At 41.2% G+C, this 72,089-nt stretch overlaps 1 protein-coding gene across 1 annotated transcript; it reads left to right on the top strand.

Annotated features, from left to right (window-relative positions):
• Positions 1 to 16,520: 16,520 nt before the first annotated feature.
• Positions 16,521 to 65,482, top strand: T265_10795 (hypothetical protein; the record flags this gene model as incomplete). Its single annotated transcript, XM_009177267.1, has 4 exons — positions 16,521 to 17,188; positions 55,098 to 55,172; positions 57,464 to 57,958; positions 64,555 to 65,482. 4 exons carry the CDS (start codon positions 16,645 to 16,647, stop codon positions 65,046 to 65,048), a joined length of 1,608 nt encoding a protein of 535 aa, XP_009175531.1.
• Between the last annotated feature and the right edge of the window lie 6,607 nt (positions 65,483 to 72,089).

Here is a 72,089-nt window from a genome sequence, read left to right as displayed (position 1 = left end):
TGATTTTTCTGTGTAATCTCATGTCAGTCCACTGAACTATCTATGGATAACTCAGATACATCACACCTCTGAGTTAACGATACAGTTCTCACGTCATTGTACTACAGTGAGTGCATGCTATTCGGTGAGATGTTTGGGCTGTTAGGCAATGGTCTTGGGGTTAGTTACTACAATTTCTATTCCCCCAAAGTTGTTTAAATTTGTGTTGCTTGAAAGTGTCACAGTGACTGGAAACCATGGGGCTGCTCAGCAAGTGGAAAACTGCCAGACCTTTGTCATTACTTGATGAGGAGATTGATACCTTGGGATTAATTGGGCACTTAAAAATGAAAGAAACATGGAGCTACCAACATTCACATTAAAAAGCTACCTGAGATTCACATTAGTAATACGATTTACGTAGATTCTTTTGTTGTTCGATGGGTATTAGATGTCCTGATAACTGTGGTATGGCAGTCAGCCTCTGCAACCGTAGGTTTCATTTGAAAACACTGGTAGTTCCTCGTATCACTCATTTGTACTTGCCCCGCCTCACAATTAATCACTGCTTTTGCCCTTCTAGCATTCACCTAAACCGATAACAAATGAAACGCTACGGTGGAAAAATTTTGAAGCACAGAATTGTCGTTTGCTTTCCGGAAATATGAAAATGTGAACTTACAAAGTTGAAGTTCGGTTTTTGGCTCTGGGCTTTGGACTGTCCCAGCGTGATTGACTACACCATTAAATTGCATAATGCACCCACACTTATGGAACGAATCATAGTGTGTTTCGTTGCGAAAACGTAGATCCAAGCCCTCTCGAGTATCAAAAATAAGATGAGGGATGGGATCAAAATAATGGACACGAACCAGCGGAATACGCCGAAAAAACTTTTTAAAATGGCATCCTGACAAGCGAGGATTAAAAGACAATTGAAGTACTATAATCGTTTTGCTCCTATATCAGTTTACAACTCAGCTCGCTCATGGTCGATCTACTAACAACAAGCGTCTGAACCAGGGATCAAGCACGTCACGTCACACTCCCTGTATAAAAACTCTTTTTAGTTCATCGCCGCACACCACACGCAACAAAGGTCGACGAAATTTTAAGCATTTAATCTAAAAATTTATTCGGAAGAACTATTACAAAAATGAACAAATATGTTAATCACGATTGCTAAGAAGGGACAATGCTTGATATAACAAGCAAATTCCACTCATTCTGAAGTTGGAACACGATGAATTCTGCTATACACTCATCATAAATCAGACCCTAATCGTGACCCACTAGATGATTAGTGAGTTTCGGCCTCGATCTATGGATACCTGGTGAGGTTAATTCATCATCAAAAGATTAATAAAGAAGTGAGAAAAGCTTATTTGTGATGTGTAATTGTAAGTACCAGGTAAAATTGGAAGTAAGTTAAAGTAAGTACCGAAAATTAATACTTCAATTCTCTCTGGCGTTCTCTCACTTGGCAAGATAAGATGAATGGAACGTAACGTCGAAACGTCGCAACCACTTTTTTAGATGCGAGAGAAGTGTCAGTGAAATTTATCAAAACTGGGCTCATTCTACTGAGTTGCTGGCCAGTGAATTCATTAGCGTTACTCGTTTCAGCAAGAAAGAATATGGTATAGAGGTCACAAAACCGTACGTTTGTAGTGTGGTTCAGCATTCTCCAAGAGGCATGTCTGGAATATCATTGCTGCTCCACCTCTGGATGTATGGCGCAACTCGTTTTCGAATAATTTTTGCATGCCGTCATCTGAGTGCGCAATAGTGGTAGATGAATATAACAAGCGTATTGGAATGACGTAAAACGCCACAGACGAGATTTATTCGAAGATCATCTTTACACCGATATTAAGTACACGGGCAGCATAAAAGTCTTGGCCAAACGGTTTGTTTTCCGGTGCTTTCCATCTCGAGGAGGTCCAACTTCTCAGTATTCATTCAGCAATAAGGCAATATAGGTGCGTTTATTCTCAAATGCTCAGTTTCCTGAATCGAATTGGTTGAATTGTAAGCACAGACTGCTGAACGGACTACCCATCAAAAAATGGTACACTAGTGCTCAGTGTTACTTGATAACTCATATTAATTAGTGCATCGACACCATATATAATGAAGAGAAGGAATGATAGTGAAAGAAACCCTGCTTTCCTAAGGAAACTTTCTTATTGGGAGGGACGTTTCTTTTCATTCAGTTCTCACTTGTCTGGCTCAATGTGATACCTAGCCAGTGCTTCTAAATATCATCTTCAATGTGTACCATCGCTCAATGGCGACAAATGGCGACCAGTGAATGCCAGTTTCTTGGCATAAAATCAATGTGATCGCATTTTATTTCGAACCGTAAGGATTTGATGTCCTACCACGGTATGACCTCAGATGGGAGAGTGCACGTAACCTGCAAGTATACGAGTGAAAAACGATTCTTGAATGAAGCTTATGAAGGACGCACTATAGGATGAAATTATACTGGCATATGCACTCATCTTAAAATCAATTTGGTTTTCGCGGAAGACTCAGCTGGATCTCCCGCTTATGACATGCCTCAACTAAATGTGCTGCGCAAAGGCCACCTCATGTTTCAGTTGGTACGATATTCGAGATATCGCAGTTTATTTTCATGAAGGAAGCCACTCACAAGGCTGCTGAAATATCTTCGACAGCCCACTACTGTTTTGCGCACCAAAGTAGACACCTGGTAGTAAGATGGCGAATAGATTGTGTAGCCATCTCGGTTATCATCTCGTTTGAGATGTTTGACATTATATATTTTATATAACTTTGTATTTTTCCCAACAATTTACCAAGAAAACAGAACTACTAAATCCACCCTCTCCTCAGATTTAAACCACGCATTCCCATGGTTCATCTTGACAAGAAAATAATTCAATATTCGATTTTGCCAACCAAAGTTCACAGTGGGACACCGACAGAGATTTCATTGGAGTAGCTTTTCGCGCGGTGAATATTTACTAGCAAAACAACGAGTAACTTGCCCGAGGCTGCTATCTCTGTTGGCCGTGCTGGAAATAGCCACTTTTAACAGGTTGTATTGGTGAGGAACATTCGCGTGTGGTGCATGCGCTAGCACATTAATAAGTTCCCGTTCAAATTGCACGAAGTTTCACATGTGTGCTTAATTTAAGGTGAATAGGCTGGAGACGGCAACATGTGTTTAACCTTTAACTAATTTGAACCAACAGAGTTGACGGAGAATATCTTGTTCAGTAAAAACTGAAATACAGTAGCAAAACAGATGCAGCGACCTTAAAATTACAACAGCTGCCATACTCAGACCACCATGATGCTGTCTAAGATTAAAACCGGATGTTGACCAGAGACTAAACTTTGAATTTTGTCATAAAATTTTCCTAATAGGCATTAGTCGTATGACCCTATCTGGTGCCTGTCGAATAATTATATATTGCCGTTGATTTGATCATTTTTGTTGATAAAATCGTCGATTCAAAGTTGTGGGCGGAAAAAATAATTTTCCTAAATTTTCCCCAAATTAATTTCCCTACCCCTTGATGTCCCAACTTCACTCCGCTAACCCAACAACACTATCTCAAATAATTTCCCCTCAGAAATTATGCGAGTTTACAAATCGGTACCAGACCCGTCGTTACTGGAGCTCTCCAGGTAGGCTTAGCGTCCGAGTTTGTATTGACTTGAATTCGTACCTAAATACCGAAGCGCACGCAAGTCGAGTACTAAACTCAGCCACAAATTAACTTTGTGCGGTCGAAAAAGTCTCATTATGGTCTCACCTGAATAGCATATTTATACTAACTAATCTTCAGCCGGATATTATGCACAAAGGCTACCCCGTCCCCTAGATGGATTAGTCTTAAAGACATCAAAGTATTTTTATTGACCCAACCCTCAGAGGCTATGCCTAGCCATCCAGATAAGCACTTCGACCTGTGGAAACAACCTGCCTACAATTGGTCTTTCCGATTGCCAATAAGAGCACCTGCAAATGGCGTCTACTAAAATCCATTGGAAACTAAGTGAGTTCCTTAGAAACGAGAGCATATTAGTGTGTCTATTACAAAGGAATCGACAGGAATGTTGGGTCACGAAGGGATGGGGCTTCACAATATCTTGGAAGGCAGTTTGTTTAGGAGTCAAGCGCACCATGCTATTTGATGAAAATATAATTTTCCGACCGCATAAACAACTGGCATGGCCCAGCAATTTACTTCTAACTCGGATGACCATCCGCGTTGCAACCACAGATGAGATCCTCTTCGAAGTTGTTAGCAGCTTGAAATTGACGGTGGATTTGACAAGAAGCAGCGGGGTAAAACGACAAAGTTTTCTGGCGTATTCATCTAAGTATGCTCTCAAACTACATGAGGAAAAGGCCTCGTTGCTGTGAAAGTCCCATCACTCATGTGGTGTTCCGTAACGGATTTTCATTTCTAGATTAGAAGACAGTCAGCAACACTAGAGAGCTGTTGCCATGTAAATGGCGCATGCGCCGTCAGTGGCAGAATCAACGCGGCGCGCACAACTCAAAATATGATCCAGACGGTCCAGTGGGGAATTCTCTATGCCGAGAATGAATCTAATAAGATATCACTTTCAAGGTGTATATTACAAACATTGAAATTTGGGGTTTAAAAGCTCAGGTAAGATACGAGACTAGACTGAATTTTGGAATACTCTAACCGAAAGCGCCTCGCACTCAGTAAATTGCATGAGTTTGTAGACAGACGCGCGCAAGTATCTTGAAATCAGAGGGCTTTACTGTTTCAATCAAGACCGAGTCGGCTAGTTAGGTTTACACATCTGAAGAAATGTTCCTGTTATATTACCAGTGCAACAGTTTCTCGGATGCTAGCTGTGGTGACTCCGTGTGTTAGCGTAGTTATAGAATCTTGAATAATATTTAACAGAATTTCTTTCAATTATTTCTCTCGTATGTTGAGAAAATATAACTTAAAGTTTGGATTATGTGTCCCGCTATGACGGCAACTTGTACGGTGCTTATGAGATCATTTAGTGAGCAAGATGATGACGGTTGCCAAACGGTTACACATCTAAAGGCTGTTTAATAAGCACTGATTCTGATCCGTCACAGCTCAATGACAACCGAAGCACCTTGCAGCCCATCATGGTTGTTCTCAGTTCGTTCGTGGAACTCAGATATTTCTAATTAACCTACCATGAAGGAGCGTTTGAATTGTCTTTAGTTGCACTGTCCGGAAGAAGAGCTGTCAGAGAAGATAACTTACCTGTGGTTCTTAATGTGGGATCAAACGTTCAAACGATAAAGACGCAAAGTATTTTAGCCTCGTATTGCTTATATTGATATGACATCTATTCATTGCGGGAAATTTTGTCGTATTAATGGCCCCCGAGTTGATGTCCATCTCCATCTATCCATCTGTAAGTACGTTTTTGGAAGACCGTTTCAATGTTGAATTTAGAGGTGACCGGAGAAATCCCTCCCTCGACAGTATCTCGATTGGGCGTCACTTTATTTTTTTCCAAACAGCCTCTTAGTCCATCCACAGCGGATTTAGAAATCCTGTCGCTTGTTACTATAACTAGTTGGTTCACTGCTCTAAACAATATGGTTACTTACTTAGCACTCATATCATTGGAAAGCTGCATGTTGTGGGTCAGGTTCTTCTGTCCCTGCATAGAACTGTCTGCTCAGGATCCCATCATAGGTGATAAATAATTCAGGAAACTGCCAACTTCAATCACCTTGGTTCCACCGGCTTACCCAGTGGAGAGACTAAAGGTTAAATTTGACGGCCTAGTGATACTGCTTGTTAAGTCTTCATATCATGCGTCCGGACCTAATTCAGACCTGTGAGACTTACTCTTTAAGTGTAGAATATATCCAAAAGTCAAAGATTTTCTGCGCCGTTGTCAGAAAGACATAGCGAGGGTTCACTGTAGTCATATCCGAAAACTTTGCCATGATCTACCGCACTTATCTTAACCCATTACACGATAGCATCTGAAATGGTTGGATCTGTCACAATGAGGTTGAATTCATCAGACCTACTCCGTGTCAAGGATTCTATTGTCCCCTCAGGGGACAACTGAAAACCTAGCCCAGTACGGTTAGCATTGATATACAGCACCTAGGTAAATGGAGGCTGTCATTACAGTTAATATCTAATCGCGATTTGTGGATGCTTGGTAGTTGATCGTTGACTGAGCCTGTCTCAGGGGGTATTAAATCAAAGGCAAAAGTAAGTTGTGCAGTGAAACAATTTTCCAATTTCCGATGTTTTACCATTTTTCTCACAGAACTGTCGATCAAAAAAGCCAGCTGCCCTGAATACCAATCCAGGTGCGTAAATACATGGCGCAGAGTACGGTACTCATTACATTCTGCCGCATGTACAGCCAAAATGAGGGTAATTTAGTGACCGATATTGCCAAGGATGTGTTTCAGAGGACCAGAACACTGAATTGCATAGGGTGTAGGCACACATGCCGGCTGCAAGCTGGCGCGCACAACGTCGATATTCTCACATTTACGAGTAGTCCAAAATAAGTCTATTTCATTTTCCGGCATTTAGGTATGAGACATTCTTCGCGCTACCGCAGCATGGCAACAGCGACCATTTGGTTTCCGCAGTGTCCTCGACGATTTACATAGTTATAGACTGGTGTTATTATTCCAACTTGGGCCAAATGTTTTCAGAAAACACCCCGTTACTAGTTGAATTCAATGTGTTCGTCGTCACGCTAAGGCCCGCAAGACACTCACAAGGTGTTTCTGTCTTGTCAAGTTCCTCCGAATTCCCCTGAGACAAACAGCTTGTATTCGGCCGTATTCGCAGTCTTGCGGCGTACGATTGTTTCGCCACGTTGCTTTTGAATGTAAAAGACCGCATGAATGGTAGCTCATTGCTCAGAAGTTGACAGTGAAGGCAATAAGATACACATTCTAGTCACTGTCGTATGTTCAGTGATGTTCATCTTGCAGTGTATTTGGTACGTTCTGTATGTCTTCCAAAGTGGGTGCTGTACGAGTAGTCACACCGTTGGCCACATGTGCCTGATTGCTTACGCTATTTCCGTGTATCTCTATGTAGATCGATTCGCACTAAGCTTGTAAGTTGATGGATGAGTCAGCTTCAGTGTAACATTTGATGACCCAGAAATTCATCTTAAAATTACTTCCAAAATCACGTACATCTGCACACGCATCAAGCATCTTTGTCAGAATCGTTTACAAACAGGGACACTCTTCAGGGTTGGACTAATGGGCAGTGTGTTACGGTAAAACAATTCCCTTAATCACACGGAGAAAAGCATATATGACCCTTCGATGTGCATGACTCATAAACCATGCGCCCAACTTCTATTCCCTATTAAATGTGGTCATGAGTTTTGGTGTGAGTAAGTCACATTTGAGAACGTAAAGTTTGAAAACGCTTCACAAGATTTGAAATAGTGAGGAGATTCAAAAGTAGGCAGCAACCGTTCCGTCCGTCTGATTACTGACAATATCAAGTCAAGTTCGCCAGGGGGCAATGATTGGTCAACCATGATATTACCACAACCATCATGAGCTTCTACTTAAAGCAGACCCTGGGGCAGTCGGTGGTTTAGACTGTCTTCAAGGCTCCTTGGTGGGTGACCTGAAAACAATCATGGGGCATTAGGGTGATTTTTAACAACTGTGCGGGCTCATATTCTGGCCGTTATCGATCTAGTAAATGATGGTGGCGGTGAACATTTTGCTGGCCAGTCAGTCTTAAGCAACGTTTTCCTTGAGGATGACGAGTTCGCCGAATAAGCGCAGAGTTGTGCGGCCCACATAAGTTGTTGAACATAGGGAAATAAGTGCACATTTGGACATCCACACACTGCTAATTCTTACTCATCACGGAAATCCGTTTTAGCAGCAATGTTGCCTCTAAATCCAGAAAAATATGTGCTGAATTTTTCGTGACCAATGAAAATCTGAAAGTTGTTGACGGTACATAATGCAGTCACACAAAATAAATTACACAGGTGCATTATGGATGTTAACCTTTGAGTAGGCAAGTAAGTAAGTAAGTAAGTAAGTATCCTTCAATTAACTACACATTCGTAGACGGTGGTAAGACCTCAAGTTTGCATGTTCTCATATGGTTTGCAAAATTGTAGGTTTTCCTACTAGCTGGAAACCTTTGTAATTTATGGGTAACGTTTGCGTACGAGTTCAAGGTAGTCTTTGTTTGTTGTGACAAAAAATGCAGTAACCTCCGCCTTCCTTTTTGTGGCAGCTTTCTGAGCTATAAGCAGCTACGCATTTCACTTTTCTTTTTGTTCCAAAACAGGCAGTTCAATGAAGTTCTTTTGAGTGAGGACTCCAGTTAAACCAACGACAGTGCGCTGCTTTATATTGAGCTTTCACACGCACGATTGCCGATTTCACAGTATGTTGATAGGTACGTTGTGACACAATCATTGGCACGGCTGAGATTTTGACTCACTTTCACTTCGGGGATTTGGAGTATCACACCCAGCCATCCCAATCCTCCACTTGGCCTAGATTAGGCGCCGCGCAGATGCTAAAGTGAAGATCAAACAATTGTTGAGTCATACAGATATTTCGCATTACATCGCTGATCTTGTATGAGTGATATAAAAACAGCTTCTGATGTATGAATTTTCTGATTACGAAATGAGTCCTTAAATATTGTCATATCGGGTGACTTTACCATGGATAGGTATCGGTTCTTATTCTTGCAATCACCCTGTCCCAAAGATTCTCCATCTTTTACCGTCTATTTATTATTTTTGTCATTTCATTGTCTTTGGTAATGGTAGACGTTTGCAGCTCATCTGGCCAGAGCAATATTACTCAGCTCGTTTGCAACCAAACTCGATCGGCAGTCTTAATTAAGAATCACCCCGCCGTGAATACCCAATATTCCCAAAAGGATTTACACTCAGCATCAATGAGTTCTCGCACCACTAAACCTAAAACCATATTTAAAATGTAGTAGTTAACTCGACATAAACGCTTTTATAGGCGTGGTGAATTTCACCACGAAAATATATCAGGCTCTTTATAAGCATTCCTCCTTTGTTATAGGCCAGTAGGGTGCACCAACTGCATGAACCTTTGCATAATAGCAACGTAATGTGGCAGCCTTACGATAGTAACATACTGTTTTGAAAATCTTGTTGTTAAGCTGTTTCAGTGGTATGGTATGATCCCACGCAAGCGCAAGCAATAATCTCCTAACGAGGCCAGTTTTCTTAGTGACACTGCTCTTCATCGTATTTTAGTTAATTGTAAAAAAAATCAGATAGTTCACACCAACATCAAGGTTTTCAGCTAGCGGTCAACTAGCTATTTATCCTGATACCCTTCACTAAAGTCGCAGCGGCGTTACATCGTAACTAGCTGTGTTTCAGGCAATAAATCTCAAAGGGATGTTGCATTCTGGCTTTAGGCCGTGCAGGAAACCATATCACGTGCGTGGGGTTCTGGAAATTTCGAAGTTTGTTTAAATGGATGAGTGACAACGAACAAAATGGGTACTGAAATGCTCCCAGTCATCTTTGAAAATTTTAATGGAGCGGCTTATTCTCTGTCCGGACATTTTACATAATGCTGACAAGCTCTAAGCATAAAGAACGCTATCGCCAAGGTCAAGGCTTATGCAACTAAGGTACTGGCAGTGGTTAAACAATTTTATGCCGAGAATTACAGCTGAATTCGAGATTAAACCTGGATCATTGAGCAATAAAATGCAAACAAGTACTTGCTATCCAGCTGCTCCTATTATCATTTAATAAAACGGTGTGTTATGCTATTCATTAAAGAAGTCAGAACTCCATAAACAACTCAATTTCCCGGTGAAACGTCAGCCTTGGAATGATCAAACTTTTGTCTGACCACATGGTAAGATAGTTGGTGGAACATTTGGTTCAATAAACCTAAGATCAAGCGCCTGAACATGTCACAATTCTGGAGTCAAATCACATCTCGATCCTCAAGTTATGTTTCTGTGACCACCATAAATTTCCCAACCAAAATGCACCTCCTAATAAGTCTTCGTTGAAATCGTCTGGGAGGACTACACAGGGGCTACAGTAGAGTAATTCGCATTTCAGTCACTGTAGACTTCATTGATTTCAACCAAAATCCGCACGAAATATACATCACGTCGCCTACTGTTATCCTTCTAACAGATATCATGCTTCCAACTAATGACACTCAACTTTGTCATTGCATGACAGCAACCCGTAGTTCGTCTCCTGGCCGGCCAGTAGTAACGAGGAGTAGATACCCCATAGAATTGTAGCTGGGTTTATTAGTAGGACCTATGTCAACCTTCGAAATGACTAGTTCCATTCGGACTTTTTTCCTCCCATCCTGCTACGCAGTGAGTTGACTACGGTCTTCTGGAAAGCGTTCAAAGCTGAAACCTTTCAACTGGAAAGAGATCGCATTGCGTTTTGTTTACCAGGCACATCAACACCTGCCTACAGCACTCACTCTCCAAGAGAACGTTTAATTTGTTTGAAATTCTTCAATTAAAGTCTCTAAGACAATATTTGAGAGATCTGAATAAGGTGGTTCCTAAATAACTTAAAGTTTTCAATTACGTATTAGTTTAGATTGGGTTTCCTCCCAGCTAGTACGCTGTTGCCAGTTAGGAAGCAATTTTTCTGGAAGTAGACCTTACTCTTACGCAGAAATACTTCGTTAGTGCAAATAATATAGGCTAAACACATGAAGCTTACATTTATCTCCAAGCAAGCTTGACAGTTCATTAAATGCTGTGTTAAGATCTTGCAAAACATAAATGTTCTTAAGTTTTCGGCATTTTCGATAAACTCAAAATAAGTGTGCCTTATGTTGGAAGTAACAGCCCCCGACCTTTTTCAGATGATATGTAAACTGGACAACTTTTTTGTGCCCAAACACCAACCACTTCTTTCTAAAAGTCGAAATTTTTTCCCCACTGATTTTGATTGAGTAGTTGCGACACAGTAAAGTAACACTACACGACATCTATCAGTTAGATCTTCAGACGTATGATAATTACTCATTTACTTCCTTAAACTGCCCCGCGGCGAAGTGAGACATGCCTGGATAACATCAATGTTTCTAGTGCATATTGAATGTACACCTCACAAATGGACGTACACATCACAATTCCGACGGAATTGCTTGTTCAACTGATATGACAAGTAACTACAATACAAATACAATACAGTCGTCATCTTCCTATACTGCGGACAACCATTGGCACTGTCATATTTTCTTGGCCTTATTAATTACTCCCTACCACTCAACGTATTGTTTGCTGTGGCTTTTGCATAGTGAGTTAGGAACCATTGTCCGACTTTGTCGCCTAAGAATAATTTTAAATATTAGGCCCGTAGTTATAGCGATTTATTGTAGCCATCCTTATAAGTACACAGTCCACCGTAGTCAGAAGTCCATCTTCGTGTTGAATAACTATTGTCCGAGAGGAATGGCTTATAAAAATGCCAATAGCCGAAACCTGTCGACCGTTTGTCAAGAAAGTCAGATGTAGAGGCACAGGTCTATCCCTATTCGGGAGGCAGTATATGGATGCTTACCTAGTTCACACAGATATTTCTGGGCCATAGAAGACACGGGGTTTTCAAGTTTCTCATAGTGACACGTCTTGGAACACCTGATCTTTACCAAAATTCCCATTTCTGGTTCATGACAATGTGCCCTGAGGCCAAGCAAGCTTCCTTGACCGTCACAGTTTTACCAGTAACCTTGAGCTTCCGCAGTTAACCTGATTAGAACACACTGATCTAATTGCATACACGGCGTAGATGTTTTTTGTGAGCACCGTTTACCAAAGGGCAATTTAAAAGTCGGTTTTACGCTTTCCAGTCTAGACCACTAGTTGATTACTGAGTTTACCGACGCCTAGCAAGTTTTCCGCAGCTAATTGGTCAAGGGTTAACATTTTGCGGCAGTGAAGCATCGTTATTGAACACCGGTGGCATGCTGTCGATGATGATGATAATGAGGATAAGGATGATGATAACATTTTGCCGTGAATCCAGTTAGAACGGCATGTGGTAGTTCTAAATAATCACAGCCTTCTGAATCAGAAATTCAGAGGTTCGCGTGCAAAAGGTGCAAAATGTTTTAGTTTGTGACATGCCATTACTGTTCCTCATGAACCTCTGTAACATGCCTAATATGACTCGGCTCGTGCCTCAAAATGTCCCTGCTGAATTCTGATAACCATGGTCTGAAGGCGGAACCAAAACCTTCACATATGAACCACGAAACTGATCACACTCTGACTGTCAGCAGAACACTGAAAAATTCGTGTCCAGCAACTTTGATAATCCTATTAGGAGAGACTTTAGAGTCCAACCATGAAAAATTTATCCATCAGTCTTAAAACCAGCACTTGCTTGATACGCGCTGCCTTCAACGTTGCCTGAGTTTGTTCCGAACGACATTTGCCGCTTTTCGGTGCCCCGTCTCGAACCTGGTTTCATGAACCATCGTAATCGCGCGTCATGTGCTCAAGGAAATTGTTTTTCTTACTTATATGCTATGGAAACAAGTGAATGAACTAGCAGTAAAACTGCCAACGGAAAGCAAAAGCAGTTTTCAGTTTATAATATAGTGAGCACATGGGTAATACATACCATTTCATGTTTTCATGTTTCAGTTACGTAGGAAGTTGAGTTTGTTATGCAATCACCGAGTCTAAAAGTTGTATTGAGAGTTGACGTTCTGATATTTTCAACTGTCGGAGTAGCCTTTCGGCCAGCCATTCGTAGGATACTCCTTGCATTGCTTTTATTTGCAATGAATTAGGTAAGCCAGTTCTGGGGTCACAAAGTCCGCTATAATTGAAAACTATCGATTATCGTGAGGTTTAGTCAGTGAAAACTATGTGTAGTACTTTACGCTAGTTATGATTTTAGTGACATTGCCAGAACAGGTGATGTATTTGTGGCTAATGCGTTCATTACCCGAACGAAGCGTCCGGCGAGAGTGAATTGCTTTCATGGACAGTGATCACTTAGGACCCATGTCTGTGTGCGCCGAGCGGGGAAAGATTAATGATTGCTTTCACATTTGCATGTCGGTTTGCAGCGATGAACCATTAGCTCTATCTAAACACACTGGATATTGGCCAAAGTGAACAGTCTGATCATGGAGCTACAACTGTAGGCAACAGTAGAGATCTCAGCATATTTGTACACTTGGAGCAAAGTGAAAACAGAGCCGGTTTAAGAGGATTAGACACTTGTAGCACTCATACTTATAGCCACCAGCTTATACACTTGATTCATCCAGCAAGTGACATCCGGTATCCAATCCGTTGTATGTGTTACGTTATTGGGAGGATCCACTTGTGAGATGCATCACTTTCTGTTTGAAAATATCACATTCTATATAGAGGGGTCATGTATCTCTTGAGTAGGACAACATCTAAGCAATCGTCCATTAAATTTGGAGACCCAGAGGAACCGTCTTCCAATAAGAAGCGTGAGCATTCTTTGAAGATAATTTCATTAAGGAAGTCTTATTACGATGAACCGTAAACTTATGAAATTCGCCCATCTGATTTGCAACAAATGAGGAAATGATTTATTTCACTTTGCGAATTAGGTAAACTTTTTCAGTAGATTTGTGGATTTATTCTATCCCAAATCAGTCATTGGTTTTCCTTTTTTGTCGCAATACATACTGCAAGCGTGCTTTCTTTTGCAAATAATAGTACACAGTTTAAAAGATGGCTCTAAGCCTGAACTCCTAGGCACAATCAAGAAACTTGTAACAGAAAATAATTGTCAGTGTAGTGTTATTGTTCTTTTGTTTATTCTGAGCCCCGCTTAAGAGATCTAAATTACTAATAACGAAAGCGCGTGAGCGCCACTTACCATATGTACACATTATTAAGTAATCACTGGAACTCAGTTGTTTTTTATGTTAGGGGGTACACAACTGTTCATAATAGAACCATTCCTCGTGTAAACGAGCACGTATAAAGAGGGCGGTTACAAAGGAACGAGACAATGTTGGTTTGGCAATATACTATGAAATCTTAGTCTGTTCTATAAAACCTTAATCCGTGATAATTGGATAGAGAAAAGACAAGGAATTTTGTGAAGCGGCATAGCGTTGAATGTAAAATTTAGTTGAGTTTAGTAGGCACTTGTGACTAGTCGGACTTGCACCGAACTATTCACTGAGCTTTACGGGGGTCTGATAATTTCAAACGAGGGGGTTCTTGAGTCGTTCGAGCTTCAGTGCGAAAATTCGAGGTGAAGCCGAGACTCCAAAACATCTGTCAGATTGCTTTCCTCGGTCAGTCATATCACCTATATATTACAATGAAGAATCAAGGTCCTATATGGTATGAATTGTCGAAATTTTACAGCACCTTCATTATGAAATGTAGCAAACAAATTTGCGTCGAACGACAGGTTGCTTCTAGGCTTTAGGTTCGTCGAATTGTCAGGAGCAAATACTGACCTTTTATGACTTCCGAATACAGTACCATGAACACTTCCAATTTCTCGAAGTTCTGTCAGAATAAAAAATGTTTCAAGACATACACATAAAATCAGAAAACAGCAAATGATGCTTTCAGAAACAACTTCAAGCTTTCACTTCTCTCATCATGTTAAATCACATGCAGGTGAGAACACTTTGGCCTCCCCCTTTGTTGGCCTCTTCTAAGGACATTTTTCGTAACAGTACGGTACAGTACTACAGTACGGTTTTCGAACAACTAAAATAAAGGCTAAACTCGAATCCAGTGCTTCCTCAGTTCACCGTAGACTCAGAAGGATAATTGCACTAGGTCAGAAGCAGGACTGATCAAACGAGCGTGGTTTGTATTCTGATCCTACAAATCACGCAATTACTTTTGACTGTTAAGACATTCTACAACCGGTTTCAGGAATCCCTGGCACTACCCAACTGACAGGGGTGTCATTCGAGTGGCGCAACCAGAGGGGGACTGAATCATCTTCGGGCCAAACCAATCGCGTCAATTAGTATGAACAATTCCGCCTGTTCAGACGTGGTCATTCAGATGCAATCGGTATGCAAGTTGAGTCAATTTAATAATGGCAATGACCGAGGTTTGGATCGTTGCAGGGCCAACTATATGCGCTAGTTGAAAGTTTGGATGAGACCTAACATAATGTCACTGATTCCATTGTTTCCTATAGACTCACCAGGTGAAGAACTCCAGGACAAAAGGACTAAAATGCTTTCATTACAGTTTCCATGACTAAGGCAACCCCAAAGCCCCCACGTGGCAACCATAAGCAGAAACAACAATGTGGACAAGCACCACTTCTGCAGATTTAGTCTACATAGTTTGTAAACCCAAGGTCCAGCATCTGAACGAATGCGACATTTTCCTAAATATTTCATTCTGGAAACGGACGCCCGTGTTTCTCGATATTTTTGCTAACCATTCTAGCCTTATTTCGCGAAAACCTTCAGAAAGAACTCCAGGAAATGCAACTAAATTTTAACACCCACAGTCTAAGGATACTTCAGACTGCTCCCGGGGAAGTTTTATCCGAAACGACCAGTGTCATAAGTTACTCAGAGATGTATGTTATGATAAACCCCAACTATAAGTAGCTGAGAGAAAGTATAACTTCACAATTCTACTGAACCCTGCATAGAGGAGATCACCGGATCCCCTAACCAGCCTGTCACTACGTGACCAGACGATGTGGTTTAAATGACGAGCGACTGTATATTCTATCTAAAAGTGACAGTCACGCTACTAATCAGCCGTTCTGTGTCTACCGGTGAGTTTCCAGGCTACTTATAGGAAAGACACGGTTCCAAAGCTCCCGCGATTTTTGAAGGATGAAACAGCTGTAGAGTGCCTTCCGGCTCTACAGCAAAAATTGGCCTGACTTACAGGAGGAAATATTAGTTGAAAATGATTTTGAAAACATTATCGAAAAATACTGTTAAGTCAACTAACGACTCTTTTGCCGCCAACCACTGAATCGTAATTACACTAAATGCGACCGAAATAAGAACTTCCGCCTTCGAACTTGCCAAACAGCAGAAAACTTGAGGTACCATTCATCTTCACGCAATTAAGTTGATTCGAACTGGATCTCAGAGTTTCTACTGTTGCTGAATTCTTTGAAAACTGACGGCTGGTTGCAATTACTATTGCATCTACGCTGAAACTGTTTGTCCACTTCTGTGCGGCCCATAATTCAAGTCATTAAGACAGCGCGGCTTCGCTCGGTTAACATGAACGCTCACCAAACTTAGAACAAAACTTAACTTTCTCATGTCATTCATTACTTTTCTGTTCTGTTCTGGCGCCATTCGGTTCGCAACACCTCTCGGACAGATCGCCGACCTCCCTGTTGAACTCCAATGTGATTCGGTGTGCAAAGTATCGGTTGTCTTGATGGTGATTGGTCCACTACGGTTGTGATGAAGCTTCTCTGCTATTGGTTGGATGCGAACGTTCGGTACAATATTCAGCTAATTGTGAAATGACAAACATCCCTAAAAGATTGTGTCACTTAAACAGATGTGACATTATGTGCCACTTGCAACAACAGCAGGGTTACCCGAATTTCTGCTCAACGCTAAAGCATCGTGCTGAAGAGAAGGGAGACTAACGCATATTTTTTCAACGTAGAACAATGTATATTGTCTGGATATTTGCAGCTTTGCAGTCGTTCGTTTTGGCGTGTGATGCGATTGGACCTGGTTTATCACGTCTGAAGCCTAACATGCAAAATAACGACCTGAGTTCAGTTTCGTGGGAGTCGACCTCCATGGGATACTCAAATGAACCTAATTCCTACGCATACTGGAACTGTCACACAATTCCACCAAATATGACATTGTGCAAAAGCGTTGGTTATTCTCGCATGGTTTTACCCAACTTTCTACAACACGAAAGTATTCGTGAAGTAATCCAACAAGCGAATGTATGGGTTGCGTTGGTGAACACTGACTGTCATCCGGATATTCAGAGATTTCTCTGTTCCCTGTATGCACCCGTATGTTTGAAGAGTCATCAAGAGGCAAAGATACCGCCCTGTTGGGAATTGTGTGATCAAGTCAGGAATGCATGTTTGCCGAGGATGCGTCTATTTGGGTTTGATTGGCCAGAAATTGTACAGTGTAAACAGTTTCCCCGTTTGGCCGAGAGTATGTGCATTCCACCACAGGAGACTACTGGTAAGTTTTATCTGTACTTATTTCAAATGTTTTTTTCCGACAGTTCATGGAACGGGAAAAGCATATATGTCAAAAAGCGTTGAATTTCTCCACGTAAAACAGTGTGCGATTTTTCACCTATTTGAAAGAGCTAATTACTTGTTATCAGTGCGCGAAAATCGCTAAACATTCTAATTTGCCTGTTCTGGTTGATGAAACATGTTAGTAATACTTTCAGTAACGTCGTATACTAACCTATCTTAGCTAACAGGACTCCGGATGATCACCCCTTGCATTTCGACATAGCATTTAAAAAGCATTATGCTGTGATAAACCCATTCAAATGTTATTTAATTTACAAGAATATCGTAAAATTATCTGCTTAAAATAATTCATCGTCAATCTCTTTTGTAATAGGTTGCTTTAGCAACCTAACCAGTTCGAGGTACCAACCAGGCTCTGTTTCGTAGACTTTATCAAGCCACATGATGGATTCGTTTGCTGCCTAGTTTTCTAGCTCCAACCAAAATACCAAAGTATGTCAATGAATATCTCGGCTGGTATAAATTATTGCGGAATGAAGGATAAGAATTTTATCATTTCAAGCTTAGGAGCATTTAAGTGGTAAACGCTATCAAAAAATTCTTATTGGCTGCTAATGAGGGTTAAATATAAACCTAGAGAACACACTCACCAAACAAACCATTTTTCTTCCTGGAATTCAAGTAAACCACATACGGTGGTTGTAATCAAATGGTCAACTGAATCAGCGGAAAGACTCAATAAACTAATCATAGAATGTATTTTTAATGGGAGCACTTGTAAGCTTTTGGAAGCATAATATTTTCCAACTTTCAGCTTTTAGTGGCGCTTTGGTATCTGAATACATCCTGGGTGAAGATACTGGTTGGTGAAACTGTTTTGGGTATCGGTGGTATTCGATAGTTCCATACTACTCACCTATTTCCATAAGTTTGGGATCAGCCAATAGGAAAACGTTCTGGACAAACTCTACTACCTCCGAACTTCTAATCATCCTAAACACTGTATATGTTTCAAAGCCATAATAGTTATCCCCTACAGAATCAGCATTTGGCTTCGCAAACTAATGAGTTACCAAGGGAGCTCTAGGAGTAACTTTTGCCTCGGGCAATTTTTCCACTTGGCCAGGCTAGGTACAAATGGTAATCAACGGTTGAATTATGTGAGGATTTCTGATAATCCTCTCAACCAAGCTGAGAGTAGATGTAACCAAGCAATATCTAACAGTCTGCATTTTGCTCCCTTGAAGATTTATCTGGACCGAACAACCAACAAATGCTCAAGTTAACGAAACCACATGGACTTATTGGGGGAAATCATTTACTCCGCAGGACAAAAGTACCAAATTACACAACAATGGACTGTTTACTAAATATGGTAAAACGATGGTAGTGGATAGCTTTTGCTAAAAGCGCTTGTGAATGTCAAACGGATTAGAAAGTAATTTCAGACATTTGTGGTTATTGTCCAAGCTAATGCAAAAACACTTAATAAGACTAACACACAGCTAACTTTGGCTTCCTGCAGACAGTATTTGAACAGGCCTTCATCACGACAACGCCACTCATTAATGCACTGTTTTAAGGCAAAGTTTTCCCTTGTTCTTATTATATCTTCAGTAATTTGGAGCTGGCTGAGGGACAGGAATCACCAGTGCTGTGCTTCAGAGTGAGTGACAGGACCAGCTGTAAGAAACTTGAGTTTGTTTTTAAGTTCTCCAAAAAGTCCTTGCCAGTTGTACATCATAAAACCGTTTGATTACGGGGGCTGTTCAAAAATCTTATCATTACTTTGGTCCTAAATTTTAGCAGCCCTGGGATTCAGAAAACTGGAAAACTTGAGTTATTATGTGAATTCCATATGGGTCATGCTTAATTTTATACACATACAAATGCAAGCATACGTTATTATTGGCAAACCAGCAGCAGAAAAAACGTGAGTTTTCATCCAGCTACATGGACAAAACTGGCTTTACAATAATCTTCGTGACACCCAGTCTGCCTGGTGTTTTTAATTAATAAGGTGTATACTGAACCCTGCCTAGAGTTTGCATCTCGTGTAAACAATTAACGAAACGCCACTAACATCCCCGGGCAAATTTATAATACCGTCTGTTGCATCCCGTACACAAGATCTTTACAATATTCTTCAAAACTTGAAAATGCGCAAAGACAACCAAATCTGTTTGAAGAAACACTGAATAACTGGTGTGACGAAATCTTCGGCAGTTTATCTGCTATATGGTCAACACTTACTAGATTACATGTGAAGATCGTGCCTCTGCAACAGATATGTATTTTTTAATATTGGATTCCTAGCAGCGTTCAATTTTTTGTCATCACTTCTCGTGAAAACAAAGAATAGTATTATTGCCAGTAATGGTTGAGAAGCATCAAACGATATCAAGTTTGTGCCCGGATACTCTACTCTTTATTCTGAATAAAAGCGTCTACCAGAATTTGCGTACCACGTGGAATCCATCGCAGTCATTCTTTGGGACTAGCGAGCACTTCACTACTTCTGCCGCCTTGTTATGCACGGCAAAATAAGACAAGAGGCATGGTATTCCACTGAGTTTATTACCGTAATTTTACATAATAAATAAATTAAGGGAATCCTGATATCAAAATGCCATGCGCCCAAGTTTTCAGCATGATTTGGCTTTAGATAAGAGTAGGCTTTGGTCAAAGTCTCCATATTTTCACTAAACATCATGTGCTGCACAGGAAGGCATTTTGAAAAGGGATACCTCCAATAACCAAATTTAGTTCCTTAACATAGCTACTATGTCACAAGGACTACGAACTAAAAGCCCAAACTCCTTGAGGCTGAACAGCCACACAATCCATGCATAAAGAACACGGACACGAGCGCCTAATTCTAGTTTCCCTTTAAAAGAAATCATCAGCATTTACAAACAGCTGGTTACACTGGATATTTGAAACGAACAGACAGGCGCAGCAGCTGTCCTACATGATACAAACCATTTGGTGCGGTAAGACATAGGGCGGAATGTTAATCTAGTCATATCGTCTACCCGCGTGCATTCTTGTTGACCTTGTCCACCCTCATCCACACCTATTCAATCTAGCCCTCTGTATTTTCGGCTTACTCTGGATATTTTCAGAGTTTCAAACTGCAGCTTCTGGCCGAAATAGTTTCTCACCGGAGCGGCATCAAGTTCTTAATTTTTAGCGCCCACCTATGTTTATCCCACAAACACCCACTCATAAATACAGATACAGCTCCTGCACCGAAGAGAATGTCCCCTCCTTTCTCCAAAATTGTATTGTAGAACTGATGTCAGGTAACGCTTTTAGTGGGAAGCTCGGAACAGACTGTACAACAAGGGCGTAAGATCCAACAGCGTAATTCAGAAAATTCTGTGACTCCATCTAATGGCACCATAAGAACCAGTGAGCTTTCAACTAGTTCTTCCTGTGACTAAGCATTCAAAACCATTTTTCTGAGTAGATACCAAGCTGTTTGTTTCTTTGTCTAATACTAATTCTCTCTCAATGATATATATATAGTGGTCACATATCAAGAACCTGAACCAGTCAGCATGTGTGTTCGCACTGACAACCTACCACTTCAATTATTGTGATTCTGTTTACACAGTATAGTGGATTCTCGTTCTGTTGGTTGGATTTGTGTCCAAAAGCAGGCGTACTGAAGCTCAGACTCTACTTATATAACCACCACCCATTCAGTATACTTTAAGAAAATCTGTCAAGCTATACTGCTAAAAGAAACTCAATTTATGTACAAGTTCTTTGGTTGTGTTCAGTATTACAGTACTTTCCCATTTTCACTCACTACAGATAAAGGTTCATTAACTTTGCATTGAGTAGGATATCACATGATGGATTGACGGAAATAGCTGTTCCGTTTTGCCCAAGGAGGTGGTCTTGTTTTCGAGGTGCTAGAATTGAGTGTGCATCTAATGTTTTCGAGTAAGTAAATACGAATCAGCATTTATATGAAAGTCCGCCATGTGCTTTCCCGATGAAATCTGAGAGAAACAAAGTGTCGGTGATAACTTACGAACAAGGAAGGTTGTGGGTTTTGCGGCATGTATACTGCTCACATTCACATCACTCTCGTTTGAACAGACGTCCTCCTGACCTAGCACAATTGTTCTGGTGAATCCACACCAGAGGGTGAAAGCACTGCAATCGAGTTCTACTCTTATTAGGGTTCATCAGAAGTGCATACTCAATGGCCGTGCCGGGGTTTGAACTCCGGTCACCTGACATGCGAGTCGAACGCGGTATAACTATTCCACCAGCTCACGTTGGACGCATCTGAATTCTCACATCTGAACAGGCGAACGTGTTCACGCTTGAGCGATGTGATTGGTATGCCCGACGCATCGCCGATACGACGACCCAGTAACTGACCTGGTTGTGACGATCGATTGGCTAGCTTGTCAGGGCTTCCCAGTCAGGCAGCGCCACAGACGCTTGAAATCCGCTGGACAACTTTTGTTGATGCATGTTGTGGGGTTTGCAGGACGTGTATTGTTCATATTCACATGACTCTCGTTTGAACAGACGTTCTGTTCAGACCAGAGTGATGTAAATGTGAACAAAAATAAAGAAGGGTTGGTGAGTGAAAGTTTACTGCCGCCCCGGGTGCAACTCTATAGCTCGTATACGGGCTAAACTGGCTCAGAGCCACCGGTGTTTCACAAAAAGCAACACTACGAGCATCAAGAGATTAGCTTGTGTCTTTCCACAGAAATCTTGCAAGCATAAGGTCGTTACAGGTACAGCCACTACAAATTACAAATAGCTTAGTAACCCGGTTCAACCACCAAGTTCAACTTTGTTCTTGGGTATTTTATCATATGCACTGATTTTTAATGTCACAGTTGTTTCAGCATAGAGGTTTCGCTTTTTTGAGTATGACCAAAGCCAATATAATGCAAATGAATCATCGGAATTTTTGCATATTTCTCGAAATTGTAGCCCCATCACCTGGGTACATTCTACAATCTGATTCACAAAGTTTTGATTAACTGAAATCTAGCTACAGGTAAGGATGGACGGCGAATACAGTGTTATGCAACCCCCCTCAAGGTCAGTTTGGGCGTTGACTGAAAAACCCACTCGTTTCAATGTACACATCACTCAAAATCACTTCTTAGCCAATAACCAATTGACGTGATTTCGCTTCCCATGATATGACACCATAATATGGCAATAGTACGGTGCTAGTTGAACGCCATACCATATCCGCACCCCACCTTCGAAATTTGGAATAGCGGTGTTTTTGGCATCTGTCCACCAACCAAATGTAAAGCAACTTCTTACTGTTTGTACAGGAAACATCATCTACCATCAAGTTCAATTGATAAAGATGAATCTTTTATTTTTGTGTGGCCCCTATTAACTATGAATCTATGCAAATAACTACTCAAGCTTGTATCATCCAGTATCATAAATCTATACATATGTTTAACTCCTGAATGAGCAAAACATCAGGACGGTTAGCCAAAAAAGAATTAAAGGAGTAGTATACATGCGTCCAATTCACCGCGATTTTTCAAGGAATTAGTAAAAGCGCATTCTTGCGTATGACATGTTTTGATGAAAGACTTTGGCATTTAAAACAAATTGGTCTGAATCCCCTCTGCGTTTGTGTTGCCACTATCCGGAATGACTAATAGTCTCCTTTCAGTGGTTCAGATTCCATGTGTAATGCAGATGTTCGTTCGCGGTTTGACATTCAAACGATTTTAGGCTTACCACTTTCTTGAGGGTTAGAACATTAAAACATCGTCACTCATATCCCCGAGAGGATCGTGAAAGGGATAAGCTCAGGCAGTTTGAATTTAACACCTGAAGAAAAATCGTCAAATAAGAACTAACCTCCAGCAAAGCGGCCTGTTTCTTTGAAAATGACCATCCTCAAAGTCAAAAACCACAGGAATTCTACGACAAGAATCAGCTTTCTGTTGACTCAATGTTTAGCAACCACAGCAAGTAAAAGTAGACCTAATCGTCTGTCGAATGGTTCAGAAATTGTACAACACAAATTTGCCTCACAGAGGTGAATTGTTTTCTGACTCGAGGCTCAAATATGCTTTTAGTCACTGCAATTTTATAAATAGATATTCACCCTCGTTCTCTCAGAAACCTACTCCATGGAACTAGCAAACGTAACAGCCATTTTGAGAGAAATATTTATGAGTCTGACTAGCACGTATCAGAGTCTGGTGGGGTGAACTGGATATGCCGGAGTCTTTTGCTTGGCGTGTGAATATTGTCGTGGTTATGACGACAGGACCACACTCGCAGTAAGCTTACTGCGATTGTGTGCTCGGCAAAGCAAAGGCAAACTGTGATAAAAGTCACAGTCTTTTTTGCTTCATCCACATTTCATTACTTCTTTGTCGTAAATACGTAAGAATCTTGTTCCAATTCAGTTTGTCATTGAAGCATGATGACACACTTGCCGATTATCGCACTGGAACGATTGATTACACTGTGTTGATTCATGTCTGCATAATACTGAAAATAGTACAAAAGCCTTATACTTTTGTCAAGGCTTCTTAGACAACGCTTCGTGGTATGGAAAGGTTAATCTGCTTCCACCTCCATCCGCCAAGTGTTTTTGTCATAAAGAGCAAAAAACTCAAGAATATGATGACCAATCAGGTCTATTCTTCGAGATTCGCATCAAACACATGGCAATGCAGGCAAGTTAATGGTCGATCTTCTGATCACTTTGGACGGTCAGCTTGCAAAAGTGGCTTGAGATACAGAAAAGCGCTGCTGGGCATTTTGTGGCTTTCAGCATTTTTTGTCTGATGTCCTTTGCATCCAACTTTGCACCAGATAGAAAAACAGTTTGGGAACCGCACATTCTGGTGAAAGACATCAAGTATACATTATATATATCTGAAGCGCCACTCGGGCACCGCATACGAAAATCCTATCATGTGCCACATCAAAAACTCAACAAGCTCTCTGATGTTTCCTCAACGAAAAACAGTTTGGGAACCGCACATTCTGGTGAAAGACATCAAGTTGATATACATTATATCTGAAGCGCCACTCGGGCACCGCATACGAAAATCCTATCATGTGCCACATCAAAAACTCAACAAGCTCTCTGATGTTTCCTCAACAGTGTCGCTAGAAACACTGAGAACAGTATTCATCCCTTTGGAAAGACAAACACACAATATTTTGGACAGGGTTTACTTGGGTTTTACTAGAAAGCAGTTTGAATAAACGAAGGAAAAGTAATGATGAACTAGAAAGCCGATTGGATTACCAAGGGAAACACTGAACTTTTTCACTAGAGACATGGCAGTTGCAGACCACCACCGTAGCCTGTGCCTCTTAATATTTCTAGCAAAGGTATACCAATCCAGTTTTGATAACACTGGGTCAGCCATTGTGTTTCTGAAAGTCTTGCCACACCGTTTGAGGGAAAACAGTTTGGTTGTCGGTATAAAAAATTGTGAAACAGTTCACTTCCCCAAATCCCTACACGACATGATGAAAACACTGCATTCAAAACATTTCTACCCAACGGGGAGGAAACTACCAGTCTGTTTATCAGCTTCATTATTGCCAGTACGCATTCAATTGCCGTTTCCAATTACATTTTGATCGTCGGTTAAAGGAACTCAGAGTGCACAGTCTCATAAACGTTCGGCTACCACAACAGAGTATTACGAGTGCCCAACAGACGCTAGCCAATGTCAGTGCGACCCAAAGCTGTACACAAGGGAAACATGTGAGATATAGAGTTTAACTGACAGTATCTGAAAAAAGCATTAGGTCACTTTGAATTGTATTAAGTCAGTTTCATTTTTCTTCCGTGACCGAGATGCTTGCTGATAGATGATGCTGGTAACTAATGGGGGAAACGTTTCAAATACCTCTTACATACTCGAAATGGCTTCTTTCACGCTCACCGTTCGATTGCCGGGTTTCGTTTGCACACAAAAATGACACATCCAGAAGAAAACAAATATCTTCCTCACTCTAGTCAAAAATCAAAAACGTCTTTCAGTCTGATACTTGTACACATCCAAGTGCCTACACCCTACTGATACACTAACTAGTCTTGCTTTCACGGAAACTCTATCTGACCCGCTTGTAGTCCGTTTCACTGAGACTGTGAGACATTACAGACGGGAAAGTGCTAACATTGCAATTAATTTTGTCAATCGCAAGCCTAAATACTCCACTTCAATGGATGGAATAAGCATCAGTGAAAATTGAGCATTGGACGTTTTGTGATACCTTGTGGGTTCGGTTTGGAATGCGGTTAGTTCCAGATCAAGCATGAGAGATGCTTTCTGCATTTGTATGTTTTTGTAGTACTGATGCAGGCGAAATGCTCACCCTAGATCTGACCTTCCCTAAGTTTTTACAGGAAATCATGAGACACACGTATCCAATCTTTGTTGCTACACCATTTCCCCTAGATACAGCGTTTTCTACCTCTGAGACTGGTGCTCTTTGAACAATCTGCATATCCCTGCTGTCTCTAGCATGTCTTATATCAACTTGTGGTATTATCCAGTCTGGTCGTTGGTTCGTTCGCTGAACTGGGCGATATGATTGCAGACAACTCATCTCCGTTCGAGGTGACGTCATCAGCGCGTTGGTAGAGAGCGTACTAGAGCGTTGCGATGGGTTGGTGGTTGTGCCATTATCAATCTGTGGCTTTTTCTTTACAAAACCAACAGCTTTGCCTGCTTTTATATTCCTTGTGCGAGTGCGCAACTGACTAACTTCCTTTGTTGTACAATTGCTTACCAAAATGTATTGTTAAGGTAGATTCGTTGAACATGTTATATATATGATACCGCTCCTCCAATGAGTCTATTACAACCGATTCCTTGTTTAATTTCTAAGTTTTCCTATTTAGTTTGGGCTCTTATTCCATCTCTGAAATCTATTTCTCTGAGACTCTAATTCTTACAGAAATGTCAACTTTGTATTTAGTGTTGTCACGTGAAGCCGTGCAGCGGAATCATTTCTTTCCTGCAGTGATCACTCTCAACCTATACCATTTTCGAACGCATTCCATGCATAGATCATTTTTCTTCGTATCTCCCCTGGTTCACTGTTGTTTTGTATAGATTTCTGGAGAATTATTTTTGTTACAATACCTAAACATTCTGGAAGCATTCAATTGGATAAGTTGCATAATAGTTTGGTTGCCTTTCTTCATGTGATGTGACGTTTTCTGGGTGTTAAGTTCTGGGGCCGGCTCTTTTACAGGCCTCCGCTCTTCTTATCGGCTACACGCACGCGAATTTGGCGTACACAATTTGGGCGGACTTTGTGAGGACTGGGATTTAGCATTAGCTTGTGTGCTGATTAAATTACCTGTCTTGGATAGATCTGCTGAAGCCGGTGCTGTTCTGATTCAGATTTCTAAAATCGTTCAATGCCTCCGATGTGGTTATTGTGCAAAAACCTCCAAGATGAAGCCCAAGGCCATAAGTACTAAAGTAGATTGAAAGTTTCTTACACCAATCTTCAGTAAGGATCCACATCAAGGGCTCTTTCCTACCGAATCCTCCTTCCTCCATCCCCATTTACACTCGCGCAAGCAGGTTAGGTCACTCTGCTCAGGATGTTTCCACTTCCCCAGTGGATGACGACTACTCAGTTATCTCAAAGCCGCACTGCTTCAAGCATCACCCAAAATAAGGACAGTCTAAAGTGGAACGGAGTATGTGTGAGCAAACGAAATCATATTGGACACCAACCATACTCATAGCCCTGTCCCCCCGCCAAACCTCAATCACTCCCTATCACCTGACACGGTTATCAACCTGAACGGTTATCGAACGCTTTCACTTTATTCTCCCCCACCTGGTTTTCTAAAACCATTGACCTAAAAAGCCCCGAAATTGACTCATTTTTTCATGTTATTTCTTCTTCTTATCAGCAAAATTTGATTCGATCAGGAATGACTCACTACTCATCATAATATCTTGAGGGAACATAGGAAAATACTGCTGAAACAATTCGTATACATACTGCGATATCGCAAAAATCGCACCAATTGAAACGGGAAGCACACTTCGTGCAGCACATGCAGTTGGATAAAATCATAAATGAGAGATTCCCCTCAAGTTGGGTTGGAATACTCTTCAATATCAAACTAATGCGTATTTCAGGAGGAAGCTACTCATTCTGTTGGCGAACCATCACTTACTTATGGCTTACTCCTTTGCACGCCGCTAAGATATGACCTTTCCGCGTTCTCACCTAGATCAGGTTCAGTATCAATAGGAGCTTACCAGTTCTTCCATCGTTGGGTCATCTTTACCTCAAGTACTTCTTTAAGAAATTCCCCACCGCTTCCAACCGACTATCTTCCGTTTCCGGACAAATCGTGATTCTCCCCATCCTTCCATAAGACAGCGGAAAAATAAATTTTTCTTCACATTCAAAACACACAGCATTTAACCCCCATCCCAGGTAAAATTCCACCTTGCAAACTTCGTGAATTTTGTTCCACACAGTTTCATTTCACTATTCCTATTTTTTTCAAAGGTCACCTGAGTTTGAGGTTTACCATTACTTGCAACTTCACAACTATATAAGGAAAATCAGAATAGATAACAATGAGTACGTAAATGCCTGCAAAGAGCTCGTATGATTAATATGTATTTGGTGTTTAAGAGCATGGGTATAAATCTTGATAACATGAGCCGTTTTACAATATATATTCAACCATTGTTTCCGATAGAAGTCCCCAAAATGGGAGTGGTGAAATTTATAGCTGAATCTAGTGGTACTTCTGATACTTGAGCTTTGGGAAGCTAAATCTTTTCTACGAAAAATGCTGTGCGCATCAAGTGACCGGCTCGAATGCAATTTCCATTCACAGCGCGGTATTGGAAGGTTGGTGTTTCTCATGTGACTAGCGGTCCGTCACTTCAAAACACCTGGCCGCTTGGAACAAAACAGAACATTGTACAACAATGACATAAGATCAAAGTTGGACCGCTTCAGCAAGTTGCAGTTGAGAGACAAAACGATAACAAGATGACTGTTTATCTACTGTAGTCTGTCTGTGTGTGCTAACGCACAATGTTCTCGATTTCACATAACCTCCTCCCACACTTCGATTCATAATGAAAATCCCGGATAAGTTTTAAATGCTGTATAGAAACGTTTTGGTTGTCTGCGCAATCAGCTGACCACAGGGCATCCTGAAGTTTTCAGTGAAAATCCGTTCCGAGATATCTGTCTTTCATTCACTATTCAAGACTCATTATGGTTGGTCTTTTCTCTTGCGCCTTTTTGCTGTTTTCAGATACCATATTGACCTTTGGATAAACACTTTTTGCTGTTGGTTTATTTTTCACTGCCTCAATGTGACTGAACGCAGAGTAAACAGAACAAACTATAAACAATATTCCTCCAATTCGCTACTCTGAAACGGCTTCAATATACTATGACTGGAGGTTGGTTGACCCCAAGAAGTCTGTTGGAAAAACGCAAGAGTAGCGCTGAAATTGAAAACCATAGTATTATGTCAACGTTGAAAAACCTGGCGTCCCCTGGGTTTGGCTAGAAGTGCAAATGAAAGTGTCAGGTCACACTGCACTTGATTCGAACGCTCATGCTTTTTACATTCACCCTCGATCTACGAAAATATAATTCGGTATTTATGGAAGCGCTTCGATATATCTGAATTTGCCAATTGCGCCTTGGCGAATAATTATGCCTACCTTTTTGTTATGAATCAAATCAGATCTCACACTGATGGCCGCATTTACACAAATGAACTTCTTTAGAAGACCTTTTACTAAATTAGGTAAAGCACTGACATCGCACCAGTTCCCTTAGGAAGCGTAGACCCATAAGATTCTTTCGGAATAACAAACTATGCATCTTTCCGAAATAAACGTGACAGATGTGATTATCTGATGCACTGATGATGTCACGTCGATTGATGATGAAACGTTCGCAATCAAACTGCCAAGCTTGGCGATCAGACCAACAATCGAATACATGACTAATAATCATTGGTAGGGACTGGATGCCCAAAATCTTATGCTTTCAAACCCACTTAAGGAAGTCAAATCATACTTATGAAGACCACGGTGGCTTCACGCTTACTCAGAGCTACTCATTAGAAGCCTGCTGTACTAGATCAAGATCCCAATTTTTTGTCTTAAAAGAAGACAGAAAGATCACCAATTTTTTGTCTTAAAAGAAGACAAGAAAGATCAAGTATGTTTTAGAGGACCCTTGTCCTCGTAAAGACTTTATAAGCGGCCTATAGAGAAATGGAAAACTGGACTGCTCGTGAGAATCAAAGATTAGCAGCTCTTGGCGGATGCACTGGCTACCCTAAGATGTGTCATGAATATTCGCCCATTTAGCCTCCAGTATTTTCGTTCAAAACCAGTTTGTGCATTGTAGTTTTTAGTCATTTTTTTTGTAAACAGTCATTTAAATCATTTTCTTGTGAGGTGTTTTTCACTGCAATTTTGTCCGATAACAGCTTGAAGAAGAGCGCTATAAAGGTCGTCCCAAAAGCCGGCACATCTCAAGACAGACGGGTTGAAAGAATGTAAAACCGTGGCCGTGTTCTAATTTTTACTCACCTTTTAGAGGTATAATCGCGGATATACTATACACACCGTCTTCACGATTGTCTAATGCTGTGTGGTTTACAACCATCAAAATAATCCCAAGACAAACTGACAGGCTCATCATGATTATGATTCACACATGAATGTTCTTCTATCTGGATCAATCTAACATTACTTCTGTAGCCAGTGTATCGGATGGTGCACCTTCTGAGGTTGGAAAAATTTTTCGTTATTATAAATGCTTCTTAAATTTACACATTCAAAGATGTCTTTGTTTAATCGAGACAACTCCCATCTGGTGTTTTAAAACTGGAGTCGATCAAACTATTTGACGGACATGGTGTGTAATCTTGCTATATAGTTTACCATACCAGTATGGACAACTCGTATTTTTCGGGCGCATACTGCTCAGTTGGCCGCAAATTCTCGGATTGTCAAAAAGCGTCGGATTGTCGCCGACTGAGCTCTGAGCAAATGTTGATAGCAGGTTGCTCCCAAAATGGCACTGCTTTTGTTCCACCCTTGGTGTAATAGACAGTTTGACAACTTAAGAGGGATGGAATTACAGGCCTCTATCGTCCAACCTGTCAAGATAGTGAAACATGGACATCTGCAGTTGGAACCCACAAAATGGATTAAAAACAGGATTATTGGGACAGTAGTGCAGCTCTCTAAAGACGCATACTACGAACATGGTTTAGGCAGGCACGAAACAAATCATTATGGGCGTAGCTTTATTGTTATGCGTATTCTGCCGTCTGGGAAACCAAAACTTATCCAGAATGTGACAGTTTATGGTCGCAAACGTTGTGTTCACGAATACGGTCGTCACACGTTTTTCCATCTGTGATATCATTGAGAGAAGAATTTCTGAAAGTATCTATGGCTCATCCTCTAAGTGATAGTAACTAGTACTTAAGCGGAACTACAGTCCTTAGCTTTTTTGTGGCTATTGAAAATCATTCCCAGTAGCTCCTAGAATGACAGAAATTTGCGACCTTATGTATAGGCGCTTGTGTGACCGGGCAACTAACTTGGATCCCCTCAGGAGATAATGCCACTTGAACTTTAATCACACAGGTTCCGTCACATATTTTGAACTCTAGGCTGCACAAAAACTCCTCGTGAGGCATGCAATGTGGCGTATATCGCACAAGCACGAAACGTTTGCAAAGAGTTTCTCATGTTCATAGAATATTTCCGTTCACGTTGCCTGATATTTGATCATGCTTGATGAGTTGAGTCAAAACTGCTATCTGTAGGTTCATTGGATTCGGTTGGACAAACACTGAATATGACCTAACGGGTATCTATAATGTTTTTGCTGAGTGAACTCCTAGGCATATATCCCGGTTTTTTATTGGTACTGAAATCTTATGCATTCTGGGATGCAAAACAAGAGCCCTAACCCGAACTCCTCTGGAGAATACGTAAACTCACATCTGTCCACTATCATTGACTGGGTCGATTTCAATATGCAAGACATAACCAGCACTGAAATTCGTTCTTCAGCAAGAGATAGGATTCGAATTTTCGGGCAATCCGAACGCCGTTTGAAAACTATGTTTCCTTTTAAACAAGATACAGCTGGGTTGCGACAGATGAAGGTCACCTGACAGCAAAAAACGGAACAGGTCATTTCACCGATCTCCTACACTACAGGAAGACAAATGAAGTGGTTGATAGCTGCTCAAACTGGAGGTGAATAGTAACAGAAAGAAGCAAGGCGTACTTGCTGTGGTATACTATACACAGTTCCTAACGACACCTGGTTATAACGATTAAGCTACTCTCAAATCCCAAATAACAGGAAGTGCGGAAGCTCAGGGTGGAGGGCAAACCAACGAAAACAGAACCGGATGACAACTGATACAATTAACTTGGTGTCACGTGCGCTCACTACCAGTTGTAGTCACAATAACCTTCTCATTTGTTCGAATTTTTAACAATCCGGAGATCTTCATGGAGAACATAAAAGCGATTAGCAGGTCAAACTTGTCTATTCCTGTCTGATAGTGCTCCGCTAAAATATGGCGTTAATAGTGTGTCTAGTTATTATATTCATTTAAGTAACTGATTGGCCCGCAAAAAGAAGCTGGTAATGTCAAACCCGATACTTACTGTTTGACTAGTTTCATTATAAAAATCCAGATGATTCTTGGAGAATTCAGCCAGACCAGGCTTCTGAGTGACAATGGGGTTCAGTAGGTGGACGTGGGTCTAATTCACCAGGTGATTCTTCCCACCCTCCTTCCTAGAAGTGTTAGGCGCAGAACTAGGTACTTGAAAATTGGGCCGGTGACGTTTTCGCATTTGAAAAACATTAAAACCCTAGTTTCTTGCAGGCTAAATGTAGGGCGGATAACTGTTAACGCATTCACATAAACTTGAGTCCATTTGACTGCATTTCAACATAATTTTATCATTTACTCTTTTTGCATCGTAGATTTATTTTAATTCCGTCATCATCCTCGTGAACCTGCCGCACTGTTGGGTAGTTTTCAACTGAGCAGCTCGCCAAACATAATCGCCACACTCATTCTATGGTTGTCCATAATCAGACGTGGACATTATATTGAAGAGGATGGGTAACATCTGACATTCATGAATTATATCGTCCATGTACAGACACTATTATCAAAACACTTTCAATTTCAAGATAATATTGTTCGACCCACAATTTCGGGTGCACACTGACTTGGTGTTAAATACTTCTCTTATCCACTTAATACTACAACCACACGTGAATTTACAAAACCCAGATATGCCATTTTACTTTTTGGATGAATTCGGAATATTGTTTCCGTTGGTGCTGAATGCATTGGATAATCTACGGTATGAATCGCGTTCAAAAACAATTTAAATAACAGTTTTCCTAGGTTATTTACATAGGCAAAAAAGTGCAAATTAGACTGTCAGAAAACTACTGACCGGAACTCAGTGTTCGCATTAGCTTTGGAGGCACTACAGCGCTCTTCAATGAACGCAATAAACTAACTTGTACGTCGTAGACAGGCGAGTTTCGCGTACCGAAAAGTTGCCACGAATCGATGTCGTTTCAACAGTCACCTTCGCTTTTCCCAGACAAATCTGCCAGACGCCCTTTTCTGTTGTATGAATAAAAAGCCTAAAGACTGGCCAATATGAACAAGGACATATGGCCGAAGCGCACACTACAAGCTGACTTTATTCATACTCTTTAAATCCCACTACTTCTTAAACAGCCGCAGAATTAAGGCACCCGTTGGCAGCTGACAGCAGAAGTATGTAACATTATTTGTAGAAACCAGTACAGCTTATTTTTGTACGAATCCTATAGAGAGTTGTATTAAATTTCAAGGACAGCTAATATAAACAGGACAGGCCAATCTACTACATTGCTGGAGAGCTAAATGGCTCTGCCTTAAGCGATCTTACCCTGAAAAAACTTCTATGTGTAACTCTTTGTTAGTTTGAACCCTGATATGATTATCTTGGTCCCCTGTTTCAAGCATGGTTGAATCGCCCACTGCCATAGCTCAGAATACATTCCGAAAAGCACGCAGTCCCTATTTTTGGCAGTATATTGTAGGCCATTTTTTCGTGAACACCATTCCGTCTCGAAATAGATGAGGAGGTGCTTACTTCCTAATTTCCGAAAACAAATCTTGTTTGAATGAAAGCGTTAAGCAAAGGCTTTTTGCGATTGGCCCTTGACTAGCGCATCAAAAATGTGTCACACTTGACAGAACACACGTACAAGTGCAAAAAATCACCGGCAGATTTGTGTTTGTGATGGTCAGTGGGTCGCAGAGTCAACTGAATTAGGACAATGCCGGATTGGCTTGTGGGACACAAGTGCCCGCAAGCCAACTCAAGCTCAGAGACCTCAGCTTTTGGTGCTATCCATAAGATGCAAAAGTGGCCATCATGTCATTTTTATATACACACCTCTTCGGCTGCAGGAATGCTGCAACGCATTTTCTAGGTAGTGAGAGACCTGATGCCTAACGCTAACCTATCCTAATGCTGGTTTTCTTTTTTGACACATTAACCTGCAATCTTCTAGAATTGGACAGCTACTGAAAACTCCTCGTAAAAGAAAACAGATGAGTGGTGAAAGACATTTGATGTTCACTTGTAAAGAACTCGCGCACAAATGTCTGATAGTCGAGGAAATGGACGATGAATCGGTAGAGAACTAAGTTCATCAAAAACCACACTCAGGAAAGTGCACTTTAAAAGTTTCCCCCCAGTTGGCTACAAGCTAGAAGGAGTACGGGGGTCATCCACACAAGAGCCTCAAATATCTTTTGCCTGCGCGTTTCCGTCAGAAACCATTTGCCCAGGGTAATACTCGAGGGCAAACAAGTACCACGAAAAGCTGGTAAGTCCACTAATCACCGTTTTTTCCGTGCCAAAAAGAATTAAACTGAACAGCGTTAAAAGACGGTAATGGTAGGAATTTTATCAGTTGGCGTTCTGTTTAAGTCCGTTGTGTGGCTGTTTATCATGCCGCCTACCAGAGCATCCTCACTCGTGACATCAAAGCAAAACGCTCAGCAGAAGCGGTGTATAGCAAAGCTTATCCATGTGCTCTGACGAGCATGAAAAGCAAACTCGAAGGTCCTATGGGCCATCGGATAATTTGGTTCTGGTTCTCCAGACACCTTGGATTGAGTTTGTACATGGATGAGTTTCTAGAGCTTGGTAATCTTCATCAAATATGTATCACCTGGAAATTTGACTTCCGTTTTTCTCAACGTAGCTTCCATAAGCTCTGTTTTGCTGAAAGAGAATGAGTCTCAACCTACCCTGTGTGATCAGTACACAGTTTACTCGGTGCCCACTAGTTTACTTCACCAGCACCGTTAACATTTGCACGGGGGGTCAGAGCATCGTAAGGCTTGATAAGGTTAGAAATTTATTTCATCACATCTAATTGGTATCTGTGATATGATCTAAGTGGCAAAACGCAGTTATCTGGCAAGACGAAAAAGCACAAATAATCTATATTGGAATGCGCGATTTAATTATATGGCTCACATGTCTTGGTATGCTCTAAGGTCCGTAATTTAAAAGTTCAGGTTGTCTGGCGTCACCAGATCAGAGCACGTATTAAGTGAAGCACTCCAACGGTAGGAACGACCTTATGTATTTTCAAGTCTGATAGGAATAGGCTATCCGCCTTTATGTGAATGAATGACCTTTGAAAGTTTTTAACAAGTGGCTTACAAAAAAGTCATCAGCCAGCGATCTCCTCAAAACACTTGGTAGTCATTCACTTTCAGCTAACACTGGCCGTAAAAAGAAACCAGACTGTCGTTTTGGAGAATACAATGAAGGTCATCAGGCAGTTAAAATTTAATCTTTAAACAGAAGGCAGACACGTTTTTTATGTTGAATTCCGTCGATGGCATACGGACACATGGTTTCTGCTCGCTTTACCCTGGGCCTCCTATTAACACGAAGGAAAGGACAGGACTATCACACATGGTCACACGAAAAACATTATACAACTGCTAATGCAAATAAATTATGGACAAGGTCGTGGATGTGTTACCTCGTTTCACCTGTCCTCATTTCATGTACTAGGAAGTTTGGAAACAGCGCTCCCTCATATTTATTGTAGCTACGGGCATGAAGCAATATATTCTTCGCTAAAGAGAATCCTAAAGAGAGGGTGAGCAAACGATAGGATGGAGAGCTTGTGCGTCCAAAGTCAGCTTATTCAGTAAACTGGCCACACCTATCCTAGGTCACTTTTCAGCAAGATACCTACAACTTGTTTTGTTAATGGTAGTGATTAGCGTTTCTAGCCTGGTGTAATTGTTCTGGCGACAATACACCAGAGAGCGGAAGTACTGCAATGGGACGACACCCATAAGCACATTTGTTTCGATGAAGAATCACGCTGTGTGGACACTGTGATATTGTTTTAGGGATATATTGCATATCCCATTATAGATTTTTGCAGTGTAACTTTTATATATTGTGAAAACAGTTTTGCTTTTTACGGTAAAATGACCTGGAATTTGCGAAGAAGCCAGGCGTGCCTCTGTAACCAACACAAAGGTATCTCATCTCATCTCTCATCGCCTCCTTCCTCTTCGGTGGACTGAAGTGCTGTACCTCCCTAGCTTCAGCGTGAAAATGGAAACGTAACGTGTTTTTCGGTAACTTTATCTGGTCACTGTTTTTTCACCGTAAGATGGCACCAACGACGGTGGTGACACCTAACCAAATGTTGGTTTTGTGTGGTCTTGTGTCAGGTGAAATTGATGATCCTCGGTAAACACATAAATCTGTCCACCAAAAAAATCGATTTTTTAAACTCTCATCCATGTATTCCCATATACACCCACCTTGTGACTCATTGACTCTCTGCCCAAGTAGCAAATATGGACCTTGTCATTTTCCGCCCCCACAAACGTAGATGGTTAGCACAGGCAAAAAATTCCCGCCGTATTCTGGTGTCATTTATTCCTGTGATACTTCCATACGAAGCGGGTGATTTGCGAGCGTAGCCTGTGTTTTAAATGGCTCTATGTTACTGTAGACAGAATCATCAATAATTCACACCCCAAGAAAACTAGCCGGAGGGTGTTGCCCATCTTATTCATGTATTTTATGTTGGCACACACGGAATACACGGCATGGAAAACGTAAGCAGTCAGAATCTAAAGATTTCCGGTGATGAGGCGTTACCCATCAAGCCAGCACATGAAGTTTGCGGCACTATGTTTGCTGCGCTTTAATCCCAACTTTTAGTAACTGCAAACGGAAACCAGTGGAGGTTTGAATGAGATAGAAAAATAGCGCAACAGAGCCCGTGTTGTTTGTTGGTGTGTTCATGTCAACTGTGCAGACCTCATGCACAGAACCGAAAAATGTCAGCTTGAATGGCTGTCTGGTACGTAGCAGCCGACCCTTTTCCTTGGCATTCTGTTGCTAATACTTTTTACTTTGCTATATTGTTCGATCAGCCGAAACGTCCAAAGACACACACATTACTGAGCATTTGAAAGGTACATGACAAACCTTAGCGAATGAAGGAGACGTTGTTGTCCACTGCATTCAGAGTGAGAGCGATTTGGTCTTAATTAAAAAAAGTACATTTCTTTTTGAGGACTAACCTATAGGCATCCAGCTTACCAAAACCCTGGTGCTGGGCTAATGCAGAGCATACATTTAAAATGGAAGGTGAGTTTTCCAACTGGGATATGCTATCCTGATATCTTTACTTTGATGGAAGTGTTTACTCTCGTGCTGCGCATTGTTCATAGATAACAAATAACGGCGTCTTGCTCACTAATATGTCCACTCTAGCGAACGACTGGTTTCAGTGAAGGAAGTGCTCATCTCAGTATACCTGGGTACAACGTACTTAAACATCAACCTGCAGTTAGTGAGTGCTGTTTCCACAAAGCGATAGAAAAACAATTGTAATTATGATACAAAATGGTGGAAACATTCTGATTTCCGTGTAATCTAGAAAGTTGGAACCTTTTTTCGGAAATAATCCTAACGGAGTTTTGATGCGCCTATGATGGTTTGTTATGTATATTCACGGCTACTTAGGTAACCTAACTGACCATGACAGAACATGAAAAACCGGTGAAAACAGGATCAGCCAGGAAATTTCTGGTTAGTTATCGAGCATTATGTTTTTCGAGCTTTCAATAAAAGTGAAAATCGTTAACACTTGATAGTACGACGTTATTTTTGGCTTTCACGAGCATGTGTTGGGTATAGTGCATTAAGGGGGCGAGATGGCCGAAGTGATTAGAGCGCGAATTTACTGATCGGAAGGTCCGTGGTTCGAACCCGACCCCTGTCTCTCGACTATTCTTGTCTAGGCTTGAGAAAACTGGCGGTATCCCAGCCCTCGTGCCCCCTTCTGGTAGCATGGCAGTTGGGCACCGGTAGGGTGCTACAGCTGAATGATTCCAGAATGCATTAAATTTGTTCACTTCGGAGTGCAGCATTTCTTTTGACATTTCAGTGGGCCGTCGTTATTCGTATTTTGGAAGAATTATCCGCCCGTATTTTGCCGTTGTGCTCGGTCACATGTTTGAGTTAGATAAAGTTTGGCTATCGTAATGTCCAAGATGTTCAACTAAATGTAACTGGTCGGGATTCTAGAGTGAGATTTTGTGGGACACGTCATAGTAGTACTTTTCCCAAGTTGCATGTCCAGAATATTTTTAAAGGCATCACTCTCACCTGAACAGTCCTCTTCCAGTTCTGTTGAAACAACCCGAGTAGCACCAGTGAAGGAAGAAATGGTCGTGAGATTTGCCCACTTAAGAAACCATCAACAGCGTAATGCATTACTCATAAGGTTGCTGAAAATCTTTCGACAGCCCAAGACCGGTTTCGACCTTTTAGGGGCTCATCAGGTAGGTGTAGTCCCCGAGTTTCTGTCAACCTGATGTTCTTCTTGAAACTAAATTGCACGAAATAAGCAAAATACACTCATTTAAAAATAAATTTGGTTTTGTGAGAGACACCTGAAACCCAGCTGAATCCCTCGTTTGTGATGTCTCCAGGTGATACCTCGAATACCGTATCGAATATCGTACTGGAACATGAGGCTGTCTGGTACAGCACATTCATTTGGCTGGACACATCATAAAAGAGTGTTTTAGCTGAGATCCAGGTAAGTCTCTCGCAAAACCAAATTTGTTTTCAAATTAGTGTGTTTTGCTCACCAGCAGTGTGCTAATCCAGCTGCGTTGGGGCTTGAACTACGGACTTTTGAAACAATAGATCAGTGTCCTATCAACACTCTGAGTACTTTGCACACATCTATATCAGTGAGTATGAACCGTCACGCACATTTTCACTTCACGAGACCCAGTTGGTTTACGCAAAATCTCAAAGTATGTCCTCGTGTTAACATATTAATAGACCTCTAAGGGTTTCCTGATTAGGAAATCGGGCACCTAATGTGCCCGATTTTAGGAGTTCAAGACCCGGCTTTGGAACGAGAGAGACATTGGTCTAAGTTTCCTCCACTTTGGTGCAGATCAGTATACATTCACTGCGCTCGGACAAGAGAAAGTACATTCAAACTAGACAAGGCATTCGAATCAAGTGAAGACTCGTTGTCTGCTATTAAGCTAAGGTCTTGATAACGCATTTGACCAACTAGTTTTTTGCATGTACACTCCAAGGAATGTCGAGATTTGCATTAGAATCACCACATGCTATTTAAGAGCATATGAAGTAATCTCATTCCAATGAATCCACTACACCATTCACCCGTTTTTGTGGCTGAGAAGCCCTGTTTATTATTCCGGTAGCACCAGCTCTTGACACAATGGTAGGTTTTCATTATACTAAGACCACGAACTAAGCGTTGAAGTCCACCTGCATTCTGACTCAGCAGCAAATTCAGCTTGAACTTGTTAGCACTGTCTGGACTTGAAGGACTTTAAAGCCGGGAATATAGCAATTTCCATGATCAAATTAGGAAAAGCAGATCTGCTTGCCAGGCATAGGCATATGCATAACACACATATGCCCTTCAGAAAAAACTGTCAGTATGAGCAAATGAAGTAAGTAGTTTCAGGAATTCACTTAAGTGGTCTGGCTTCTAATTGCAAAAGGATTTCACGGTAGCTAACAATAACGGAAGTATTGTTGTCTTCTATTCACAGAAACCAACAGTTAGGAGTTTTTCGCCACTTCTGTCCTGGCGACACTTGATTCCATAGCTTTTGAAGTGCCAAAGGCTCATAAATTGGTGTTAACCATGCACCTTTAGGCAAATAAAAAAAGTGTTTCACTACTTCAGATTGCGTTGCAAAGTTGATTTTTCGAAACACCTTTTCATCTGTCATTTGTAAGCAGGTAAAATAAGTCGGCCAACTCAAATTCCTCTCTTCATTAAGCCGACCTACCCTAGGTAGCTGCAGGCTTATGAAGGCTTCAACAAAACTGACAGCAGTTACGTAATCTGAAGATTGAACTCTGCCTAGTGTCACCTCTATACAGACGATAAAATAACGGCAAAACACATGCAATGAATCGGCTACTTTTTATATTCTTCAAGGGCGGATCACAGTCAATCACGACTACGGACTAGCATTTCCCAGAACACTGCCAGCGAGCCTATGTTGAGTCACCCTGCGGATGCATTAGGCTGCAACCACACTAAGTCCTACCACAGTATTTCCCGTTAAAGTCGCAATTCTTGCATGTCCCAACACCCCGGAATACACCGTGAACTTGGGACTGTTTACTGCGAGTGTGGTCGAAAATTGATAGCGTTCGGAGTTCTACGTCGACTAGCTCGTCCGTCAAAAATTGCCTGAAAATCACTCTTACTCTACTCATGTAATTTCACATACCACCAGCAGTATTAATACTTGAAACAAACGCACGGAGTTTATCAGAAAAACGGAAATATCCCATATGAATGAATAAATCTAATCTAGCTCAAGATACCCAAATAGTGTTCCGCGGTTCCATCGACCTGTGCAGCCAAGCCCATTAACCAAGAGCTTAATGTTGTGTATTTCAGTAGATTTTAGCAATGTTTAGAGCAGGCTAGTTTTGCCAAAATTCATCTTCGCGAGATTCTCTTAAATCCGCGTAGCTTCGGATTGAAGGCAAGTAAACTGTTAAGTCACGAACGTCCTAGTATTTTAACCTACGATTGACATTAGAGGTTATTAAATTTGATATTACACCAATAAATCCATCAAACGCACCGTGCAAGGTGTCTGTTATATTACTCATACTCGCCGAAACCTAGAAGTTCCATCTGGGAAACGTCAGCTAGTCAGGAACATCAAGGAAGTTATTGATTACAACGAGGTGACGTACCGTCAGGAACGCTATGTCAGACGTATTGATTCATTGATTCCCTTCTGACTGCAGTAGCATCTGTAGCCCAATTAAAACGCAGCAGTTGTGCATACCAAAGTAATCTCCTGTAGTACAAGCAACCGTATTTTGGCGGCGCTTTGTTGCTCCCCAGGGAGTGGCATCCCGAAACAACATATTCCACCTCTTTTACAGAGTACTTGGGACTTCCGAATGGCACCAGCTAAGTATTTGTTTGATGATAAATATAGTTATCCCCAAGTTCAGAAAGTGGCGATAGAGAGTAGTGTTTTATTAGCTTCAGTGTATTAGATTCCGGAATACTGTAGTTTTCTTTACACCTGAAGAGGCTACCCAAACGGACCGTCCTAATCATATCTCTTCTGAGAAGTTGTCTTTTACAAGATACCCTTTCAAACCAAACTACATGTCAGGTTATAAATTCCAAGGGGTTGATCAGAGTAACCCTTTCAGAGACAGAATACTAAATGCTTTAAATTAGCAGTCTGAAATTACATCTCCAGGGTAGTTTCTCGTAAAGATGGTCTACTAAGATCATGGGAGATATTATTCGTTGCCATGTAAAGAAGCGAAAAAGGGTCAACAAAGCGGAGGAACAAATGGAATGTTGACGTTCCCTTTTTGGGCTACAACTCTGCATTTAAATGCTGTCTGATTAATTCTGTTTCTAAGAAGATCAAAGTCGTTTATAAATCCAGTTTGCATGAGCGTTGAATTCAGTGGTAACATAGAACTGTACCCAAACTAGCGACCCCGAAATTTCATAACCGGTATGAAAAACTCGTCGAATACTTCAGTAACTGGCATGAAACTGCTTAGTTTTTACGATAGCCAGGTAAAATATTTCTCCACGATATTGTTTAGAACTCAGTGGATACGGAATCCAAAAATGGAATTTTGGTGCTAAGAAAAACATCTGGGCTTTAGTAGAAATTCCACAAGGCCTAGAGAATATACATTCAGGAATGGTGATACTGACAGGCTTCAATATATACTTACACCAAGATTAGTCCAAGTGTTTTGAACAGTTCCTCAGTTCACGAGTAAACTTCGCCGCAAAGCTTGTAACGGAACAGAGTTTTTAGGATAAGCTAACCGGGAGAACGCCTTCTCTAGGCTTGTATTCAGCTAATACAACAAGGTTTGGCGGCAATTCAAAAACCACTACAGTTATTTGGATAGTCATACTGGATTTACATAGACACGGTTAGCTGTATTTATGTTTGTCGAGCTGTGTAATCTATGTAGTGTTTGCTGAGCTCCTATCAATTGTCTAGTATGCAGCTCCAAGTTAGGCTTGGTTTATTTCGAACCGGTGAAGAATTTTCAGCCACACTATGAGTAGTGTAATGCGTCTGCACAATGTATTGCGACATCTAGAACGTCGTTCCAAATGAAACATGAGGCGGCTTGGTTCGACGCGTTTCACTGAATGAGAAAATCATAAAGAAGAGATTCAGTTGGGGTCCATGTGAGCCCCTCATCAGAACCAAACTGGTTTGCAGTTGAGTGTATAAGAAAAACCGGAATTTTATTACTGTTCAGTATTGCCCCATATAGCAGCCCATGGATTTGTCCAGCCCCACAGAAACTGTTTCCACAATTATGCAGATTTTCATCTTTTTGTTACAGTAATTGGTCATATCTTTCTATTTTCGTGTTCCACTAATACATCACACTCATCGTTGTCCAAATAAAAGAAATAATACAGTGTTAGGAGAAAATGCTTTAGCTGTTTGAGGCAGCTAAAAACCATCAAAAGTGGTGTAAGCAATAAAATTGCCATTTCACGTGCAGCCGATTGGGATGAATCAGCGGTTCGACTGAACATCCGTATCAAACTCGAAAGCTTTAATACCACTAATCCCCTCACATAATGAGTCACAGACTAGTCTAATAGATGACATGGTTGATTCACGAACATAAGTGAGTGTGCATTCACAGGAAATTCACACTCTCTAAGGAAACAAAAAATAGTATGAAATGGTAGACAGCCCTGAAGTTTATGGGGCTTCCTCTGACAACTTATGCGGTGCGACTGATTGGCCATCATCATCGACACAAACAGTTTAATCTCGTTTCACATACCCACCTCTTCATTTACTCTCATTTTGTAGCATTGTGTAGTGTCAGTCCTATCGGTTTCAAATGCAGTGAAGCAGTGGCGATCTTTTCGCTGACTAATATTAAAAGCTCTCTGCGATTTAGCTCACCAGGACCTCTACGTTTTATTGGAAAACCCAGAAAAAAAACATCGAAATACGAAACATTACCCAGTATTTACACCACAGCTACTGCTGTCATGGACCCTTCCGGAGATTTTCTCATTTCCGCAAGTTGGTTTGTAATTTATCTTTTAGTAAAAGGTGGTAAAGCACGTTTTTGGTGAACCAGGATTCGAGTTTGCCTGACTTTCCAGTCACAGTATATTTGTGTGAATCTTGAATGCCTTCAAGTCTAAATTGTCACTTCGGCTCGAGTTCAAATGTACCGCTTGTTGTGGTTTTTGATGCACAAAATTCGTGATGAATACCGGCATCATGGGTGGTCAATTTCGGTGTTCTTGATTTGCATTGTCAGGCTCCGAAATATTTGTAAGTGTTTTACACACATCACAACAAGTAGCGTTTTGGACGACAAATTGTTTTTCTCCTCTAATAAAGTGCGTCGGCCCACTTGCGGCAACCGGCATATAGACTGTAATTTAATATGTGCATCACCGACTCAACCTTTCAGGTTGGATATGATTACACTCGGTGCAAATCAAACTCAAAACTGTCCCCGATTAAGACCCAATTTCGTAACAAGCAGTCTGAGCACAGATAATTACTATGCCGTGGCTTTCTTATCACTTATGTGGTCGGCCTGCTATGGTGCACAAAAGGCTTTATCATGTACATAAAAAATTCTGACCAATGGCGAATGAAAACTGATCAAACCTCATCACGTAAACTGCCGAATATTCAGCGCCATATAAAATGGATTACGTGTCTGTAACACCGTTATTAAAGCAGAATAATCACGGAAATAAGTTGATAATATTAACAGTTATTCAGCACATGAGCTTCAGACTATACCATCGGATTGTTCTGTAAACTCACCGGGGAAACGACGCCAAGTTGTACGGAAAAATCATAAGAAAGTGTTTAAAAATGCGTGACGAAAATGTTGATCCGATGATGCACATGCCTCTCCAGAGATTTTATGCCACGAAAGCGGCATGCCTAGTTGGATACAGAATATTCGTTGCAACCTCTCAAACCCTCCTCTTATCCCTCCTGCGTTATTTGTCTTATACTGTCCACTTCAGTTCAATTATTTGAGCAAAAATACCCTCCATGGGACTACCCAAATGCAAGTTTTGCTTTCCACAACGCATCCCGTTTTAGCATGTTCTCGTTCTGAATGAGGCAAGCATAATCCAATGCTTCTCAACCGCTGATTATTGGGTGCACGTAAATTGTTCTTATTTGCATAGTGTCATACTCGCTGCTTTAAAGATGCAAGTAATTTGGTGGCTTTTTCAACGAGAACAAGTAGCTATCCTTGTTTTTTACTATTCTGCCAGGAAAATATTTATAATAAGGCAAGACTCATGCAGCAATTAGTAGAGCAATCTTCCCGCGTTTGGCAGTCTGCGCCGTCTACGTACCGTTCTCCTCACTTGATAAAATTAAACAGACCCAGTTCTATTCGTCCAAACAAACCAAGATGTGACAAGATATCACCGGTTTGTGAAAGCAACTGACGTCGTGCGAGCGAGTTTGGATTATTTGGACGATGAATTGGTGCTTTTTCTCCTAAAGAAGTGTTCCCTTCTAGAGAAGATGAAGACAGTGAGTCCAAGTGAGGCAGGAAAAGCAACTGAAAGATTGCCCACAAGTACGCTACTAATCCCTGTAGAATGGGGCATATTCCAAAAGGTGCCAATAATAGCAGGCAGTGAAAAAGACATTCCGCTCCGGAGACTAAAACGGCGTAAAAATAGCTTCTCAGTGTTTGCAAAAAGAAAATTATCCTTAAAGGAATGTTACTAAATAACAGTAGGGGCTCTCAGAATAGAACCTTTTACTTCTCCGAATTTACAACTTCTGACAGCCGAGATACTGGCTTTCGGTAAGGTGGACAATTTGATACGATATACTGGATGGAACAGCATTAAATGTGACATTGTCTTGTGGTTTACTAGCATACCAGACGTTTGTTTAGACTATTGGCCGTCTTCAACTTTGATGTAACAGCGCTTATGTTCCGGTTTCGCAGTGTAGAAATCTGGAACATATCATATGGTTACTTGCCTTGCTCACTGGGAACAAATGGTCAGAATGGCCATGAATGCCAAGTGCTAATATAAAGGGTTTGGCGCGGTAGACTGGGCGGTGGTCATTTAATTAAACAGACAGTGACAGGTCACAGTATTTTTTGCGCCATATGTGACATTTGCAGCAAAGCTGAGAAGTGTTTTGTCATTGTTTCGTCGCTTCAAACTTGCTTAGACTTGTACGTTTTCAGAACGTCATTTCTTACTTGCAATTAGACAACACGTTTACAAGTATTTTAGAAAGTTGAAATCATTAGTAACGCCTAGGAAGCAGCATAAGGAATATTTTTTCCATTTATAGATGTCTATCCCTTGTGATATGGTGGCTATACTCGCGCTGGAAGTATTCAATAAAAAACAACTACGGGTGTGACATTTTCTGATTGGGAAACTCAATAGAGACAGACACTTGATTCTAGCTTAGCATTTGAGCGATTTTTCTTGTCCGTGGTCTTTCTGCTCTACAAAAAGATTGCAAAGTAACAAGCGAATGATTCTGATTAGATGGTACAATAAACTAGTCGTATTATTGCCTTCCTGAATAACGTTTTCTTCCCTCAACACACTACTCATGCTACACACTACTCACACCCAGACTTTCCCTCAAGTCCCTGTTATATTTTAGTTTCTTACATAAAATAAGTCAATAACATTCTACGTGGATTTTGTCGGGGAAATTGAGACACATCAAAGCTGGGAGTGGTGGGATTGTTTGCCCCCATAATTGTACACTCGTTTTGGATAAACCAATATTATGGCTGCGGCAATTCCTATCGCACTCTCTACAATTCTGTGTGCATTATGTTTGTTGACTTGGTCGGCGCGTGGTGACCTAGTCATGTAGGGCAATCTACAGGCTGATGCACAGCATTCCCCATGTGAATTAGTAGAAGTTCTGGACAGTAAAGCAAACAAGTAAATTCTGACAGTGCACCTGTAGGACGGGAAAATCAATAAGACCATGCAAGGTTTATACTGGTGCCGTCCAGTCCTTGTCACAAGCCTTCCCACAGGAAATTGTGTGGTGGCGGACCTCGAAAGTATGTGATGAGATTACAAACGGAAATCCTCAATGACCAGGATAAAATTATTACTATCGGTAAATGAAAAACAATAACTCTTATGATATAGAGGCACTTGTTTGGTCATCATTCGTTCAGGGAAACATATTTGTACAACAAAAATGTGCCCAAAGATTTAAATTGTTGACTTCAAATAGCTGACCATGAAATCGTTAATAAACCGACAAATTAGTTCTGTAGACTCCCTCAAGTGCTTTTGTGAAATTCCTCAAGCATCACTGGTAACATCACGGTAATTTTCACTTAACGTCGGCAAACCAACCACATCATTTAAGCGTGAACATATTTACCTGCTCAGACGTGAAAATTCAGATATATCTGGCCTGCCTTGGTCGAGCGGCGGTAGCACCCTCACCTTGTATGTCAGATGTCCTGAGGCAGGCCTCGGCACGTCCAAGGATATGCACTGGTGACGTGCTCCAATGGGAGCAAAACTCCAGTCCAGTGATTCCTCACTTGGTGTGAACTCAACATAATAATTACGCCTGTGCAGCGTCCTGTGCTGTTCAAACGAGAGCGATGTGTATATGAACTCTACAACAAGTCAAAAACTGTCCAACACGTTTCAGGGGTCTGTGGCACCAGCTGACTGAGAAGTCCTGACAGGCGGGTCAGTCGATCGCCGCAATTAAGAGAGTTAATGAGTCATCGTTCGAGCAGTCCGGGGTACCAATGGCATCGCTCGCGTGTGAACACGTCCGCCTATTCAGACATGAAGACTTAGATGCGTCAAGCGTGCGCTGGTGGGGTAGTGAAAGCACACTCCCCCGCATGTCAGATGTCCGGAGTTCATTTCCCGGTATGACCAAAGATATGCGCTGCTAATAAGCCCGTTGGTGTGTGCTCACCAGGAGGCAGGAGGACAGCCCTTTAGCAAGAGTGATATGAACGGGAAGATGGATGTTCATTATGCCCAAATGTCAGCTTTATTCTACGGACAACCCCTGAAGTGATTTTGTAACAAAAACGGGGAGGCCTGGCGGGACCTATATCTTAGTTTATCTGCTATTCAAATAGGCCAACAGATATCCATCGGTTTCTTCACTGCTATAATCCAAACCAAATATGGTGCAAGTTCTAGACTCCGGGCTAGCGACTGGTCCCTTCATTGTCACCCAAGGATCATCCATTAGTAGGTGCTTTTGACGAATGTGCTCATCATACAGTTACAGATGGGCTCTTCACACATACACGCAGCCATCCTCGTAGATGGAACCACAGCAAAACAGGACAAAAACGTTTTCAGAGAAACTAAGATTTTCGTGCCTTTTTTTCTCTTCTGAATTGTAAGCCTTTCAAAGCCTGAGGCGTGAACAAAAGTGGTCATCTCAATTTACTTCCTGCTTAACTGTACATGATCTTCACAATGCCGGTCTTCCAGTTTAACACAAGTAAAACTCAACTCATATGACAGAAGAATCTGTAGACTGGCACCCGTCTAACCACCAATTAAGCTAACTTTATTTACTATTGCAAAGTGGCTCTTCAAATTAGAAGTGAATGAACCGTCGAAATCTTCAGGTACACAGTGAAAACTGAGTCTGGTCCATTAATTGTGGAAAGCATTTACTGGCCAGCAGCTGCACCCGAAATTCGACCCTTACGAACAGCTGGTTAGTGCATGTTTTGTTTGATGACACGCTCCGTCGCATGTTATTTGTCCTCCCTTGTAACAATGGTATCACACTGATTCGTTACATCATGATTGCTTCCTTGTCTAAAATGACATCTGTAGACCATGCATCATAACAGTACATAGCTACCACAAACTGTTCTCCATCCCATTCTGTAAAAAGGAATCAATGAAAGGAGACGGCTTCTCTAAACTACGATGAGTATGCCAATAACACCAAAAAGGAATCACCGACCGCGGTGCTCAGAGTAGGGGGATCAGCTGTCCAAACTCAAAATTATTTTCAGTCACCCGACCCATTGGCCATGAGCTATAGACAAGAAACTTTGGCGGTCATTCCGCACTAAAAAAGAACTTGCTGATCGGTTCTCTGTGTTTCTTAAAACACGACAACCAAGGCCTAGGGAAGTTGTTGCAATAAACCTAAACAATTGCAAATCTCGGTTAAATATCCGCCGGTAGTCTACTAAAACCCGCTTTCGGAATAAAATCACTTGACTGGGTGGTTCCTCTGAATCCATCAGAATTCTCACTTCAGAATAAACTTCTGATCCAAGGAAGACAGGGCTATCACTTATCAGATAAAACACCTGTCAAGAATTGTGGCTGCATTGTGTTTAAATGCTCAGCGATGTCCCGAATGTTACCATTTTGTCATAACCTGCTCTTGGCATCCGATTCGCCGAAAGTGAGAATACTCTCTTACGCTCAGTTCTTTCACATGCTGATTCTGATGACCAATGTAACTTCTCACTTCTGGGACAGATTATTTACTTGCCTAATAATATGCCACCTGAAGTAGCAGAATCGGTTGGTCTCGGTCCCTGTTTTCAGAAAACCAGTGAAAAACTCCTCATTATTCCTTACAGATGGTTGACCAATAAGACTTTTACTCACCAGTCTTTAAAGGAGAGCAATTCACTTTTTACAACGGTCTCCCTTCTAAGCGTTAATATCGTAAAAACCAGTGAATTACTTTAGTCTGAGGTTCGTTTCCGGTTTGTGCTTCGAATCTTTAGCAGTCGCTAAACATGCCTGCTGCCCTGCTGTCACACAAAGACCAATCGTACGTTGATTAATCTGCTTTTGAAGATAGATCGTCCGTTCTTAGAAAGTAATAAATTGAGGAGTTTCCCTTAGTAGCAGTCAGGGTAACAATATTCTCTGCAAAAAAGTTGGTACCAACAGAAAAATCACCTTCCACCTCTCAGTATCTTTTTTAGGAAACCGGCATTACCTGATCTGTTTCAGCGATTGCTGTGAAGCAAATGACACTTTGCACCATATCCTGTCAAGCGAAACACTTTTCACCTACTCTCTCTTGCCTTCAAAAAGTTAGGCATGCCAAGTCTGTGCGTTTGAAGCAAATATAGTCGACAGCTTCTTGCACTTAACCCACAAAATAAAATCACTATATATTGAGGGCAGAAGATGTAATGGTTTGAAAATTAATTTCTTAGCATATTTTTCTCAGAAAAGGTCTCTTTTATTCACAATTCCACTGTTCATCATTCTTATGAACGTATTGGACAACTATTCTACTAACAGAGAAGCACAGAATACGATAATAAAATTATATAGGTTGCCTCAATTTCTACCTTTGTTAGCTAGTTTCAACACAACCGTAGTTTACTTTTCCTTCATCCTTCGCACAGTGGATAAATGTTACGACATTTTCAAACCCATTCATAACAGTCGGCTATCTGGCATCTTCCTAAATTTTTGACAGTTCATCTTCAAGCCGCATTCAACCAACCCGACATCAGCTCTTAAAAAGCGAGGCATAATTTACAGCACGTCTGGCGTCAGTTGCTCGCCTCTTCGTTTAACATTTTTAGTTCGCGCAAAGCGGAGAAATGAAGTTCCAGTTACTGTGTAAGTGGTGGTCGACGTTTTGATTTAGATCTATACAGTACTTACGGCAGCAACGAACCTTAATAGATTCCAAAGGAAGCACACGTATGCAAATACAAAGCATTTAGCTAATTATCCTGTTCGAATTTCTGATGTGCAACCCTCTGTGTAATACTACTCGGCGATCTTTCTGTTTCATGATGAAGTAATCATTTTGAACCGGCTAGTACTAGTGCAACATGAGTGCAGCAACTTCGAACCTCGGGAGGCTTAATTATTCATGCAACATGGTGCATAAAATGGATGGACACAATACTCTTCCAAGAAGAAAGAATGAGCTACTTTTAAATAAACACTCAAATCAAAATCAACATGGTTTAACAAGACAAACTGACCAGTTCAGTCTTAATAATGATATTTATGTTTCAGAAGGGCTTGGTAACTCGTCGACGGATTTACACCCGAAAAACTTTTCGCCTTTGACAAAAAAGCTGCGTCAGGTCAAGTGAGCTGGTTGCCTGGTTATACAAGTTTTTAAGGCCAACAGTGGGATCATCAGATATATATCCTTTGATTAACTCAAGTGATCGGTTCCGGATGTGAGTTAGAGCGTCTTGTCGCTTGGTGCGTGAGTTCACGTCTTACGACCGACGGGGTGGAGAGAATAATCATTTCGATTGGGTTTGAGTCACTGGTCTTCTTGTTCAGAGCACCTTAACCACTTGTTTCTCTTTGGTGTTTCTGGTAAATTCTGCTGGTCTGCTTGGGCTTGTTAGTGCTACGGCAACCTGGTTGAGGGTGAGATTATGTAGGTTTTCGGTTCGGTTGGGCCATGACAACTCTTCGCCGATAACGGCCCATCTGGAGATTATGTAGGTTTTCGGTTCGGTTGGGTCATGACAACTCTTCGCCGATAACGGCCCACATGTCAGCTCGGATGAATTGGTGCTAGTTCGCTATTTATACGTCTTTTATGCTATGCACCCTGTGATGCTTGGCGACCTTCACCACTTGGCTACCAGTCACTCAAATCTCCAACGTTTTACAAATCTATTCTCTCTTCTTTAGTGCATGTTTTGCCGTTTCTGTAAATTTCAGTGGAGCCCAGTGGTATTCTGCGTTTCCGTTTATTCTTTTCTTGTACCCATCCCTTCTGGTGCAAAGTTCTGTAGTAGTCATTCTGTGGGGCGGTTGCATTTGATTTTGCAAACAGTCGGTGATTTTACTCACAAGGATGCTGAATACTCTTCAACTGCCCACGACCGGTTTTACCCTTCCTTCGGCAGACCAGGTAGACGCAGTCCCTGAGTTTTCAGCAACCTTGTGAGTAGTTTCCTTTATGAGAATACACTGCCGCATCCCAAATATCGTATCAAGCGAAATATGAGGCCAATTTGTGCAGCATATTTAGCTGAAGAACATTATCAAAAAAAGGGGTTCAGCTGAGTCTTTCGTGAAAAACAAGTCGGTATGTAAACTAGGATATTTGCCAAAAATGCCTCTGATTTTGTTTTTTGGGAGAAACTCCCTCAACTGTATCAGGAAGAGTATAGTGTTCCCCATGTGGAATTCTACGCTTATGTTAACCATATTTATTACCATTCGGATTAATTCGGACGTCCCTGGTTATAATGGAATAGCAGAAATCCCATGACTTTACCAGTTTGGTCATGTCACATCTTCCAAAGTCCTGCTTAAATGACGCCTAGTCAAGCTAGCTGCGCAATTTTTGTCTCGAAGTCTGTTCATTATCTCAGTTTTGGCCGCTGTCTGAGCAGCATCTTTTGCTCATGGGGGTACTTGGCCAAGCACTGAAGGGTAAATACCGGCAAATACCGCCCTAGAAAGAGCCAACAAGTAGCTCGGAATTGATTTGGTGTCATTTAACTTGTGGTGCACTAAGTTGCTTCAGTGTCCCATCAGCCTCACATGTCATACAGTCTATGGAGCTTAGTAAACCCGAAGATGAATGTACCTTCATACTACATTTGATTGGAGGTTCAGGTCACCCAAATGATTGCAAAATTCTCCGAATTACTCTCCCTTAATCACATAAAAGTGTCGTCTGCATAATACCACAAAAATCTTGGTTGCTAAAGATTTTTGTTGGAGACCTTTCATAGATGTTCCACTGCTAAAGTTTCATCTCAAGAGAAGAAGCGGAGCCGGAGACTAAATGAGATTCGGGCACATTATTACGCCTTTAACTATTTGACCTACAGTAAGTTACGTCCATTTTGAACGTCGTGTCCACCAATAGCAGCCAATTCTAGCACATTCGGATATAATGATCTTGTGTCAGAAGAATGTCATCTCATTCCGCGGAGAAGACCGGGTACCCGTTCGTAAAAGTGTATGAATTCCTAACATATGCAGTCAATTTTCCGGTCTGGGGTTTTAGAATTCGTCAAGAATCCGGACAGCTCATGAGGTGAGAAGCTACTCGTTAGATTATTTGCGTCTTGGCTTCCTGGCAGGCTGAAAAACCATGACTGGACTGCACGTTTAGGGTAAAATATTCATTGGCCTTCTGTGAGCTGTTTCCCAAAGATCTCAAATTTACTCGCATTCATTTTAGACATGATCAACAGTTCGGTATGCTGGTATGGTCCTTCAGTTAGTTGTTAATCTGCCTTCTGTATACAACCACTTTCATCCATAACCACAGTGGATTTACCTTTACTTGATTTTGTAATCACTGTATCATCCGCCCGTTTTAGAGTACATCTTGAGCTTCCCTATGCAGTATTTGGAGCTGCTGACTGCTGAAACTTAAGGACTGTGATCAACTACATCCACAGCCCTATCGCTGTCATTCGAGGAAGTTTCTGAAACAGACTGAACAATAGGGAATATCATTCTGCCCTTATTGAAATTCGCTCACAAATATTTAACCCGTTCTTCGAACAGTTACAGCTCCTAATCACTCAGTGGAACACTTAATCTCAGAAATTAAGTTTCCTCCTATCCCTCTGGTTTTGACCGACTGTTAGTTGAAGTTGAGCCGATGTGTGCGTTGACGGACGTTAGATAAACGCTGAGTATTTTTTGCGAATCCTCTGTCTGAGGATTGACCTGGTCCCTAAGAATGCTATTCGGGCAGGATCAGGAGGCCTGCAACAGTCTCGGCAGCAGAGTTTTGAGAATCCGGTTGCACTTCAAGCATGTTTTGTCCACTAAACGACGGTTCTCTCTGTTTACCATCAGCCACGTCAGCAATTTTTTATCATGTGGTCCGTAATGTTTCCAGTCGGTTAAAAGGTTCGAATCAATTAAAACGTCACCGTTCCAGAAGAGTTTGTTAAACAGTCGGTGAAATTATTCGTAGCTGAGCAAAGTTTTGCTTGTGACACGGAGATTTCCTCGGAAAATCTGAGTAGGATACAAGATTTTTTGCTACAGTTCTTGATAAATAAGTATGTTAACTGCTTTTATCCTATCAGTAACCAGGCTAAACACAACTTATAATCACAGCGAGATATCCCAACACATGAATAGACCAAACTGTTAAAGTACAATTTACAAGCCTAATTACCGCGATAAACGTAAGGTAAAAATGAGGTTAAGTTTTCCTGTGCACCATTTTGAAAAGCCATCATCCGTGTACACAAAAATTATAGTGCGTAGTCTCTGTCAAAATGGTGCACAACTAATTCTGTATTAAATTTAGGCATAGTGGCTGTTTATCAGTAGGTCTCCAGCCGATGTTGCACCCTTGAGTTTTGCAGCTCAAGGTAACAGGGAGCTTTCCGTGGCTCTCCCAATTTTTCTCCTACGAATGTCGTTTATTTCCCAAGGTAAGGTTTGGGCTATTCTAAGACCTATGACGAAGCCATCTGCTGTAAATTTGTGAGATTTGAGGGAAAAGTACGTTCATCGACCTGAGAGCATTTTTTGGCGAAAAGGGTGGATCACTCATACTTTTCGCAGATTTCAACGCAATGTAATGTACTTGATCTGCCTGTTTCTGCACAGTCTGAAAATAGATCAAACAACGCTCCTCCCCATATACCCAAATGATGCCCAGTGGCACCGCATACCGTTGAGTGTATGCAGGATATTGCACCGCATTTCACATCTTTCCATTTGCTTTACTTACTAAAGCTTGTGCTCCGAGCTGCTGATGTCTAATGAACCTCCACGATTCCCGAGAGTCGCTACCGCACTCTGCAACAAGCTATATGCACATGGAGACTTTCAGAGACCACATAAGTGCATGTGATGTAACTGACCTCTTTTCAGAACATCATTATATTAGACCACGAAGGCAAACAAACCAGTCATCTCATTGATCAACCACAACTTTCAAGCCCAGCAGGACGAACAAACGACAGGACTATTGATGCGAGGTCGACCTGTGTATAAAAATTCTGCAAGAAAGTGCTGATAAAATTGGCCTGACATCTATTTACTGTTTTGTAGACCTTGACATCCTGTTACACTGGACCTAGTTAGTGCTTTCAAGGTATACGATAAGGGCTACCAGGAGCGAAGTACAATTCCTAAAGCTTACTCGAAATAAAAGTTGGAACATGCCTTTAAAACCGGGCTTGGTACAGTAATGAGATCTCTATATATATATATATATACAGTGACCCCACGTTAACACTCTTAACGCTTGTTCTGATGTTAAGACGCGAACATTAGGCTTATGCTGAGATATAGTTCTTCTGTTGTATACATACCAATATATTATGCATACGAATGCATACGGATGCATGCTATCCAAGAGGATTATTGACGGAACTAACCGGAGAATGTGGCTACATAGAGGGTGAGGCTCTAAGAGGCCCTATATTTCCCTGACTTTAAGGTGAAGTCATACCGTTAATGTCTTGCCCACCGAGAACAAAGGTTGAAACCACTAACGCAAGAAGTCCTCCATGGATATTGGCGCCATAGATTTGCCAAGTAATTCTAAAATGTACAGAATCATTTACCGGAACCTTCCACTATCCCAGATATCAGGTTTTTATGGAGGTGTTCACCGCACCAAACGAATGGGAAATGCAACACTGGCGCCAGTCTGAATACCAATACAGAAGTCATCATTTTTCTTCCACAGTCGTCTTTGAGATATACGCTAGTTATTATTTTTTGGTTTTTTTGGGGTTTGTAAAACTAGCGTAGGACTTCCATCCTCACAGAAGTGTGTAATGGAATTTCAACAGGAAAAGGCGGAAAGTTTGGTTCTTACCATAAATGGGTTCGGCCGTTTGGTAAATGGAGGCTTGAAAATCCGAACAACCGGAATAAAAACTGAACTTGTTTATTTGCTACTACTCTTAGTTATCACTTCGGTGAGCCTATGAGGTTAAGTAAATCTCATTGCTCAAACCGTGATTCATCTGTAGACAGAAACACTATTAAAACCAAGTCAAGTAAGCTGATGCGTTGTGATAGTTTTTTTCTAGTTGCGTATGCCCATCGCCATTATGGTCATTCTAATCAGGAAGCACACCTTAAGTGCATAAATCTGATTGTGATCATCACTGCGATTACAATACTGGGAATGAATGTATTCTATTGACCCACGACGCGCCTAAAACTGTTTTTTTATATTTCAGCGGTCAAATGCGCCCCTTGTGAACAGGCCATCACACTGGAGAACATCGCGAGCAGCTACTGCATGGCTGATGTTGGTATGTCCAATTTCCGCGTTTTTTTCGCGCACAATTTTATTTTGGTGTCGCTTTATTTAGCAACCATTAACTCTTTCATATTGAGCAGCAAAAACTTTTGTAACCTTTTTCTTCCTAGGAGATCTCTCTCTCTTGAGAGACCAGACCACCGGCTCTCCAATGCCACTCAATTTGTGGATCCTCTTTTAGAACCGGTCACGTTTTGTGGTTCCATTCATGTGTCTGCATTGGAATATACGTGCAAGCAAATAAACTAGCCGTCCCGATTTTTCGTCATAGGATTTATCGACCGGGAGCAGTAGGATTTCTGAGTTCAGTTTCACGCTACTAAGGCTGCTACTGAAGGAAATGTTGATAGTGGAGGTGATGTTATTGATGGTCATGGATATGATCATGATCATATTGTTTATAACATATTTCACACATTCAGATTTACCAAAATTAAAAACTAACCGGCAACGTGATTTTGGCAATAACTAGATTACTTGGACTAACCGCCTCTTCTTGACCTAAATTCGAAACGTATCTTCGGAAGAACTTCCTTCAGACACGGTCATTTTGTCAAAAAAGTCCAATTTGGGTTAGTCTCCTAAAGACTCCTTAAGCCCTCTCAACAGAGGCAACTTTTGTTCGGTTGCCTACATATGGTTTATGTTAAAGAAAACAAGTTTGTGGGTATACACAAACAGAAAGTTTGCTTTTTAGTTTCTTAATTAGAGTTTACTGAAGCTGTTGGAATAAGGATGTTTTTAGAGCCAGTTGTATCATAAACGGCTCGGTCATCAGAATCACCAGATAAGCGTATTTCTTGTGGAGCTTCAATAATGACCGCGGTTGATTCTCCTCACCACATTGTTATGTGCAGTATTTAGGTTTGATTTGGAATGCGTTTCCTTTTGAGTACTCCTTGTGAATATTACCATTTTGACCTTGCCGTATGGCTCACCCTTGGAACTGTAAGTATGACTATATTTTGTCAATTCCTTCAGGTTGTTTACCCCAAAAACTAGCTGTTAGCAGATGGCACTTAAAAGGCATAATGTAGTGAGTTGCAGCAACATGATGTATGAGCATTAGATAACCAAATACTATAGAAAATTGTCTATAAGTAAACTAAGTTTCGACGCGCTTAAATAGCCTACTATCGCCCGAAAAATGTAGGTAGTTTAGTTTTTGCTCAAGCAATATCCGGAAAAGTCTAGTACAGTATGAAAAGTCTGTTGAAATTTACGAAATCTCTCCTCGCTGTTAAACGTTTGAACGAAGTCCAAAGGCAGCGTGAATCTTCAGCCTGAGTGACTGGCACTCCCGGAGCAGTCAGTACTTGACCATATGTTATGAGTTCCGTGATCTAAGGATGACTGAAGTTGTGCTCTTATTGCCAGTTTATCAAACTTTTGATCGGCCACTCTTAGCCGAACGGTTTAGCTGCCACGATGCTGCGAGTTCGAACCACTGTGGTGGTTCATTGGATGTGCACCACCTATAATTCTTAACAAAAACGAAACAGCTGTAGATTTCTGATCGGCGTTTCAACTAAGGCCGGCTTTACTTACGAGACGGAAGATCGATTAGAAGTCCAAAACTCCAAATTTCCTCATCTTACCACCAAAAACGTCAAGTCAATATGTATCTACAGTCTCTTTCTCAAATTCACAGTCGAGGAAACTATTCTGATCTTGGGAATATTTTCGCTTGTTACACTGTTATTTTGAGTGCCACGATTATATCTTGGCAGATGTCAAGCTGGAACATGAAAACGTCCGGAGAACTTCGATATGCATGGTGTAAATGATGCTAGAACTAATCAACCATGTTATTCCACTAAAAGGTGTTCTTTTAATGGGTTCTTTTGGTGGATTTAGATAACCCTTACACCACGTGTGTCAGGTAAAATGGTTTCTCAGTGGCCGATTTTACCGTAAAAATTCGGAAGGCTCAAAATGGTGAACATTACCATACTCCTCAGATGGCTTAACTTTGAGACTCATGCTGCCTAAATCACCACTAATGAAACAGAAACACTTGTTGAGCCAATGTTACTTCTCTCTCTTAATCTAACTAGTGGTGTTGTTTCCAGCGACAGGCCACTCGTGCAAACTGAAAGGAATTTTTATGTACATTCCGAATTCGGAATAGACAGTCGGCCAAAGAATATCCGTATGATATTTGAAATCCCTAGCTATCAAGATCATCGCGCTGGAATTAACAGTATATTTTCGGCACCCCTGAAAGCTCATCTCGTCTCTTCAATGCGCTCTTATATGCCTTTTCACGTTTCTTGGCTTCAGTACTAAAGGCCTCTTTCAAGGATGTTGAACTACAATCCAACAGAGCATCACTAAAACTCACCCCGAACTCCAGAACACGCGCTCTTAAATTGCACCGAAAGGACGGAACAATTGCTACTAGCTTTGACTTCCAGCGCCTAAAGAAACGAAATCGCATGCGGCGGTTACGGTCTGCAAAATCGCGAATCTATCGGCACGCAGCTACAAATGAAGCGAATTCCGAGACATTTGCCTCACTACCATCCATGTTCTCGCACATACCACACGGAAAGCACTGGATAGTAAGGAGCCATCGTTCAGTAGGACGGTCACCTTCCAATGCAATGTATATTCAAACACTGTCCCGTAAACGAGATACCAGTCGCAAACGCCGTACCAGGAATTCGCAGTTGAACGACATGGACGGAATAACCGAATTGCTATTGGGTTGTTCGACCTGCTCCAGTCTAGGCCATTCTATGAACGCGGAGACTAATGCGGAACTGGACAAAAAACGTTGGCTTATCATGGGACGCCGTGTACTAGATGACAAGTCTCAAAACTTCACAAACCAAGTACAGGTAATCATTAAGTGAGGACTTTTGGTAAAAAGCATCATACCGTGCCAAAACTTACATCAACTGAGTGTTCATTAGGAGGGAGGTATGGTTTGCCATCCTTTCTACGTGCTTTTTTGTGCGCCAAACCCAACATATGGCAAATTATTACACTGGTCGGTTGAAAATACGCTTTACCAACTGAATATCGTACAGCGCTCTTTTGAATGCGGTCGTCAGTAAACAAAATCCGGGGGGGAATTCTCGCCAATCAGACATGTCTACGAAAAATTTTGAACCAACAAACAGCTGACAATTGAAAGGAGTACATCACTTCTGGATGCGTTTCCTGTGCCGTGTACAGTAGTAACTGCAGAGATTTTCGGCAGGGATGAAAAATGTGGTTGGCCCTTCTAGGAGGAGCTAGATTATATTTAACGGTATGAATGTTTGTGTTAGCATGTTTCGTATATTGGTCCAATGCAAAGGATACAAAAAACTGGGAATTCTTTGAGAACTATCTTCGTCTCCTGAGTTCTTTTTGCTTTCACAGAATAATAAGCGAGAATTTTGTATCTGTGTGACCTTATCTAGTAACTCACCATAATGCTGACTTCCTTAGTTTTACTTAACCAAACGACTAGTCTTCTAGTATCTTTTAGTTGTACTCTTTCATTTCTGTCCTACAGGTCACCCTTTTGATTTACTACCTGCGTTTTTGTCACCTGGGGTCGTCGCTGGCACATTGTCCATTTACTGAAATTAAGTTAGAAGGGACATTTTATTTTAGTCAATGTTGACATGGTAGAAGACTTTAACATCGAACGGCCAGAGTACTAAATTTTTAATAAACTAATAGTAAGTCACAAATTGAAGCTTCCAGATGCACGTCTAGCGTAGTATTAAGTTTTGAGGCCCAGCACATCAAATTTAATTTGAAAATGTGCGAAGTGTCATCGTCCACGTTCATTTATTAAGAATGGCCAAACTCACCGCAGAAGTCACTCCGGAAGTTGAGGCGGTCGATTGAGATTGTAACTGTTCGAAACATCTCTTTGCTAGGTACATTTGTAGACTTACAGTAGTGTCCAAAAAAGCATTGTTAGAATAAAAAACTTACAGCGGAACTTAAGGCGAACTAGCATGCGTCCTCAAAAGTTATCTGATCAGTGTGACACATGTGAAATGACATATCACTTAGGTCGATTGTATGCACTATGCCCTGACCATTATTTTCCAACACAGTGCATCCTGATGACCTTAAAAAACTACCTCGAGTCAGTCCTGAGAAATACGGATGCTGGAACGAAACAATAGATTTTGAATAATTTTGCCCGCCTTTAGTCGGTTGTCTAAGGAACAGCAATCCAACATCACATCAGATAATCGGTACATCATTCCAGCTATTGGAACGTGGAAGATTGTTTCTGGAAATGCAAACGGTAATTGTGAAGCTACTTCCAAAAGCACTGATTCAAAACTTCCGGTTCCCAATATGAAGTCATTGATATGACCAGAGGGATTCATAACTCCTCTCATAAGGTAACCCGGAAAGGCTAAACTAACTCCCAGAAGTGTTGGGAAGAATCAATTAGCACTAGTTATTCTTTCGGTACACAAAGCTTTCATGAACTGACAGGCTTTAAAGTGCTTAAAAGAAGTTTGGATTTTATTCACCCGTACGGTTCAAATGAAATTTGCCACAAGAGGCACAACTTCGGCCATTTCCGGTTTGACATTTTTCGGTTTTTATTCCTAAATCTCTGTGTAATCTAAATTGCGGAAATAACCCATTCCACCTGGAAATCGCTATTTCTTTCATGAGTTTCGGCTCTCTCATGTATGTCAGAAACAAGGAAGTCCTGGCTGTGCTCACTATGGAATTGAAAAGTAAGCTAAGTAGTAGCGATTGAAGTTGTTGATATCTGGTCTTAAAGGTGCCTTCCAGAAGTCTGCATTCGCAGTTGAAAGGAACCGTGTACAGCTTGTACAGGTGATCGAGAGTTTGCACAACTTGCCGCTTTCAAGGAGTGAAATAAAGCAGTCTGACTGTTATGTGATTCAGGGCCGTTGAAGATTTAGACTAAATAATGCGCAAGGAAGCCTATGCGCTAAAACCAGGGGTAAACACCGTTTTCTTATCATCAGTCCAGTTTTCACTCTTCCTCCCTGTAGTGTATTTCTAATCATTGCGGTTGATCTTCAATGTCTCCACCATAGGAATTCATATATGAGAATTCAGGATTAGTAGAATGCCTTTGGAAATACCGCGCAGTTAAGGCAGCGATGTTGCGAATTAGGAGAATGCGCAACTATTTGCAAAAGAGGTCAAAAACCCGAAATCAGATATGAACACTTAATGAGATATTTCTTCGCATAGATATGATTGAACAAGCGGATGACACAAATCAGGGTTTGCTGCTGCTTGTGGCTATAATTTCGAGGTGAACCAAAAGGACTCAGGTGTACGGATAAACGTTCAGAGGACTAAGTACAGACACCCACCAGCCTTAATATAAACACCGGTAGTCTATAGGTATACTCCGTACTTTATATTCTCCTGGTATATATAATTAGACTTTATTAAAACCAACCGTGGGAAATGACAAGAATTTTACGGGCCTAGACTGTTCTTATACTGTTCTTATACGTATAAGCCTCGGTTTCACATATACAAAACCAACGATTATCTAAAATGCTCACCATGATAGCATCAACAGCTTTAATAAGACTTGATAATGGACGTTTCAAACAAAGTGACAACCGGTCCTCTTGTTAAACTGGTGCCAGAGGAAATGAGTACCCTTCATATGAGTCATTATTCCGGAGTAAGTGGATGAGTTTGTATCCATAGAAATCGCTCCTCCGTGAAGAAATTGTACATTTTCAGGGACCAGATTTAGCCTGACATGGTTTGACGTAATGTAAGAATGTGTAATGTGCTCTCAACAGGAGACCTTTTATGTTCATTGGCTTGTTCGCTGAGCTGGGCCATTTGATTGCAAACGTTTTATCACCAATTGAGGTGACATCAGTGCGTTATCGGGGAGCGTAGTGGTGCGTAGAGGTGGGTTAGTGGTTGTGCATAACCATCTCGCTACCTAATCTTCCAACATTTTCCTCTAAAGAAGACCTTTCATGTTTCTGTCTTGGGGTTTGGAGCTCTTGTTTGAATCAACCAACCTTATTTACAGGGGTTTAAGGATAATCCACGCATTGACGTACACTTTCTAAACTGTTTATTCAGAAATGTTATGTCTGTATCCCACCCGTGGGCCACTTTATTTGGCCCAGTAATGATACCCCGGTCGTAACATATGACCTCACAGAAGAGACCATTCTTTGCATCTATTGAGGTGCTTCCTTAAAAGCGGTACAACTGTGGTTGGACTCCGCAGATTTTCTCATCAGTAAAGGCTGCAACATTTTGTTCTTGCATGACTGCAGGGAAGAAGGATCTCCCTGGAGAATCGCAACTTAAGAATTCATCTAAATTGGAGATGTGTCAAAGTGAATCCTGACTGTTCTGGCTAGTTTGGAAGTTTTTTTACAGATGCAGACACGTACCAGACCACCCATTGAGACCATCGGACGCAGATACACTTTGCACTCATAGCTCACTTCTGTTATAATTTTTTATTCTTTATGGGAGTGTGACAAACAGGGTATGAATAAAATGTCATTCTGTTTGTCACGAGAGCTTGTCAACAAAGTCGGATTAGTCGGGCATACTATTAATAATCCACGTTTGAATAGGATGCAAACTAATACGAACAGAACCGAAACTAAATGAGTCTGTACTGTTTGTCTATTAAAGCCTGTCTGACACCTGGCAGAAGGCAATTACTAATTCAATTTAGTTGCACCGTGCACCTTTGTCCAACACGAACTTTGTCCAGCGTGCCATCGAGCGTATGGCTGGAGAAAAAACATTTCCTCAGGCTTATTCTCTATTTCTAAACACACTCCCTAGCATTTTATCACCCTATAATTAAGTGGGCACGCCGGAGCGTCACGCATGTAATGAATATCGTTGTCTTGTTCTCGATTGTTAATAAGGCATACTGAATTCGCAACTATGCCTCGACGAACTGTTGTACAAGTTTGATGTCAAAAAGTCATGGTAGCTGTCTTCTTGAAAGAAAACTGCACATTAGACATGTGCGCTATCAGCACCATTGCAAAACGGCACACTATCTTTTACCAGAGGCTACGTCATGCTGCGATGTCTGTCCTGTTGATGTGCTCAATAGCCATCATACCAAAGCATGTTCAAGCACAAAAGTTTTCTCTGTTTTCGCTTTATAAAACCTGGATCTGGTTTGCTGCCCGAAGGAATACAGAAAAGGGATTCTGAGATTTTGCAAGTGAGACAAAACCTCGTCTCGCAGTTACAGTGAACTGGAAACAAACCATGAGCTTCCCCAAGGAGCGAGTCACTGCGCGTAAGGGTTACTCTAAGGGAATTAATTTACTTGTCCTTAGGACCTCTCAAAAGAGTCCACTTGTGACAACAAAATTTCTACGTCATAAAGCTCTAGAAAACTCGCGCTTGTGCGTATGTCATTCCGTGAGGGCTCTTAGGTGCTCAGTCGAGAATATGGTTAGGTAATGTGCTGAAATTCAGCCAACCTTACTTCGCACATCTTGATGATCGATGACTAAACAATAATAGTGGTCGGCTAAATATACACCTGTCGCGCTTGTGCGTATGTCATTCCGTGAGGGATCATAGGTGCTCAGTCAAGAATATGGTTAGGTGAGGTGCTGAAATTCAGCCAACCTTACTTCGGACATCTTGGTGATCGATGACTAAACAATAATTGTGGTCGGCTAAATATACACCTGCTTTCAGTGCACAACAATTTCCATACCTTCCTAAGTTATTGACTACCGGCCATAAATACTTGGAAGCTTGGTCTCACAACCTGTTTGTTTGTTATCTACTTCAAATGGTTATTTTCCCTTCGATATTTTTTTCATGAGTTGGTGAAAATACCTGTGAAAGTTTCTTGAACCTATCTATTTGGTCGTTATGTATGCCCACCGATTCAGTGCGACCTACACATACAACACTCCTGAACCACACTGAGGGCTACCAAGGAGCACCACTGAGTGGTGTGTTTGGCATCTAGCAGAAAAATTTTTCAAAACGTCTTCAGTGTTACTTGATTTTGCCCAGTAGAGAACTTTCTGTATATGGGTGTTCCCAATAGATTTTGTCATCCAGTTTTGGTTTTTTCCGCCAAAAACCAAAACCTAGTGCCTGTGCAAAGATCGTCAGGCCTCGCATACTGGGCGATCAGGAATGACCACTGTAAGACCAAGTGACAGGTAAACACTGCTAAACTCAACCTAGGACTGAACCAATAAAGGATTATATTAGCTGACAATTCAGGCTACTTAGAGTTTGTTAGTAGCTACACATACAACACTCCTGAACCACACTGAAGGCTACCAAGGAGCACCATTGAGTGGTTTGTTTGCCATCTAGCAGAAAATTCTTTCAAACCATCTTCAGTGTTACCTGATTTTGCTCAGTAGAGGACTTTCTGTGTATGGGTGTTCCCAATAGATTTTGTCATCCAGTTTTGGGTTTTTTCCGCCAAAAACCAAAACTTAGTTCCTGTGCAAAGATTGTCAGGCCTCGCATACTGAGCAATCAGGAAAGACCAAGTGGCAGGTAAACACTGCAAAACTCAACCTAGAGCTGAACCAATAAAGGATTATATTAGTTGATAATTCAGGCTACTTAGATTTTGTTAGTAGTAGCATTTTTATGGCAATGTTCACTCTGGGTGACTGACTTTACGGTTTCTGTTTCTTTGGTAGAACAGATACAGAGATGAATAAAGATAGGAATGGCTGCTTAGTAGGTACAATATGTTAAGTCTGTAATCGGGAGATTGCGAACTAGTCATAGGTAGATAGATTGATAGATTGTGTCCAACGGCTGAATAATGTGTCCTCGGTTTGGAAAATATTTAGGACAAACTTGATGAGGAATACTGGACAGTTCTGAACCGACGGGTAGCTCAGGACTATACTAATCAATTCAACAACGTGACAGGCTTAATTACAGAAGCAATGATGTGGCGCCTTCCACACATATACCTAGTAACCCCTACAAGCCGAAGACGTGTTTCGCAGTATTGTCAGTTGCTGTAACAAAAAGACAAGATAACTACTAAAATGGATCCTTCGGGTTCTCAGCATATCTCGGATTGACGTCGTTTGCTCCACTTCAGAATTTATTCGATAACTTTCCTAACTCAAAGAACGTCTTCTGGCTTTTTTGCGCCAAAAACGAGGTGCTTATTGGGGTGAGTTATTGGGGTGAGTCAGTAATTATTATTTTAGTGCGGCACGAAAGCTTGTTTGTAAAGACAGCAGCCCATTCGGTTGAGTACGTCCTTTTGTCTGGCCAACCGGTAGGTTTCTAACATGAACCGTTTATACGAACACTAGTTGTTGTGCTTTTACATCTGAGTCGGTCTCTTTCTTTGTTAGTGGAATCCAGATAATAACCTGTTTTTACCATCCATCATCATCTAGGTAACATTTATGGTCAATTGGGATCGAGATTCTGCGGAATTTCGACGATCTCTTGCTGCTATTCGCACGCAACCTGTATCGCACTTGTGTCCAAAGCAACATCGACGCTGACGACACACAGCATTCAAAATGAAAATCACCGTTCTGAAGGTGCTCAGCCTTATTCCAGGAGCGAGGGAAACGCTGGAAATGGTAGAAGACCAGATGAAGTGCTTAATGACCGACTGAGGTATACTCAATGGTTAAGTAGTCCTCAGGCAGCGCAATGGTACAACCCAAACATGAGGGCGGCAACAGATCTCCAAAGCACAGAAGAACGCCGACAACAAAGACGCCGCGAACGACGGCTATGGAGGCGCAAACAAAAAGAGGCACAGTTGAATCACCAAGCTGGGCAAACGGGTGCGCACCATAGTGAGCTTAAGTCCAATCTAAGGCAACAACCTATCAACCCTTATGGAAATGAGGACCGCAGTCCTTCACACTGGCCTTAGACCCAAACAGCCCAATTTATCTGAGAGATACTACGGATTATACAGGGTGAATTTTTAAATATCCTTGTTAATTTACATCTTTTTATGTGTTCATACTTCTCAAAACTTGGCATTTGAACAAAAGTAGCTTGCTCTCATCATCTGTCGAAACACGCCAAGGGCTGAGTACTTTTATCTCTATAGCTGCGACGTACCACGTTCCTCCCATTGTAATAAATCGAGTGAACACCTTAATGTTTTCATTAGCACAACGTATCTAGCTAATTCAAGTCCGTCTACCTCAACTCCTTTGTGAGCATGACATCCCATTACATACAAGTTATCTATTAAATTTGGAGTCTCCCGATCGTCCCAAGTGTACTGGTCAGTTTTTATTTTGGTCTATATTATTGTTATTATGATCGCCAATATTATGAATGTTCCTACTGATCAACCGTTATGCACTCTATAGGGTCGAAATACCAAAGCAGTCATATCACAATGTGTTCCGTTCTCCATGAGTGGATTCCACGATGGAAATGCGGGTTTGCAAAATAGTCACGCGTCTGGAATTACTGTCTTCGGTGAACTCGGAGTAGAAATACCTTACTGGATATCACTACCACCTACAGAGCAAACAGGAAGAAAAAAGAGTAAATTTACACAAAGCATAGTGCGACCAGGCTGGCACTAACCCCATGTAAAGAGCCTGCTCCAACAGCATGTGCTAAGAGCACAGAAAAGAGGCTTCTGTTTTGAGAAAGCTTAATGAATGAAATACAAGTGACCCTTCTCAAAGTTACTAGTATTTTTGGCCGGAAAAGCAGTTGCGGTCTGTCTCTGAACAACCAGCATTTAATGGAACTGCCGGCTCATCGACCGGGTCTCTTCAATATGCCAAAAGCTACCGAGGCCATTCTCTTTGCATGATTTTCTATGTCCTTATTTAAAACAAACTATCCAAGACCTTAGTTCCTCCAAATCATTCTCTCCCCGAACTAAGCAGGAACGTTGTTTAAACATACACACGTTTTTTACTATCACTGACATTCTGAAACTCTTTGACGTCCTTGGCAGCACAGCAGTAAAAGTTATTCTTCCTTAGGGGATGTCGGAATTTCGACCCCATATTCCACCACACATTCACGACTGTTTCCCTTCCACTACATTACGTTGATGAATTTGTCTTGGTTGTGCATATGATTAGTCACGTTATGAAGTGAATCATATCCCGATTTGTTTACCAAATCGTGGGGCAATAATACATCTGAGGAGGAACAATGAAATTTTTAATGTAACTTTTTGGGCTTCCACAGTGTTCTATTAAAGCATTGTTTTCCCGCAGAGAGAAGTAAAAATGTGTTGCATAAATATCCTTAAGTGTGAATTAGGGGTAACTTTTCTTCATGTGGTTTGAACCTTGATGTTTGTCTGTCAAAAAATATAAACCGAAGCCAAAAAATTTCCTACGGTGACTTCGGTTAGTATGAATTTTCCTAAGTCCTTCTTCACACCAGGAAAGCGATTAATATGGACCGTTCATATTTCATCGTTTAGTACCAGTTAATACCAACTACCTATATTAGTGATCCCATAAGATGTAAACTGCCTTCTGGATATGAGTTTTTCAGCCAGGAGCGCTTCGTATTTTTCAACCGACAAGGAATTCATGAAAACTGTTAGAAATTCTAGATCCCCGTAAAAAAATTGGAAGGCCTGTTTTCTATTTGGTTACTTAATGCTCCTCATACCTTTACCAAGCACTTTCTTACAGAGCTCGCGAGATTTTGTAGTTCATTCAGTGACCTACACGGAGAGTTTGACCGGTAAATTGCTCATCAGTTTTCATTTGTTGCCTTTTCCGGTATCCGTGTGAGCAAGCAAAGCTTTCTCGCTCACTAGCGCAAGCGTAGATCTGTGAGCAAACGTTCTATGCGAAAGTAATTCATTAGTTATGGCCACTGGCGATCAGGAATATGGAAACATCGTGGTTGAACCCGTAAGCACCGAATACATCGGGTGCAGTTTAGAGACTTCAGCCCTCAGAATGCTGCTTTAGAGCTTTGTAAATGGAATTGGTTACTCACAAGTAGTTAGGGCTTACCAAGGTTTTAGTTACCCAATGGTATTTGACTCAGGTTGATGAAGATCGGCTTAAAAGTTGACCATATGTCTCGCTTTCAGTTTTTTCTCATGAATCTGGTGATTGTATTGGTGAAGAAACTTGAACAGCTGTGGAACATCCGAAAATTTCAACCAGAAGGCAAATTTTGAAAGTTGATGTCTCTGACTTATTCTCACGAGTTATTCTTACAGCTCGGAGATAGAGTTTTAGGTTTCATCAGCCCCTCTATCCCTATGATGTCTGTAGTCAGTGTATTGAACCTAAAAACAGTAGCTTATACAGTACGCCGCGACCACCAGTTAATACCCCATTTTATTGCACCCATCAATTAGGACAAAATTCGAGGACAAAAGAAGCCAAATACAGTAGATAAGATACTCACCCAAAATAGGCGATAATATCCTGGATCAAATTACTTTGGGCAAAGACTGATCGATACGGGCATGATTGTGACTGAATGTTTACATAAATTTAAAATTGATATTAGATAATCAGGTACAGTATTTTAAAATTCAAATAGTAAACCGATGATTACAATAACAATAATAGATCAATTTGGAGCACACAATTTGCAATCATATATTCTCAGTATGAATTCGCCAGGCAACAAATTATAAAACACAAATAATAAAGTGCTTAAAGAAACGGCAAACCGCATTAAGACTGGTTAGAAGCCTTAGGCAATAAACTGCCCTACAAATTTTGGGGTAACCTATAATTCAGTGTTTGAGCTAATTCAACCCGAGTTTCAGTGAACTACAGTGAAGCCGTTTTGACGTCCGTTTTGGCGTTATGCTTCTGGTGACAAAGGGTCGATTGTCTTTGTCGCAGTGCATCTGCTTCGGCTGTTGTGAGTATATTTCGTAAGGCAATCCTGGAACAATTTGGTGGCACTTGACATACAATAGAAAACGATTTGGACAGGTTGATCCAGTTATTAATATCATTCAGGTGGACACATGAAATTGTAGGTTCATGACATCCAGGAAATGACGCGGGAAGTTTAACACAAGCAGTTTCTAGCGTTTGTAGAATAAAGTGTAAGCCCCCATGGAATATTTTGGGAAAAGCGTCATTAATTAGAACAGAAAATCATGGCTGTCGGACTCACGAGATGACATTCGCCCATATTTCCGGAGCATATATTAGTTGCTGGCCATCGTTAATTTGATATCGGGTTGATCTAACCTTCCAGCAGAAGTAGTCGGTTGACTATTAATCTAGTTACAGTGTAGCACATTCTCTTTTGCCGATTCGCATTTAAGGGAACAATTTCTCCAAAGGAAGACAGAGGACAGCATCCCCAGGAAGGGACTACTCGGTGGCAGTTCTCTTTGCAGCATTGCGGAATTAAGATCATCAGTAGTGTGCATCTCACGAAACTGACCTTCGAAACCACGACTTTCCGCCTGGTGGTTGAACAGTTAAATTTTTGGCCACGAACGGCTGATCAGCATGGTGAGTAACTCTCATTTAGACAAGAAAGCGTCACTCACACTTTACTCACCGGATGTATATCAGGTGGTCACAGATGATGTGGATTATAATGATTCCCAATAACGATGAAACAGCTGTACAGTGCTTCTCGGCTTTTCAGCGTAGATTAGCTTCACGAAATCTCAAACAAAATTCCAAAATCTTCTCAAAGCACAAACAATTCAGTTGGTTATACAAATGTCTCCACGCAAGTACCGTGTAGTCTCAGCTGTTGTGCACCATGGTGCATGGGCGTAGTTTTTTCTACGACAAGCCAATCCCTTAAACGCACACAACCACAAACCAACCACAAACCAAACTTTTGTGCGATAGTTCCATGATTTAACCAACAAAACACGCATAGTTAAGGCAATCAATATCGTTTTTGTTCTCCGAAGCGACGCTGCAGCCAGACCGAGTAATTTCACTCCGAAAACGCACATCGAAAACTCAAGGCCTACAGGTCTAGTAGGTTGCCTGTACCGTGAGCCGGAAGCCTGGACACTAAACTGATGTAATCTGATGATTTTTCACCTGGTGGAATTGCAAGCAGTAAGAAACCGAGTAGAAGTCATCTGTTAATTTCGTTCTCCGCACATTATGAATTACAATCCGGAGAGAAGGCACTTTATATGGAAGGGCATGCTGTTGAGCGCCATTGCCAGTGGGAATGCGCATCAAATAAGCAGTGAATAGGTGAACGCATATCAAATGTCAAGTGAGCTTACATTGCCAAACTAGGTAAGGCAACAGAACACTGGAATTTTAATGAATGACATATTCAAACAATCACCTTTTGTGACAGAATCAGCTAATGGTTGATGATACGGCCTTTAGACAATAACCGAATTCTAGTCCAAACTACTCACAGCCAGCAATTTATCACAATCAGAATGACAATGCAAAATTCGCTAAAGTCAGTTCAGCTGTCTTAGAAAGGTGGTTCATAACCTTTCTAAACTTCCTTCCAGAATATAACCGAGAACCACTTTCTTCTATTGTCAACCATTTCTATTCCAATTTAAGGAAATGTTAACATTTATTCACCAGCTTGTACAGTTTACTGACATAGAGAAGGTTTCTACGTTTAATGCTAATTTGCAGCCTAGATGTCTTCAGAAAAATTGTTGTGAAGTGTATCAGTAGGCTTGTGTTTTGTATGTACGGCAATCCAGGATAATTTGGAGACTGATGTATTTTTTCATGCCATTCAACAGGTCACTTTGAATATTCAACTCTTGTTTGAGCAGACATTTTTATTTAATTTAAACAGTCCGTAAATACGAGAGACGCATGGCGGATACAGTTTCAAACATTCGGTCATTTTGGCTTCTATATTCATTATGCAGTGCTCCTCATCGATTCTGGTGTATTTGCCCCATCTGAACATATTTCGGAAAGTCACTGAGGTGTCAGGACCAAACACTTTCTCGATAGAGAAAAATAAGTACACAGCCAACTGTCCATCATCTAGGTATTCAAAATGTTTTAAACGGCCCCCAATTAACTTAGCATTTCCAATGCTCGAACCTCAGCTCCAGTTCTTTAAAGTAAACTGTACTTAGAACATAGCTCCATCAGATCATTTTCGTATAGTCTCGGAGGTCAGATTAGATTGTTTTTGAACAACGAGGGGCACATACCTAAGACCTAATCGAAGAGTGAGCGATCTGTTCAGAGGCCTAGAAAGTGGATTACTTTTCTATTAATATAATCAATATTAGGATGTAGCATCAGGAATACAACAGCCAATGGTCTGCTAGTCCTGTTTCAAAGTGGTATTATAGTACAATCTAGCACTAAACATAGATAGACGATAAACTTCGTGAGGTATCATGAGGGTTACGGTATAATGAATATCAAAAAGGTGGCAAAACGACAGACGCGGCGTGACAGCGATTGGTGTGGGATTGGGAAACCTTCCCTTATCCCAGGTAATGAAGATGTACGGTATAATGAATATCAAAAAGGTGGCATATTCACGACAGACACGGCGTGACAGCGATTGGTGTGAAATTGGGAAACCTTCCCTTATCCCAAGTAATGAAGATTTTATCATAGTAACCTTCAGTTATCCCACTTTCTACTCTGAGTTATTGTGCTCTTTTTTTGTTGATTTCAGTGGCCGTTACACTCCAGCATTCGTCTACACATTCATTCATTTGTGCGTTTGCCCGTCCACATCACTTATCCATGTTGACATCGGTTTCAGCATTTCAAGCAGACTAACACACCCAATCTTCACAATTCGTTTGTGGGATTCTGAGCGACCATTCATCCGGCTAACTTCGGAAAATTTGTCTAGAATGTCTCCAATCTCATTTACTCCATAATCCCAAAAGAAATTTTTGTGAATCGTCGCCTTAGGTACCAATTATTAGTTCTTCAAGGATATGTGGTGACAATTCAATCCTTGCTTTTGTGACAAATCTAGGAATGATGTGCCATCTAACTAGTTGCTGGACTGGCTAATCCACGACACGTGTTATGTTGGATTCAGTAACCTGTACTGATCACTAAATCACGTGATGAGGTCAACAGAGAGGACGAGAAGCATAATGGTGCATGTGACCTTGGTCATGGACTATCCACGTAAGCTACATAGCAATCCAGCCCTCCCCTGGCAAGCTAACAAGTTGCATGGGCCTTCGGAATTCATAAAACTAGGCTGACGACAAAACCACAGTGATAAACCAAGGTATATGTTAAAACGTCAAAAGTACGGTTGATGAATAAATTTATCTCCAGAATTCAGCACTACGACAGACTTGCTAAGCTGCATCTTTTGACTGTTGGTCGTCTTTCATTCGCTGCGGTATTTTGAGCTATTATTGGGACCGGTTCACTGTCCTGCAGGACACAGTCACAGTGAAACAAAGTATTTGATCGCGAAGGAGCAATTCCTGCTGTACCCAACTAGTGCCATAGCGCTCTGATCGACTGCTTGGAAGTATCGACCAAAGGGCCATGTGCCAGATTCTATCCATATTTAAAGCGGACGTCTGGCTGAGGTTCTAGTTATCCGACCAAATTCCTGCTATTATGCGGAATATTTGCACTCGAAAGGATTCACTTACCCCGTACATAAGGTCCCGCACAATTCTTGTTTCTGCTCTCCCTTCTTTATAAAAATATTCCAGTAAGGTGTACGGAATCATATACTGGACTGAGATATTGGTCTAAGATGCTATCACCAAACTGATTTCAGTGCACGCGATATTCGGGTCCTTGATTAGGGATTGAGCAGTTCATTTGCATTTCAATAGAATTATTCGTGCACTCGTCATAGTCGTAGAATGTGGAACCGGTTATTCCAATGAGTCATCCGAACAGGACATAGAGAAGTTACAAGTATGAATATAAATGAACTGGTGTACACGGTATCTATCTATCTATCTATCTATCTATCTATCTATCTATCTACTATCTATCTTATCTATCTATCTATCTATCTATCTATC

This window comes from Opisthorchis viverrini (assembly GCF_000715545.1).
Source record: "Opisthorchis viverrini unplaced genomic scaffold opera_v5_408, whole genome shotgun sequence".
NCBI classification, from domain to species: Eukaryota; Metazoa; Platyhelminthes; class Trematoda; order Opisthorchiida; family Opisthorchiidae; genus Opisthorchis; species Opisthorchis viverrini.
Note: the sequence above shows the minus strand (reverse complement) of the source record. Positions and strands in the feature narration are given on the sequence as shown.